The sequence below is a fragment of the Triticum aestivum genome, chromosome 6D (genome assembly GCF_018294505.1).
Source record: "Triticum aestivum cultivar Chinese Spring chromosome 6D, IWGSC CS RefSeq v2.1, whole genome shotgun sequence".
In the NCBI taxonomy this organism is placed as follows: Eukaryota; Viridiplantae; Streptophyta; class Magnoliopsida; order Poales; family Poaceae; genus Triticum; species Triticum aestivum.
In genome coordinates, this window is record NC_057811.1 from 13473382 (window position 1) to 13545470 (window position 72089).

At 46.1% G+C, this 72089-nt stretch overlaps 3 protein-coding genes and 1 pseudogene across 4 annotated transcripts; 2 read left to right on the forward strand and 2 right to left on the reverse strand.

Annotated features, from left to right (window-relative positions):
• Positions 1-5825: 5825 nt before the first annotated feature.
• On the reverse strand, positions 5826-7899 carry LOC123140766 (uncharacterized). The gene is made up of 2 exons (XM_044560052.1): positions 6721-7899; positions 5826-6625 (listed from the first exon to the last, which is right to left on the reverse strand). The coding sequence occupies exons 1-2, from the start codon at positions 7506-7508 to the stop codon at positions 6055-6057; spliced, it is 1359 nt and encodes a 452-aa protein (XP_044415987.1). The 5' UTR covers positions 7509-7899; the 3' UTR covers positions 5826-6054.
• Positions 7900-23974: 16075 nt separating this feature from the next.
• On the forward strand, positions 23975-27669 carry LOC123146406 (putative disease resistance protein RGA4). The gene is made up of 3 exons (XM_044566062.1): positions 23975-26791; positions 27029-27105; positions 27618-27669. Exons 1-3 carry the CDS (start codon positions 23975-23977, stop codon positions 27667-27669), a joined length of 2946 nt encoding a protein of 981 aa, XP_044421997.1.
• A 15877-nt stretch (positions 27670-43546) lies between these two features.
• LOC123143080 (autophagy-related protein 2) lies at positions 43547-48109 on the forward strand. Of its 2 annotated transcripts, none has more exons than XR_006470675.1 (5): positions 43547-43763; positions 45132-45337; positions 45690-45886; positions 47293-47356; positions 47582-48099. XR_006470675.1 is itself a non-coding variant. In XM_044561866.1 (5 exons), exons 1-4 carry the CDS (start codon positions 43720-43722, stop codon positions 47300-47302), a joined length of 546 nt encoding a protein of 181 aa, XP_044417801.1. In that variant the 5' UTR covers positions 43547-43719; the 3' UTR covers positions 47303-47356; positions 47582-48109. The 2 variants fall into 2 exon arrangements, 1 of the variants encoding a protein (XP_044417801.1); XM_044561866.1 differs by having other exon boundaries at positions 45132-45426; positions 47582-48109.
• Positions 48110-48209: 100 nt separating this feature from the next.
• Positions 48210-51709, reverse strand: LOC123143079 (disease resistance protein RPP13-like; annotated as a pseudogene).
• Positions 51710-72089: the final 20380 nt, after the last annotated feature.

The following is a 72089-nucleotide window of genomic DNA, read 5'->3' on the forward strand; positions in this document are numbered from 1 at the left end:
CATGTGCATTTTGGGTTTTTTGTGAAACTACCCTACCCCTTGGGATTTCCTATAAATAGAGGTGGAGGGGCAGCCCTCCACACTCATCCCTTGCTCTCATACACATGCCATGCATTATCTGGCTTCTTCTTTCCCTCCCACGAAAAGAGTTTCGTAGAGCCGTAAGGCTGTCTGGGTTCCCGCAGGAACTAGTTCTGGACGGCGAAGCCCTGCCGGATAGATGACACCGTATGTGTGCAACTCTGTAGAGAGATCGTAGTTTCGGTCTTAGTTCGTGAGTGCCTCCCGAAGGGCTGTCCGTGTGACCGTCCGAGTTTCGAAGGTCCTCCCGAAGGGCTGTCCGAGTGACCATTCGAGTTTCGAAGGTCCTCCCGAAGGGCTGTCCGCGACACCGTCTGGGGGGCTGTTCGACCGCCTCCCGGAGGGTTGTCTGAGGAGCAGATGAGGGTATACATCCTCGCGGTTGGGAGGTTGTAAATCCTAGCTGCGAGGATCTGCACCGCCGATCGTCATCGACTCTACTTCCCGCTGCGCTACGAGTCGGTAACGAAAAAGATCAAACCATGTATGCAGTCTCCATAGTCGTCCTGGGCTGGTGCGTAGGTCGGAATTTTTTTGTTTTCTGCTGCGTTACCCTACAACTTCATGCTGTGGGGAGGCATCGCCGGCACCGTCTTAGCCGGCGCCAACCTCCATGGCTACCTGGATGGCACCACAGCGGCACCCGACAAGACCATCGCCGTCGGGACTGGCGACGCCGCAACGACCACCGTTAATCCGGCGTATCATCATTGGTGGACTCAGGATCAGAAGGTCAAGGGCCTCCTTCTTACCTCCATGGAGGAGGACATCGCCTGTCAGCTCATCAGCTGCGAGACAGCGCAGGCGGTATGGACGGCCGTCGGTGCCATGTACGGCGCGCAGAGTCGTGCCAACGTCCGTCACATCCGGCGTCAACTCCAGACGCTGCGGAAGGAGGAGATGTCCGCGGCTGAGTACATGCACAAGATGCAGACCCTCGCCGACACCATGGCTGCCGCCGGCTCTCCGATTCGTGATGACGAGCTCATTGATCACATCCTCACCGGACTCGGCTCCGCCTACAACTCCATCGCCGCCAACTCCAGCTTCTACTTGCTCATCTTGTCGTTCGAAGCGTTGCAGGCTCAGCAGAGTGCGTCGGAGGGGTGGAATCCCTCTGCCAAAGCCGCGACTCGCTCGGGCCCCAACGGCCAGGGCGGGCGTGCTCCCTACTCGGAGCCCTACCCCTCCCAGGGTGGGGGTCGCTCGGCCGACGGCAACGGCCAGCCCGAGCACGGCCGCCAAGGCGGCAACGGCGGACCCAACGGTGGCCGCGACCGCAACCCCTCCTACGCTGGCAATGGTCGGCAAAGTGGTGGGGGTAACGGCGGCAACAACGGAGGTGGTGGCCGTCGCAACAATCGGTGGCGCCCCCGGTGTCAAATTTGCAAAAACTGGGGGCATGAGGCCGATGAGTGTCGCAAGCGCTATGACCAGGACCACAACGCTCGCTCCGCCAACTCGGCCTCCACCAACACCGTCGACTATCCTTGGGTACTGGACATCGGGGCTACGGATCACCTGACGAGTGATCGGGAACGCCTCCAGGTTCACGAGCGCTATGGTGGCAAGGACCAGGTTCAGGTGGCCAATGGTGCAGGTTTGTCTATTTCACACATTGGTCATTCCCGTTTGCCCAGTTCATCTCTTAAACTGCGCAACATCCTTCATGTTCCACACATCAGAGAGCATCTCCTTTCTGTCTACCGTCTTGTTTGTGATAATGACGTGTTTGTTGAGTTTCACCGTCGTCTTTTCTTTGTTAAGGACAAAGCAACCAGGCGCGTCATTCTTCAAGGTAGCAGTCGCGCGGGGGGGTGGGGGGGAGGGTCTACCCGATTCCTTTTGCTCATGCGTCATCCTCGTCATCTCGCCATGCTTCATCCAGTGTTCGCATTTCGTCATCGCAATGGCATCAACGTCTAGGTCATCCTACCAATAATGTGGTCACCTCCATTGTTCGGAGCCATGACCTTCCTTGCTCTCGCTCAAATAATTCACCATTAGTATGTGATGCATGTCAGCGTGCTAAGAGTCATCAACTACCATATTCTACGTCTGATCATGTCACTACTGTACCTCTTGAATTAATTCATTCTGATGTTTGGGGTCCCGCTATTGCGTCTTCGGGAGGGTACAAGTATTATGTTAGTTTTGTTGATGACTACACGCGCTTCACTTGGATTTATTTGCTTAAACATAAGTCTGATGTTGAGCAAGTCTTTTATAACTTTCAGGCTCATGTCGAACGCCTTTTGGATTGCAAAATCAAGGCCGTTCAGTCCGACTGGGGTGGTGAATACCACAAGCTTCATCGCTACTTTCAACGCACGGGCATCTCCCACCGTGTTTCGTGTCCACATACGTCTCAGCAGAACGGTATTGCCGAGCGCAAACACCGTCACTTGGTCGAGACCGGCCTCACCTTACTGGCGCATTCGTCTCTCCCACTCCGGTTTTGGGATGAGGCCTTTCTTACGGCATGTTATCTCATCAACCGTATGCCCACTCCGGTTCTCAACAAGGACACGCCACTGTTCCGTTTATTTCATGTTCAGCCCAACTATTCTCTCTTAGGATTTTTGTGTGTGCTTGCTGGCCTAGTCTCCGCAAGTATAATGCTCACAAGCTGGAGTTCCGCTCCAAGATGTGTGTTTTCCTTGGTTATAGTCCTCTGCATAAGGGCTACAAGTGTCTTGATCGCACCTCGGGTAGGATCTACATTTCTCGTGATGTTGTTTTCGACGAGTCAGTTTTCCTTAACTCCAGCCCGGGTGTCTCGGTTGATATTGCTTCTATTGAGCACGCCCTCACTTTTCCATCTAATGAACCGGTTTCGGATGTCCATGTGCGGAAATACGACCTGTCATATTTGTCACCTGACCTGTTTTCTGCAGATGCTGCTCTAATTTCTTCCCAGGAAACCGTCGCCGCACCTGCATTCGCCGGCGTGATCGACGTGCATGGCGCGACTGGGTCGCCCGCTGCGTCTCCCGAGGCTGCCTCGACGGCCTCGCCCGCTGGTGCGGCTTTGGACCCGTCGGCCTCGCCCGCTGACACGACCGCGGGCCCGACTGGGTCGCCCGTTGCGTCTCCCGTCTCGCCCGGGTCGGCCCAGCCCGCCTCGCCTGCCTCGGGCGTTGCCGGGTCGCCAGCCACATCCTCTGGGCTGCCGTCCCCGCCTGGCTTCCCCTCGTCGTCTGGTTCGGCCCAGCCCGACGCGTCTCCCCGGCCCGTGTCGCGTGTTGCTGAAAATGGTTCAGCTGCGACACCACTGGTCGGGTTCCTGTCGTCGCCGCCACCATCTACCGGCGATGCAGCTCCCGGGCACGCGGATGGCACGGTGCGGTACGACACTCGTCGGCGTGCATTCTTTGCCGCACCCACTTCTCATCGTGATGCCCTTGGTGAACCGGCTTGGCGTGCCGCCATGTCTGCGGAATTTGCTGCCCTTTGTCACACGAACACATGGGTGTTGGTGCCTCGGCCTCCTGGTGTTAATGTTGTGAGCTGCAAATGGATCTTTAAGACCAAGCATCGTCCGGATGGCTCTGTTGACAAGCACAAAGCTCGCCTTGTTGCTCATGGTTTTACTCAACAGGAAGGGATCGACTATGGAGATACTTTCAGCCCCGTGGTGAAGCCTGCCACGGTTCGTCTGGTCCTCTCTCTCGCTGTCTCCCGCGGGTGGAGTCTTCGACAGATTGATGTGAGTAATGCCTTTCTCCATGGTTTTCTGGCCGAAGATGTCTACATGCAGCAGCCCCCTGGTTTTGAGGATACTCGTTATCCCTCTCATGTCTGCAAACTCCAGAGGTCCATCTACGGGCTCAAACAGTCGCCGCGTGCCTGGTATGCTCGGTTGAGTCAGCGGCTCTCACAGCTTGGTTTTGTTCCCTCCAAGGCAGATGCGTCTCTGTTCATCTTTTCACATGGTGCTATTCAGATATACATGCTGGTGTATGTTGATGATATTGTGATTGCTGGTTCTACACCTACTGCGGTGGATCGCCTTGTGCAGTCCTTGTCTGCGAGTTTTCCAATCAAAGACTTGGGCCGGTTGGAGTACTTCCTTGGTTTGGAAGCGTCCTTTCATTCAGGGGGCATGACATTGACGCAGAAGAAGTATGCACTTGATCTCCTTCATCACGTCAACATGGAGAACTGCAAGTCCACTTCCACTCCACTTGCTACATCCGAGAGCCTTTCGCGTCACAGTGGTGCATTGCTGAGTACTCACGACTCTTTCAGGTATCGCAGTGTAGTTGGAGCACTTCAGTATCTGACACTCACTCGTCCAGATATCTCCTTTGCCGTGAACAAAGTGTGCCAGTTCCTGTCTCAGCCTACGGAGGTTCATTGGGAAGCAGTTAAGCGTATTCTGAGGTATGTCAAAGGTATGCTTGACACGGGACTACGGATTCGTAAGTCCAGATTTACTGTCAGTATATTCACCGATGCAGACTGGGCAGGCTGTGTTGATGACAGGCGTTCTACTGGTGGCTTTGCTATATTTGTTGGACCCAATCTTATATCTTGGAGTTCCAAGAAGCAGCCTACGGTCTCGAGGTCTAGCACCGAGGCAGAGTATAAGGCATTGGCCAATAGCGCAGCTGAAGCCATTTGGATAGACACAGTTCTCACAGAACTTGGAGTCACACGGCAGCGCACACCCATATCGTGGTGTGATAACTTAGGGGCAACTTACCTGACGGCGAATCCAGTGTTTCATGCTCGGACCAAACACATTGGGATTGATTTCCATTTCGTGATGGAACGAGTAGCTATTGGTAAACTGGAAGTCAGGTTTATCTCAACTGATGATAAGCTAGCGGGTGTATTTACTAAACCCGCTACTCGATAGATGCTAGACCGCTTTAGAACCAATCTGAATCTTGTATGTAGTTCAGATTGAGGGGGCATGTAAAATAGGGTCTAGCATATTGTACATGTACACGTATTTGTATACGTATGTAATTGTATTATGATCATCTATATAAAAAGACGTGAGGCTGGATGTTAACCACCCACGCAAAACCAAACCTACCTCTTTCACTTTCCGCAAGAATTTTAGATCATTTGTGGGTTCATGGAGGTGAGCGCCCGTTGGCAGAATAAGGAATGCAGTTGTTAATCCCTCGTTAATCAGTTGCATCCCAGAATGTCTTAATGAATGTACATATGTGCCCTGTATGTGTTTATGAAGGTTTATACAGCCATCTACGATCTTGTGGGTTTATGAATGGAAAGTTTATCTACTTTCTGTGCTTTAGGTCCAGGCTGGATTTGTAACCCATGAAAGGGTTGGAGCTATCACGTTCTTTCCTTGAGAGGGTTGAAGGTATTAGGTTGCTAATGAGGAATAATTACTGAATTCCATTGCAGGCTCTTGCTCGTGGCATCCACGGACGTTTTAAATTGAAGAAGGGTGGCCGAGAATTGGCTACTTTTGGAGATTATGAGCGCCCAAATAACTTTTTAACTAATTTATATATCTACCGTCAGTATAGTACTCTTTCTTTGGATAATTCCAATCAGTGCCGGGCTGATGTGCACCCAATGAACAATAAAATAAAACAAATAGCAGATTTTTTTTAAATGTTTCTCAAACACTTGGAGTTTGTCTTTTTTGCAATGAGCTCCTCGAATGTCCAAATTTCACCAGTTTTTTCACGGCCTTAAAACCCTTAAAACCAAAACAAAAAAACCAAACAAACACTTTACATACATGACACAAACTTCTACCTGTATTGATGGTTAAGTTCCGAATATGCGTGTAGACAGGTCCCAATATGTGGGTCTGATGATAGAAATTTATCAAGTTTGCTTATGTTGAAATGTAGGCAATAATGTTCTAGCAAAACCATCATTTGTTCACAATTTTTCACAACAATATAAAATCAATCGCTCTTGTGTATATAAACTAAACAACAAGAATTGCATATGCTTATTAATTCTCATAGTATAATTAAACTAGTTGTCTGATAGCTCACCAGTCTGACATGGTGTGTATGGAAACGACATGCGTATTTCGTGGTCACTTTCTGTGGGGAAGCTCCCCAGGTCTTCAATCTTGGAGCAATCAAAATTATAGGCCACTACTCGTTTAGAGGGTGTATGGAAGAAGACCACCTCTTCGTTAGGATGAAATCCCAGCAGAGAAATAGCATATCTATGGGGGGCATATCCACTATCTTGTGGTTTAGAGTCCTCAATACCCCAATCAAATTCTTCATCCATCGGTGCTTTTCTCATGCCATCCTGATCATCATTGACATTACCATATTGAAAGGTCCAGGGCCTATTATCATATTTCCATGGAAAGTCAGCCAATAGAGGTTTAAGATTGATGTCACGCTTCAACTTCCACTTCGCCTGACTAAATGACTCGTGGAGGAACCAAACTTGAAGTCCGTAGAATCCATACAGGACGCTACAATAAATTCCTTTCTCTGATTTTCCTATATAAAAGTTTTCAAAAAACACTACATGACAACCTTTTGGGAGGTCAATCACTTGGTACGTGCCATTTGACAAGTTTATTCTGCAAAAATCAAGCAATTCCTCTATTAGTGGTTCATCAAACACATAAGCAGATTATGTTTATAGCTTAATAAGGTGTGAGTTAACCGGTTGTACCTCATAAGAAATTCATGCTGACAGACGTAAAGAGATCCCCGCCAGTATGTCGCATAACGTTGGGTCGTTTGCATTGTCTGTAACATATAGCCAATCTTCCCTGCAGCCTCGCCTTCCCGAAGGAATGTCTTCTCCTCCCACTCCTTTGTCCTCGACGAATAGATGTGCAAAACAAATTTCGACGGTGGCCATTCTCGTTCTTGGATTTCACGACACGCCAAATGCATGTCATCAGGAGAGGGATACCAAGGAACATACTTGATCGAAAAGACCTTATAGTCCGGTGACACAGTCGGGTCAAAGACAAGATACTGATGGTGATTGTCCATGCCTGACTCCAAATACCAATCGGCGTCCTCCATGCCAGGCGTGAACATGGGCGGGGGAGGAGGCAAGCACGCCCACTGTCGTGTGGCTGGATTAAGTACCCTTTTTTCCTCATAGCCAAGCAGGAGCAGACCATTGCAGTGTTGCACAATTGTAAGGCATTCAGGGTCGTCGGTGTCCACGTAGTCCAAGGGGGCGATGATGGTCGGGGAAGAAACGGGCGAGAAGTATTTGTGGATGCCTGAGTCGTCTCTGTGCATGACGGTAAAGATGCCGGCCAGAGAGAGAGGAAGGAGGTCCGCTCGCAGCAGGCGATGATCGTCGATGACGTCGCGCCATGCCTTGCAGATGCAGCGGGACACGGCGACGAGGCGCGGCGGTCCGAGGTGGCGGAGGACGTCGGCGAGCAAGTCGTGGGGTAACATAAGCGTCAGGTCCTCCACCGATGATTTCGTCGTCATGATCGCTACTGCTTGCGTTCCAGGAGCGTACGGCGATCGATCTGCCTAATTGCTTTCGCACCTGTCCAATATAAGATAGGTAGGTACGTACATGACCCACTCCGACTCAGTTATGAACTTCCGTTTTTCAATCAAAATCACCACACGATTAAATTGAAGACGACTTATCACAAATAACGTACGGAAACTGCGCTGCCTCTCCAAAGGCGATTCGCCGGCGATCGCGCCCGGAGGCCGATCTTGCCGCGCCGTCGGCTTTCCGCGCGTCATCAATTCCAGAGAGAGAGAGGGAGACAGACAGAATGCGAACAGATTACCTCGATCTCGGCGAAGAGGACCCGGTCGTATCTTGTGGATCCAGCATCTCTTGTGCATCCCTGCATCCACTCGTTGCAGGCCGTTGGATCAAAAATCCCGTGCCTTTCGAGCGTCTACCATCGTTTTGCAGAAAACCGACCGCAGCAGTCAAAGTCAGCCGTGTAAACTTTCCATGTACCCCCCATCCCAAGCCGAGGGCAGCTCCCCCAATTCGGGATCTCCCCAAATCTCATTGCCCCTCCAATCCCCAATCCCCGCAGCAGCCATGACGTGGACGGCAGCCGGCGGCAAGCCAGGACGGAGTGCCACGACTGGAGCAAACATGTATTCCTGAATGCAAAATTCAGAAAAGTGAGCTTCGTTTTTTTCTTTTTGGAGAACCAAAGCATACAAGTCATGCGTTGAATGTAGAAAGATTGCTTCGAGGCCCCTCTCGCCCCTCTCGCGTCGCTCCCGCGGCGGCCGAGGGGGAAACCCTAGCGCCACCGGCCCCGCGCCCCTCCTCTCTCCTCTCCTCCCCGCCGCCGGGCAAAGCCTGGATGGCGTCGGCGGCGGCGGGACCCTCTCTCCCCTCTGCTGGTGGGCTCGTCGTGGGTGGTCTCCTCGGCGGGTGGCGGCGCGCTGGCGGCGGGGCACGACGGCGTGGTCTCCTGTGGCGACGGCGGGCTCCTGTGCATGGTCCATGGCCATTGTGGCCTCTGGAGATCACGGGAATGGCTGCGCGCGGGCGTGCCCGTGGTGCCTGCAGTCCTCGATCTGGCGCAGCCAGATCTGGTCGCCGGCGTCTCGGGTGGCGCGTGGCTGCCCTCGGCGGCGGCGGCTGGCTTGGGCTGGTTGTGCTCCGGCTGGTCTTCCGGTGGGGGCAGCTTCTGGTGGTGGCGCTGGTTGTCGGTGTGGTCGCGGCACGGCGATTGGACTCGACGGCGGGGTGCGGGGGGTGGAGGTGGCGGCGGGGACGACTGGTCTCTTGCTGGATCCGACCGGATCTGGCGTTGGGGGTCGCCGGCGGCCCGTGACATCGGTGGTGCATGCCCGGCGGCTCCGACGCTTGGAGCTCGCGGGGCGACGCAGGTAGGGCAGCGGCCGGGCATGGCCGCTGCTCCGGCCGTGGGCGGCGGCGTGGGGAGGTCCTGCGGTGGTGGCCTCCCGGTGGCATGACGGCTTCACGTTGGCTCGACGGTTCTGCCAGCGGCTGCGGCCAGCTTCTCCGGCGTCGGCTCATCTGCGTTCTGACCGTCTCGACCTTCGCCCCATCTCCTCGTCGCCCGAGCACGAATCCCATAAAAGGGCTGGTGCTCTCCCAGCTGTGGTCCACCGCTTGTCTCGCGTCCGATGCTGCAGGACCGAGCTCGTCTCACGCACGATGCAGCAGGACCAAGCTCGTCTCGTGCACGGTGCAGCAGGCCCTTTTCTCTTTAACTCATCTCTGAATTTCTGTAAAGTAAAACATATTAATCAACATATCACATAAGTACAACACAAACAACATAAGCAACTTCAGAAGTGACAACATACTCGATATATTTCTTAGCTTGATCACAATTGTTCAACACATACCACACCATCTGATCAAATTCCTTTTCGGCATGTCCATATTCATAATCATATCCTGAAGTAAAATTAACTCCATGTCCAAAAACATCAACACCATAGGCTTCTTCATCTGAAAAACCTATATTTCTTGGGTTTTGATTAAATATTGTTTCAACATCATCCATGAACTTGGAGCAAAATGTCAGGCACTCATCCGTAACATATGCTTCAACAATCGAACCTTCTGGTCGTGCCCTATTCCTCACATAGCGCTTTAAAGTATATAGCCTTCTTTCAACTGGGTACATCCACCCATATTGTACGGGACCTCGAAGCAATGCCTCTTCAGGTAAATGTACTGCAAGGTGCACCATCACATCAAAGAAACCAAGGGGGAAATTTTTCTCAAGCTTGCACAAAATTATAGGGATTTCTTTCTTCATTACAGCCAACACATCCCTATTAAGAGTTTTGCTGCATAGTTCCCTAAAAGACTTGCCTAACTCAGCTATTGCTTGATATATATCACTGTCCAAAAATCCTCTCATGCCAGCAGGTAAGATTCTTTGCAGAAGAATGTGACAATCATGTGTGTTTAGGCTTTGTACCTTGGTACCATCAGCACTTGTACATCTTGATATGTTGGAAGCAAATCCATCCGGAAACTTTAACTCCCGTAAAAATTGACAAAATGCAACCACTTGTTCTTTGGACAAGGTATATCGTGCCCGATGCATCACATATGAGTTTCCTTCCTTCCTCAATTTCAACTCCTCTTTAATATTCAAATCTTGGAGATCAATCCTAGCACTGAGTGTGTCCTTTGTCTTCCCCTCTAAGTTCAAAATTGTCCCAATGAGGTTTTCACATATGTTTTTCTCGATGTGCATGACATCAAGATTGTGCCTCAGCTTCAATTTCCCCCAATATTCCAAATCCCACAAACAAACCCTGCGGCTCCAAATTGGCACATGAGCCTTCTTGCTGCCCAAGTCAGAACGTTTCCTTTTCTTACTTTCTTGTTGCCTCCCAGGTCTAACCTTCTCCAATTCTGCTTGCAGCTCTTTCTCAGAGAATTTACCTGGCCGATCATTGCTTTCATGAAGACCAACAAATTCATTATTTCTCCGCAAACGATGTCCCTTTGGAAGGAAACGATAGTGACCAATATACCCAATTTTTTCCTTAGGCCGTAAGAAATAGGGTGTTTGTCACAATGAATACATGCAAAATAACCTCTTGTGGTACGCCCTGAAAGAGTGCTCAGAGCTGGGTAATCATGAATGCACCATAGAACTGCAGCATGAAGATCAAACATTTTTTCACTAAGAGCATCATATGTACGCACACCCTCCCAGAGCTCAAGTAATTCTTCTACAAGTGGTTGTAGAAAGACATCAAAGTGCTTTCCAGGTGATTTAGGACCTGGAATTAGCAAAGCCATCATGAAATTTGACTGGTCCATGCATGCCCAAGGTGGAAGGTTGTATGGTATAACAAACACAGGCCACATACTATAGGTTGTGTTAAAGTTTCCAAAAGGATTGAACCCATCAGTGGCAATGCCAAGTCTAATGTTTCTGGCATCTTTTGCAAAATCTGGATATTGTTTATCAAAATCTTTCCATGCATCACCGTCAACCGGATGACTCAATTCCTTCTCACTGGGCTGCCTCTTCAGCTTGTGCCATTGTGCTTCTTCTGCTCCTTTTTTGGAAAGAAACATCCTCCTCAGCCTAGGCACCAATGGAAAATGTCTCAACACTTTCTGTGGAATCTTCTTTCTAGCAGGGTCTTTCCACCTTGATAGGCCACAAACTGGGCAGTTGTCATGATTGGCATATTGCTTCCTGAACAAAATGCAATTATTAAAGCACACATGTATAGAAACATACCCAAGGTCTAATTCCTTCAGAAGGTTCTTTGCTTCCTCGTATGATTTTGGGAGTGTATTAGGTTCAGGGAATGCTTCAGCCAATATCTTCAATATATCAGTAAATGCACTATTTGTGGTCCTATGGTATGACTTCAAATGAAGAAGCTTTACCACAAAGGAGAACCTCGAAAACTTGGTACAACCATGATAAAGTTGCTGCTTTGCCTCTTTCATCACGTTCTTCAAAAACGACTCATGCTCAGAAGGATTTTCAGTTTCACTTCCAGCTTGTTCTACTGCTGTGCGTAGGTCTCCAAACATCTCCTCAAATCGATCAACACCATTGTTACCATCGGCGGTGTCATGCACATAAACAGGTTCTTCAATCACATCAACATCAAAGTCTTCTCCATGATATATCCAGCGAGTGTATGTACTTTCCATGCCATACGTCAATATGTGTGTGTTCACAACGGTCTGATGCTGGTGTTTATGATTAAGGCAATTTCTACATGGGCAGAGTATTTTCTCATCCTCGCTGAATTTATCTTGAATGAAGTTCATAAATTCTTTGACACCTTCGATGTACTCACGGGAAAACAATGTACGATGAATCCAACGTCTATCCATCTGCATTGCAGAAAAAGAATCAAAGATATATCATCACTGAAGAGACATGACTAGAACAACTTACAAGTAATCCCAATATTACAAGGGGCATATGGATCAGAATTATCACTCTAGACAGGCAACATGTTTACTAGCAAAGATGGAAATAACATACAACCATAAGTGAGGACTTTTAATGGCCAGATAAATAAAATAGCAACAAGTTATAATAGAGGGAGCTGCCTGTAGCCAATCTCTTCTGCACAACAGAACAAACAAAATAACGATAACCAGGTAGTCACAAGTATTAAGGATTTAAGGCAGGATCAGATTTTGGGCATTTTGTACCAATAGAAGCAGCATGTCCTGTACTTAGGGCAGGATCAGATTCTGGGCAAATTCTGCCAACGAAACACCAAGCTTAAGCATGCATAAATCACTTGCAGATTACGCAAGGTAACTGGGATTTCGGATCACATGGTATACAAGATCCGGATATTAAAACACAACACAACCCCAACTTTTAATCTATGCGTACATTTAAATCATTTGGCCAAGCACTGTTATCCTAGATCCCCTATCCAAAAAAAAGTCACCTCAATCCATACAACTATACTGGAATAGCAATATTAAGGATGGGAAATCCATCTTAAATTATCTCTGTATATGCATACTTGCTTCACCTCCGCTTGCAAATCACAATATTTAATCAACAAATTCAGTAGGAGAGAGATGATTTCTGTAGAAGACATACCGCTCGCTCCTGGTTAACGTTGATGTGGGGAAGAACGGGGGAGTGTCCGGTGCAGCAATGGCGGGCGGCGGCTGCTCGTCAGTGCGGCAATGGCGGGCGGCGACTAGATCGTGGCGCGGCAATGCCTCGCGGAGGCTGGCTTGTCGGCGCAGCAAGGGTGGGCGGCGGCGAGGCAGGAGGCCTACGGGATCCTGAAGATGACGCCGAGACAGACTACCCCGCCGGACCACCCTCGCCCGGGCAGCCATCGGTGGCACTGGCGGCGCCGTGGCGACGGCCCTCGATCTGGACGGCGACACACTAAATCGATAACTTGTTTTTTTACTATCATGTGGGGCATACAATGGCACCCACGCATCCTCAGTGTTTTGTTTTTTGGAAAAACACGTATGGTCCAACCGACATGTGGGCCAAAGAAGGGGCATCTACGCCACATCAGCATGAGCACAATCCATGACGGTCTGGATGGTGTATATGGAAAAAAATGGTAGGCCCGACTAAGCCCACTTGTTTGATTCGTGACAGTTTCCGTGACGGTAGCCCGACGTCCGTCATCAAGGGCCTGCTATTTTTCGGCCCACACGCGGCTTACTAGTCGGTGACGGTATGGGTGACGGATGAGTGTAAATTGTCATAATCGGTGACGGATATAGGATCGTCAAAAAAATCTGTCATGGATTAACAGATTTCTTGTAGTGAGGATTGACCTTGTCCCCCTCTCTATGTTGCAGGACAGAGCTCGTCTCGCGCTCGGGGCAGTAGGATGGGTCGGTGGATGCTAGTTTTGGCCGGCCTATTGGGTCTCGACGCTGGGGGTCGCCCAGGGATGCGAAAGGTGGGACCTTTCCGCTCGTCTCTTTCGCTGGGGTTGCGGCGGGTCTCGGGTGAGGTGGTGTCAAGGTCATGGATGCCAGGGCGGTGGCCCTGGTGGTGGCGGCACGGTGCTCTTGGGTGGAGCCCGTGCCTTGGTGCTGCCCGGTCACCATAGTCGTGTGGGCGGCGTGGTGGCCGCGGTGTGGGTTTCGGTGGCGGTGGGTGTTGGCCGAGGTGAAAACCTGTTCTATCTTCGGACGGAGCGACGGCGGCGAAGATCGTTTCCTTCTTGAAGGCGTCGTCGTGGCTCCCATTGTCCGTCATGCGGCTCCAGGGGAAACTCTGATCCTCAGATCGGGCGGTGGCGGCGCTCCGGTGTCGTGCCCTTCCTGAAGGTGCCGCCTTAGAGCTCATGGTCTGTCATATGTAGCTTCATCTCCTCGTCGTGGTAATGCTAGGGGTGGTGTTGCTGCGCTCAGCGCCTATGTATCCTGCTCTGGGTGTGTGCGTGTGTTGCGGGGCGTGTGTTTGTGCTGGATGCTTGATGATCGGCGCTTTATATATAAAGCGGGACAAAAGCCTTTTTCGGTAATAACAATGTAAACTCCTTTGAAAGCTCTCAGTTTCCTCTCAACAAAAGAGCGTCTTACATTTTTTTTTTTTGAATGCCATTGTCGAGGACCCGAGGTTGACGTGGAGTTGTAAGCTGAGTTGTTCCTTATGTGATTCATACTGAACACTGCTTATACAACAGAATCGACAGGTGAGTTCACACTCTGAGTACTCTTGTGCACGAATTTCTCCTGGATGATAAAAATAACAGAACATGTCCAGGTTTATGAGGCCATAATATAATATGGTGCTCCTGGTACACTCTGTTCAATACACGACACGACCCAAGCCGCCGAGGCCACCGATGACATTAACCTCCGCACCTTCCACTTACACTCTGCCCGTCCACCTGATGGCGACGTTCTGCTGCGTACTTGCGTCGGCAGCGAAGTACAACCAGGTGCCCCTTGCAGAGCAACGACAACCACATCTCTGAATTTTGCTTGTTCTCGTGTGATGTACGCCTGTAGTACTTGCACACTGTGCTGCTGAATGTGAATTGTGAGCTTGTACAATGCAATTATTGTTTGTTGCTTGTATGTGTAGCTTCAGAGTTGTGAATGAAAATGTCAGAAATATAACTCAAATGCTGCTAGTCTGAGGCAATTGAGGTGTTCCTTACATACTAGTACATGATGTAATATATCTCAAATGCTGCTAGTCTGATGTATCACAGAAATTTCGAACAATGATTTTGAGCCAGCAGTATGTGTACCACAGAAATCCTTGTTTACATCAAGTTAACAAGAATCCCTGTATATATAAACGGATCATTGTTTTACTCAACAATTCTCTTGCGCCTGAAGCAATGCGATCTGGTTTTGAAACAGTACTAACAGGGCACAACAAGGCAAGGGAAGAGGGAAGGATTTGGGATACTGCATTGACCTTCGAGCGTTTCCATCTGGCCGCCGGGATCTCGTCTTTGTGGAAGGTTAGGGCGTACATTCAGTTCTGTTGTAGGGCTTGTACCTATCCGCAGGTAGCCGCCATGGTGATCGGAGCGTGGCGTTCGCGCGTCAGGTATGTGCAGGGGTGCTTATGCAAATTTACATGGCTAGCTTACGGAGGCGCAAAGGGCTGGAGAGCGGCGCTTTCTTGCATTTTTTTTTTCTACAACAGAGCAGATACACAGGGTTTAGAGCATCTCTAGCCAATCCCGCAACCGGGCTGCCCGCAAAACACTTATAAGGGCGTATACACAGGATTTCATTCGGGTTCATATAATTGAAATGTTTTGCAGGACGCGTTTGTGGGATCTGTTCCATCAGAGCACTCGCGGCGCCGTAAATTTTGCATAGCATCAATCAAATTACACATTTCAATGATATGAACCATATGAAATCGTAATATAAATTCAACATATGAATATATAAAGGTTCCGAAAAGCAATTCAGAATACAACAATAGTTTTCATTCCAACAAATGTTCAAATTCAAATAATTATTACAACACTAAATTGTTCAAATCTCACACGAATAGAAAAGAATAAAAATGGGGATCTATCTCCCTCTATAGTGTTGCCACCGATGCTCAATAAGATGATGCTAGAGTTGGTTGTGTGAATCACACTTCTTGATCTTCCAGTAGGTGTCGAGAAATGCAGTGATCTTATCTGCATCCTTGGCGGGCTTACACGGCTACCAACATTGTTATAGTTGTACTCTAGGTCCAAATCCCTCTCATCCTCGACGATCATGTTGTGTAAAATTACACAAGCAACCATGATGTTTCTGAGTGATCTTTTATCCCTGAAGCGAGCAGGACCTCGAACAATTGCAAACCGAGCTTGCAACACACCAAATGCCCTCTCAATATCCTTTTGGCAAGCTTTTTGTGCTTTGGCAAAAAATATGTGCTTCTTGATTTTGGTGTCACTAATGGTCTTCACAAATGTTGACCACCAAGGACAAATACCGTCGGCAAGATAGTACCCCATGGTATAGTCATGGCCATTGACGGTATAGTTGCAAGCCGGAGCTTTGCCACTAGCTAGCTGAGCAAATAGATGAGAGCGCTGCAAAACATTGATATCACTGTAGGACCCCGGTAGACCAAAGAAGCTATGCTACATAGTAGTGGCGCACCTAGGTGTGGTGCGCCATTACTATGTCTGGTGGGGGTGTGCCTACGTGTGTGTGGGTTAGCAATGGCGCATCAGGGAGGGTGCACCATTACTAACCTCTCACACACACAAACACCCCCCCCCCCCCCCCCGACCGCCTTTTCAGTTTAAAAAAATTAAAAAAATGATGGAAATGTCAAAAAATTAAAATAAAATAAGTTTCCCATGTGATATGTGGTCTAGTGGTTGGGAAATTTAGAAATATGAATTTCGACTTTATTTGCAAATCTCTCTGGAATTTAGTAAAATGGGCATAACTTTTGCATACGAACTCGGATTAAAAAGTTTTTTATATGAAAAATCATCTACTCGAAAAGTTACATCCGAATTCAACCGGGGGAACCCCGTTGAAGATTTTTAGAATCCCCAAAAACCTAACAGAATAAAAGATACGGGGCTTTTAAGATATGGAGGCAAAAAAATGAAAAAAATGCAAAAAATAAATAAATTAGCAATGGCGCACTAGTGCATGGTGCGCCACTGCTATTTTCCCGCCTTCAAAATTCAAAAAAATTCAAAAAATAAAAAAATAGCAATGGCGCGTCAGTGAATAGTGCGCCACTACTATTTTCCCGCCTTCACGATTCAAAAAAATAGCAATGGTGCACAGGTGCATGGTGCGCCACTGCTAAGTTGGGACAGAAGTTTAAAAGGGCCGGCCAGCCACTTACCCCTTCATTCTTCTCCTCCTCTCCTCCACTCCATCTCCTCCTCTCCGGCGACCTCCTCCTCCTCACGGTGCTCCTCCTCCAGTGACCTCCTCCTCACGATGCTCCTCCTCCAGTGACCTCCTCCTCACGGTGCTCCTCCTCCGGTGACCTCCTCCTCACGGTGCTCCTCCTCCGGTGACCTCCTCCTCACGGTGCTCCTCCTCCGGCGACCTCCTCCTCCCTCCTCTCCTCCTCACGGTGCTCCTCCTCCGGCGACCTCCTCCTCCCTCCTCTCCTCCTCACGGTGCTCCTCCTTCCTCTCCTGCTCACGGTCCTCCTCCTCCTCTCCGGCGACCTCCTCCTCCCTCCTCTCCTCCTCACGGTCTCTCCTCCCTCCTCATCTACTTCCGGCCACATGTGGAACTCCCCGGCACAAAGAACATACCAGATCCAGCTCGAGAACGAAATTTGAAAAAAATTCAAGCAAAAAAAACAAGCCAAAAAATGAGCCAGATCTAGATCCAGATCCAAATTCAAAATTCAAAAATAGCAATGGCGCACGGTTGGGGTTAGACGGTGTGCCACTACTATTTTCCCGCCTTCAAAATAAAAACATCAAAAAATTTCAAAAAAAAAGTTACCAGTGGCGCACCTGTAGCAATAGTAATGGCGCACTACAAGGTGCGCATCTGTTACCTGCAATACTAATGGCGCACCAGAGGTGCGCCACTGTTACCTGCAATACTAATGGCGCACCAGAGGCTTGGTAATAGTGGCGCACCTATAGTGCGCCATTAATGGCAAAAGTAGGTGCGCCACTAACAGCCTTTTTTCTAGTAGTGTTGACGGTATAGTTGCAAGCCGGAGCTTTGCCACTAGCTAGTTGAGAAAATAGATGAGAGCGCTGCAAAACATTGATATCACTGTGGGACCCCGGTAGACCAAAGAAGCAATGCCATATCCAGAGCTCATGTGACTTCAAGCAACACATATGGAAAGCATTTTTTGGTGGTGCCCTCGACTACCAAGCCCTGATTTCCAGGGGGAAAGAGGTCTGACCTTCATTGGTTGTACCTGGCAATGGCCTTGCTGAAGCCATTGTTTTGGGATCTCGGTCTTTCTCTGTGTTAAAACTCAAGATCCTTGTCGGGCGGTGACAACGCTTCTGCATTGTTTTCTTCTTGTAGGCGTTGCTTTTGGAGAGTCTCTTTTGCGGTCCGAGTGTTGTCTTGGGTGGTGTTTATAGAGTGTTGTTGTTGCGAGTGTTTCTTCACTGCGACGCGGTCTTTGTTTTATTTTATTCTTGGTTGTGTACATCCTAGATGTCTTTTGATATCTTGTTGGTGCAGAGGCCGGGTGTAATTGATATCTTCGTGATATTAATATATTCTCTTTTTCAAAAACAAAGTGTGTGTCCCGGGCAAGTTATGGTTAGGAATCTTGCTTGAATATGGACGTACTCGTAGTTTTGTTGGTTAGGAATCTTTCTTCAATTATGATATACTTTTATTGTACCAGACCTTCTTCCTAATTGTATTTTGAACGGATATTAAACTGATTTTTACAGTAAGACAATTTAAACGGATTTGAGAAGAAAAAATGAATGTATTCGAGAAAAAAAAACGGACTTGAGCAGCAAGTATTCGAGAAAAATAATTTAAAAGGATTGAAAAAAAAGAATGACCATGTATCTAAAATATGGAAGCTAACAATAAGACAGAGTGAACAAGACACTCCATTTTCCGTTGTGCCACTGTCAACTTTTTAGTTAAGGTTAGGCTTTTGGTCTTAGCAAAGTTACCCGATTCTGTGCTAGTATTCCCATAGAAGTATCATGTGCCTACTTATTGCTCACACGAATTGTTGGGTAGGAGAAATATTTTCTCATGCTAATACTGACCTTGCAATCAAGGAACCAAGTCTAACTGTGAGCCATCATGCTTTATTCTCCTTCAAATTTCTCAAGCACGGACAAAGCATGAGAAAGACCCCACCGTGGCATGCAACTCCACCCATCTCCATCTATATATACACACAATTTCCTTCCGAATATCATATTCATGGTCTCAAACTCTCAGGAAGATAGGCTTAACCTTCAATTTCATTAGCTTTTGTGAGAATTTGGAGGAAACCAAATGCAGGGATAAGATGCAAAACTGCTACTTGTATGCATTCACGCAACACCCTAAAGCTTGTGGCCTGGTTTTCTAGGTGAGCTGCGAGCTTGCAGGTGGCGGAAGCACCGGAGAAGCTGGCAACATAGAGCGACCATTATTCTGACTCGCCCAAGAGCCTTGATCCGTGTAACAATGCATGACAGAAAATGTAAACATTTGCATCTCTGTTGTTTTCTTGCTTTGGTTTTCCCATTTGTTTAGTAATAAGCTAAACCAAAATGAATTCATGAAAGGTGATCGAATCTGTCCATCTCCTGTTATAACGCCGTTGTTGATCCATTCCTCCAGCGCCTTTCTCCCTACTCTGGCGCCACCAGCGGCCATCATAGGGAATGACGGTCGCAATCGTTGCCTGATCGACGGCACAACTCTTGATGAGTTGGTTTTTCTCGCGCCAGGTATACCCCATCTATAAGTTCTAGCGTAGTTGGCATTATTTTTAACCATCCGTTTATCTCGATCTAATGGAAGAGAAATAGCTATTACTAGATAGTACCCGCACGAAAGTACTAAAAATGGTGGAGTTAGTACACAGATTTGTGTGGGGTCTCTTCTTAATGGAAGGGTAAATTGTTCATCGGTTCGCCGCCCCTCTCGTGTCCACAATACCGCCTCTCCTCTCCGTCTTCTCCAATGGAAAACCACCTCTTCTCCTCTCCTAAAGACACCGTCGCTCCTCTCCTCTACTCTTCCAAAGCCGGTGAGTGTAGCAGCGTTTTCCAAGAACAACAGCTTGGGGACAAGCTAGACGTCAAGAAAAGGGGAGTGTTATCACATCTGCCTGGCACTACGACTACCAACACTACCGCAGGCTTCAACACCAAGGAGGGCCGACCCAACAAGGGCCTTTCAGCCGTTGTCACCACTTGACATATATCAAAACAATATATCAAGTGACTCAATAATATACCTCATTATCACCACGGGAATCCACATGCAAGACATAAATCATTTGATCTCAAATCCAATATTCAATCCAACATAATGAAACCTCAAAGAGCAAGACTCAATTCATCACAACAAAGATAGAGAGGAAAAAACATCATATGAACCAACTATATTAGCAAATCTCGATGTACAACAAAAGGGCTAGTTTTGTCTTTTCCACCTCTGGACGCGCTGGTGCAGGGAGACGTCGAGTGGGATCGAATGGGGAGGAGCTCTGCATGAGCAATGCTACACCTACGAAGAGATTTTTACGTATCTTACCAATGAGATGAGTTGGCAGTTTTTAATTAGATATTAGTGGAGGCCATGGTTTTCACTTTCAGTGAGATTTCACTGTAATTCACTGAATTTCATTAATTTCAGTAGACACTGAAATATTACGTTTCGGTCAAAATATTTCAGCAAATTCAGTAGTACACAGGAGATGAAATATTCTTCAAAATATTTTTTGAAAATTTCAAATATTTAATTAAATTCAAATGAATATTTTGGCCTTTTGGCTGAAATGCAAACTGAAATAATTTAATTTCACTGAATTTCAGTTGGTGCTGAAATTTTGTTGAAACTGAAATTGAAAACCATGGTGGAGGCTGAGGCTCACACTGAAAATCAGAGGGAGGGCGTTTGGCTAGGGGAAAGGAAGATTTCGTAGGATACGTAGCAGCCTTACATAAATCTAGCATTTTTGGCTCTGCGGAGGCGATGGGCCGTTGAACGTGTGCCGTTCGTGCGGAATGAATCAGACGAAGCTGAGGACACAATTACTACAGTACCCTTGATTACATAAATTAAATGTTTTATAAGATGACTTTCCCAAATCAGCGGTCAGCAAAGCTCAGAAGGAAAGTTACCTGAAAGTACCATCACTACCTGTCCAACCAGAGCGTAGGTAGCTTTTCTACGATGAGACACACTAGTAGTACCAAAATAGGGCGGGCCGCCCGAGGCAAACTTCTGTCATCGAGCTGCTTCTTGTAATAAACGCCAATGCCGACTGCAGGCCGGCCTCTGTCATCACCGCTTCCCGCTTCATTTGATGTGGTGCGAGCTACTGTTGCTTGTATCAGTCGTCATATAAGAGGAGAGGTTCAGCAATTGCTCCCCGCCCCGCTCTCTCAAGTCGATCGACCGTCTCTCTGGACAGCGATCAAGGACTGGAATTAATCAGCACCACAATCGAGCAACGGCCACCTGGTGAGCTTGATTTCCTTCGCCATATTTGCGTTTTCTCTTCTGCGTTACCCGTGAATGGTAACTAGATCAATCGGGCCGCCACATATATCCAGCTAGAAATTCATTATGCTCCCTAATTTAAAGCCCTCTCATTCAATTGAGGTGTTTAATTTCGGATTTGGTTCACGATTTTGATTGAGGTTATTTTGAATTTGGTTCATAGTTTTTATTCAATTAAGATGTTCAATTTTAGATCTGGTTCATGATTTTGATTGGGTCAACAATTTTGATGACCTGTCCAATATTGAAAATTTGGCTCATGCATGATTTTCATCGAGTTAATAATTTCTCAAATTAATTGGAAAAAATTATTTTTTTGCTTGAAAAACGTCCAACCTATTCATCTTCAATCATGGTATTACAACGAACACTAAAAATAACAAAAATTACATCCAGATTCGTAGACCACCTAGCGATGACTACAAGCACTGAAGCGAGCCGAAGGCGCGCCGCTCTCATCGCCCCTCCCTCGCCGGAGCCGGGCAAACCTTGTTGTAGTAGACAGTCGGAAAGTCGTCATGCTAAGGCTCCATAGAACCTACGCATCAGAATAGCAAACGCCGCCGATGAAGAGTGTAGATCAAAAGGATCCAACCTGAAGACACACGAACGAAGACGAACGACGAATAGATCCTAGCAAATCACCAAAGACAGATCTGCCGGAGACACACCTCCACACGCCTACCGATGATACTAGACGCATCACCGAGACGGGGACTAGATGGGAAGACCTATATTCCATCTTCAGGGAGTCGCCGCCGTCTCGCCTTCCTGAACAAGACACAAACCCTAACAAAGCCTATAAAACACACAGTCTCCCACACCCTCTCATCACCTGGCAAAATAGAATCGCCAACACGCCGCAATGTTGCATCAATATAATACATGTCGTCAGCACAAGGAACTTTCCCACATACATGTAGGTTGATTAGCAGATAACATAAAATGAGACCTCTATAAGGTTCGCCAAAACAACGCATTATAAAAAAACACAACATCATCTTCCTCACGCGTCAAACTAAATAATTTTTTTATGAAATCCTGACAATAGAAATGACGCAGCAAAGCGCGCACAACCCTTCTAATAAATACCCTATGCCCCGTAATTTCCAAGGCCTCTCAATCAATAAAGGTTTTCAATTGGGTCATCCGATTTTGACCGAGTCAACTATTTCTTAAGAAACTTTCTCATTCAATTCTTTTAATTCACCATGCTCCTACAAATACATTGTGCTCCCTAATACTATGCTCCTTAATTTTTAAGACCTCACAATGATTGAGGTGATTTTGTCCAGGTCAACAATTTCTCAAAGAGCTCTCTCATTCAATTCTTTTAATTCACTATGCTCCTTAAATTTGGAGCTTTTCCATTTGATTAGGTATTCAAGATTTGGTTCATGCTTTCGACCGGGTCAACGATTTTTCAAATCAGTCGGCAGCAACCGGCCTATAAAACATATCAACCCCTGCGAACACTTTCACCATCTAGAAAAAAAAGAAGCGTTAACATGTGATGTTGTAGCACAAATATAGTTCATGCAAACGCCGGCACAGAAAAGTTCCCCATATAAGTATGAATTGATTAACAGATAACATAGAATCACACAGTGAAAGACCCACCAAAACACCGTATTATAAATAAAAAGGAAAACACAGTCCATCATCCCCCACTCGCCAAACGTTCCAAAATATAAGGTGTATTTGTTATTTGAAAAGTCAAATTTCTTTAACTTTGACCATGTTCAAAGCCAAAAATACCGACATCCACAGTACTAAATAAATAAATATGAAAATGTATTTCATAATGAATCTAATAATACCATTTTAATATTATGGATGTTGATATATTTCTCTAGAAATTTGGTCAAACATAAAAAGGTTTGAATTTCCAAAAAACACTAATACTCCTTATATTTTAAAACAGAGGGAGTAATTTTTTATATGAAAACCCAGCAATAGCAATGACTGAGTAAAGTGCTCCCAATCCCTTCGAGTAGTAGCAAAACCTTACTCTCTCTGCTACTCATTGATTTGGTGAACCTTACAAAGAGAATCCAATCCAATAAGAGATAGGGACATTATCGCACTTGAAGCATTTCAAACATGCAAATTTGGATCAGGTCCATGACACAATCCTCTCCGAAGGGCAAATTATACTGAACAGTTCCTGACAAATTAAAACAATAACAATGTAAAAAATGACAAGACACGATCTATCAAGCTCAACTTCTACACGAGCAACATAATTAAGTTATTTCAATATGTTGCTCCCTCATGCAAGCTACACTACAAAAAGTCTGCATGTTGGAATTCCGTAAAAAAATGGCTGCATGCATGTTAGAATTTCCCCGAAAAAGGCTGCTTGTTGGAATTATTATGGCCATTGGTTTTAAAGGTTGCATTCATGAATCGAACTTGTTCTCGCGTGAAATTTCTCAATGATTTGTGTTACCAATTGGATTTGTTGAAGTAAATGTTTTCTTTTGCATGTATGTGTTGAAAATGTTCTGATTATGGGCATGATTATGTTGTGTGTGTCTCATTATCGCCCTTTTGTAAATATGAATTCTTATAAAAATAAAGTATCTCTTTAAACAACTGCAAATGCATACAATAACTTTGTTGCATTATTTCCTAGTTGTTCAGCTAACTTGTCGGGGCATCCATGAAACTAATTTCTTGTGGGGGTGGGGTTTTCTTTAATTGCAAACATATATATTTAAATTAATAATAATAGTTGGCATATTTTTTACACTGATCATGAAGTTCACTTCTGTGCTCACAGGATAGAAAGAGATATCCAGACTCACCAATCAACATGAACTTACCAAAGACTGTTGGTGTTATTAGTGCCATCAATGAGTGTGCCAATTTGTTTCAGTGGGCGAAATCTGCCATTTCATCTATGTGCTCCCGATGGAGTGGATCACATCAGAAGGTTCTTCAGGATGATGTATTATACTTGCAGAGTGGCCTACAACGTCTTAGTGATACTCTTCCAGCAATGTACAATCTCATTGATGCAGCAGAGTGGAGGAGCCATGAATACTGTGTGTCAGAGCTCCTTCCGAAACTTAAGGATGCAATGTATGATGCCGAAGAACTTCTTGATGAGCTGAGATGGTATGAGATGAAAGTGGAATTGGAGGCCAATGCTAGAAAATATCCTTTTAATGACTTCTTTGATGTTGTCATTCAAGGTAGCTTCAACAAACTGAATGCTGTCCAAGCAAGGATAGACCATCTTTCCAGTCAGATGGAGAAAATGGGGTTGCGGCAAGCTACACAACACTTTGACAGATTAGTGAGGCCTGAGACTAGCTCTTTGCCAAATGAAGCAAAATTATATGGTCGTGACAAGGAACTAGACCAGGTGATGGGACTTCTTAGAGTACCTATAAATTCAAAACGCAAGAGAGCACGTAGTTCAGGCAGTGCATCAACTAGCACATCACCAAGGAACCAAATTAGTAAAGAATCACGAATACCAAGTCTTCCTGTTTTGCCAATAGTCGGAATTGGTGGTGTTGGAAAGACTACTATAGCCCAACATATTTGCAACAATAAAAGAGTGAAGTCTCACTTTGACAAGATAATTTGGATTTGCGTCTCAGATGACTTTGATGTGAAAAGGTTAACCAAAGAGGCCATCCAGTCTTGTTCGGGAAAGGAGGTAAGGATTGATAACTTGGACTCTCTTCATCATGCCCTTCGTGAACATGTGAAGAATAAAAGGTTCTTGATTGTGCTTGATGACATGTGGGATGATGCCTTAAAAGAGAATGGACAGTGTTGGAACAAGTTTTGTGCACCATTAGAAAGTTTCCAAGAGGGAAGTATGATGTTGGTCACCACTAGATGTCGAAAGGTTGCCGAGGGAGTGAGCACAATGGAGCCCATTGTATTACAAGGTTTAAAGGATGATGTCTTCTGGGATTTCTTCAAGGTATGCGCATTTGGATCTGATAGTTCTAACAATGATACTGAGTTAGAGCGCATTGGTAAAAGCATACTCGGTAAACTGAAGGGTTCACCTTTAGCTGCCAAAACTCTTGGACGCATGTTAAGAATGAACCTTCAAGCCTCACACTGGAATACTATACTGAAGAGTGAACTTTGGGAGTTGAAACAGGAGCCGACCGATATTTTGCCCGCCCTTCGGCTGAGCTACATGTATTTGCCATTCTATTTGAAGCGATGCTTCTCATTTTGTGCCGTGTACCCCAAAGATTACAAATTTATAAAGGCAGACCTGGCTGAAATTTGGGTGGCAGAAGGTTTTGTTGAATCTCAAGGCGATGATCCAATTCAAAATATTGGTTGTCAGTACTTTGAAGACCTTATAATTCGGTCCTTCTTTCAAAAAGTTAGTGGTGGATACGTAATCCATGACTTGTTGCATGACATGGCACAAAAGGTTTCAGAGCATGATTGTTTCACCATAAGATATAAGAATGACTTTGATAAAGTTCCTAAGAATGTTCGTCATATATATGTACAGCCTAGCAGTGATTTTGACAATTCCAACTTGTTGAGCCTATGCAGACACACAAAGTTGCGTACCATAATTTGCAAGAAGCAGTCGGGAAATAAAACAAGTACTGTAATGCACCACTGGTGTACTGAACTTCTGCGTATCCGTGTGATTTCCTGTGCCTCTACAAATGAATTACCAAATAACATTGGTAACCTGAAGCATCTTCGATACCTCAAGATCTCTAAAGGTCGTCCTTTGAGCATTCCTTCAACTTTCTGTTGGCTCTATAATTTGCAGATTTTAGATGTCAAAACATGCAAGATAGAAAGTTTACCCCAAGATTTCGGTAACTTGAGCAATTTACAGAGATTTGAATCACAAGGATTTTTATACCATCTTGGGTGTAGCATTGATGTAGCTGATAAGAAGGCACAAGGAATTCGACTAATCAAAAATTTGAACCAATTTCGTGGAGATATGGTAATAAGTAATGCTCAAATGCTAAGCAAGGACCATGCAACAGAAGCAGCACTGAAGAATAAGAAATATCTTAACAAGTTGACGCTGGAGTGGTCAGGTGCTAGCAGGTCTCAAATCATGCAGGAGAATGCGATAGAAGTGCTTCGAGTTATGCAACCCCTTACCAGTACCAGATCTCTATCACTCAAGTATTATCCAGGTCTTTCTCTCCCAAGCTGGTTTCATCCACAGAACATAAACTCAAATGAGATACCAGCTGTGCATAAGAACATTGATGATAGTATTGGCATTTCTCGGTCCCTGACGGAGCTGGACTTTCTTTGCTGCCAAGGTTTATCAAGTCTTGACCATTTTCTGCATCCAGATTATGTACCAGCCATCAAGAAAATAAGTATTATGTTTTGCACAAGGTTAACATCACTACCAACTGAAAGGTTTCATAATTTTTGTCATCTGGAAAAATTGAGTGTTAATGAATGCCCGATTATGAACTGGCAAAGAGGATTGGTGTTACCATCATCTCTCCAAACTCTCACATTGCAGGAATGTGGGGATTACTCTGCATGTATCCCTGGGTGCATAGAAAACCTCAAATCCCTTGTGTCACTCAGGTTGAGTGGATGCATGGGCGTAACGTCCATTCCAGGCAGCATTTGGCTCAGTAATCCATTACTAGAGGTATTGTCACTGAATAAATTTCCCGATCTAGTTACAATTGGTGGAGAAAAGGCAATTGCAAATATAAAGAGTGTGTGTATATGCGAGTGTCCAATGTTAATGGAATATGGCAGACTGTTATGAGAGGCTAGATACGGTACGCGTGCTAACACTAGTTTTCCCTTCCAGCTTTTACTTCGATTTTGTCTGAAAGTTCTGAATGAAAATTATTAACTTGAAACTCCCCTGCTCTTCAAGGAATGGAGGCATAGCTGCAGGACAGCCAGAGATATAATGCGTGGCTTCATTGGAAGAAATCACAGAGAGGCTGTGGGGTACGGATCAATTCCCAGTTAGCACAGAGGCTTAACTTCTTGTCTCAAATACATGGCCAAAGGAGTTTCACAATTTATGTCGCGTGTCAAATAAGTGTGTTACTGTAATGGACGCCATCAGATTTTTGCTCAAACCCAGTTGATGCAGTTTATTTTTATTTGTTGTCAACATATGGGTTGTATAACAAGTTTGGGCCTCTACTTTGCTGGGAAAGGGCACATGTCCAGACTGATGCTATGAGCGGGCACATGTCCAGACTGATGCTATGAGCATACTTGAGAACAGAGATTCAGACTTTAGGTTGTGATGTCAACCTGAAGTGATGTATTGTTGGTAGGGGCAAAATTTGCTTGCCTTCCAATGTCCTTGTTTGTGCGATGGCTAGTCTGGAGTCAGCGTCAGTCTCTGCCTGGCTACGCCGTGATCCCTGCAGGACCTGATGATCCATAATGTTGTCCCTGAAGATAGCGCATTGGTTGTGGCTTACGCGCATTCTGTTCTGTTTATGCAGTTCGTTTGGATTTGGAATACTACCTGATGCCAGCCAGCCTGATACACAGTAACACATATCAATCTTAGTAAGTTTGTTAAAAAAAATTAGTACGTCCTCGATCACTTGTTTTTGTATGTTTGGTTCAGTCAAAAGCTCCCTCTTGCAATAACTTGGCTACTACATTCAAAATAACTTCATAGTTGGTCACAATTCTCCGAGTGGCATATGGCACGAACAGTGAGCCATAAACTTTTAGAGCAAGACAAGTTGGCTGTATCCATATTTCCCTGCCTGAATAACGCTAATATGCTGTCTGAATGACGCTAGGCTATAGTGTTCAGCCTGATGGTTAACGTCGTGCGGAGATTTATATGTAGTAATCCCGTAGTTGGCATTTAAAGTAGTAGTATCATCGAAAGGTTTCGCTCTATATCTGAAGAACAAAGGAGGAAGACAGTTTTTTGGCTGTTGCTGTTTATTCTTTTATGCAGTCCGCACCTAATAGGACAAGAGTTGATCGGTTAAAACTAAGTGCAACATATATGAAAGTTTGGGGGAAATACGGGAGCGAGGCGGTGGCTTTCAGTGTTGAAGATATGTAACGTTCTTCTGTATAGTACACACAAGGAGTCAAGGACAGATGGCAAAGTACACACAGGGACAGATGAGGAAATAGAACAAGGCATTCTGTCTGTTCTTTTGTCGTCAGTCATTGTAATCGTCAGTTTCCATTTATTTTTGTTTTCAATTATATAGTGCAGTAGACACTTGGTATATTTACCTTTTATTCGTGCTCTAACAGTACTCCAGCCGTTGTCGAAACACCTAATGGAAGCTGCAGAGGAAGGAGCTTGAGAAGCTGCATAACAGAAAGGCAAAGTACCAGGTAAGTAATCTGCTTTCTGAAATAGCAAAGAGGCAAACTACTTTCTATGTTGGAGAAAGATTTCGAGTTTTAGAAGACGTGGCAAAAACAAAACAAAAACTGCAAATTTAGCTCGTCTGTTGCACAGAGAATGTGTATCTATAGCAGTGTCTTCTTATAAAAAGTCTAGTCACATATGTAGCTTGTAAAAAAAAGTCAGGTCACACAGGAGAACAAACAGGAGCAAAATTAAATTTGGCAGGGAGAACAACGAACTCTGGATGTTGAATACAGTAGAATTCAGGAGCGAGTACATACACACCAAACCCATGGAAACAAACACTTTCTGGGGATACACGCGCGTGCGAACGCGCACAGAGACAGACACACACACGCACACGCAGAGAGAGTGAGACACACACACACACACAAACACACACACACACACAGAGTTTAGTCAGTAAGATTCATTCACTCTAACTTGATTCTTATGCTCCGCTGCCTGCCTCTCCACCTCTTTCTTAAATGTTTCACTGACGGGAGTCCGATAACTACCTTCCAACCGAATTCCCTTGAGGCTTGTGAGGGCTAGCTGCCAGCCCGGAGAATGCATTCAGGTCTTGGCACCCACCAACATGCAGCAGCTCGAGCCTAGGCATTGTGCCTTCTTTAAACAACACCGACCGGAGGTTCTCTGATACATGAGTGAATAGCATTAGCATAAAACTACCACTTTTCATGTTAGGGTTCCAAAAAACTATCATAAATTTGTTTGTGACTGATAACTACCAAAATCGGCGTCTGCTGTTTCAAAAAACCCCAAAACGCCATGTGATTTAGAATTGATCTGGTTTATTACATGTCAGACACACCCCTAAACAAACCGTTTGTTCGACCGTTTGATTGACCGTTAACTGACATGTGGGGCCCACATGTCAGCCAAGGAGCTATTCCAATGAGTCACCCATGCCAGGCGAACAGAGGAGAAGAACAAATCGAGGGGCTCCTCCGCTGCCTGCCGCCGTTGATCATCGGGCTCAACACCGGCTGCTCCTCAGCCCCACCTCCTTCTCTCCCTACGTCTCCCGTGCCCGGGTGCTCCTCGTCCGCCGCCCAACCAGCCCGTACCTGCCGCCGGCCGCAGGCAGACCACACATCTACCTCCTCCCAGGCTCCGCTGGCTGCGGGCGCCCTCGTCCACGTCCATGTGCCTAGGAGGAGCGCCGCTCCTGCCCTCGTCCACGCACTTGGGAGAGACGCCGGCTGCTTGCAGGACACACCGCCCTGAGGAATGCGGCGCCCCAAGCTCCTGGCCCCGGCATCCCGAGCTCCTAGGCATGGCGGCGGCCCGGGCATAGAGGGAGGCGACGGCTGCTCCAGCGGCTCGCCCGAGGCACAACCGAGCATGGGAGCGGCCGGAGGGAGCGCGCCGCCGGCCCTGCAGCACGGCCTAGAAGGGGGAGTGCCCGGAGGGAGCACTTGGGAGGTCCTCCGCCCCGTGCAGCCCGACCAGGTCACCGCGTGCGGGTGTGCAAGCTGCAGGACGACCTCCCCAGGGACCCGATTGACTTCTTTTAAATTATTCCAGGACCTGATTGCTTTTTAAATAGTTGTAGGGGTTATTCTATAAATAAATCTATGGAAGAGACACTGACATGTGGGCCCCACAAGTCAGTTAACGGTCAAACAATTAGTTCTCTTACATGCGGGCCCCGGCTGTCATAATCACGATCAATTGTTAAATCCTCGGCGATTTGGGTTTTTTGAAACAGCTGACGCTGATTCTGGTAGTTATTAGTCACAAATAAATTTGTGGTAGTTTTTTGGAACCCTAACAACAAAAATGGTAGTTTTATGCTATTCACTCCTAATACATAGAGCTCCAGCACCATTAGGTTCAGGAAAGATGAGCTCTGGAAATGGAGCTTTGTCCCCTCGAACGAACAAGTGTTCAGGCGTAGAACTGCAAGATTTGGTAGAAACCCAAGGGCTTGTATGGCATCATCATCTTGCTTCAGTTCGCTATGCTCTAGCACCAGCTTGGAGAGATTCTGAAGCTTACCGATCCATTCTGTTGCTTTGGTTAGCTCACCATCCAGAGTGAGGCTCTCCAGACTGATTGGTGGTGACAAACCCTCACACAAACATCCATCTAGTACACCAGATGACTGCCTTTCAACGGATAGAGAAAGGAGTTGACTGTGACCAGCAATGGCAGACCATAACTCGCAGCTGTCTAATTCGTTGATACCTTGCACTTTCAGCTTACGCAGCTGAGAAAGGTCTCCGATTTTTTTTACAGTGGCCTTTCCATTGCCACAAGAAACAAAGACATTACCTAATGTATAAAGACCCTTCAGTTTAGCAATCCCTCCAGAGAAGCGATACAAATTGAATAGATCATGCCGGTTCAAACAAACATCCAAAACTTGTGGCATAAAGAAAAGAGAATCTCCACGAAGGTGCTGTAGCTGCTGAAGATTGGTGAATGTTTTTGGCAACTCATTTAAACGTGTACCTCTGACGTCCAGTGTTTCAAGGTGACTCAAATTCCCCAAAGAATTAGGCAGGCATGAAATCCTGCGACATCCTCGTACAGAAAGGTACTTGAGGTGACGGAGCTGCCCGATTTTATCAAGATGACAATTTCTTAACTCCAATGTGTCTTCTAAGTCAAGCACTCGGAGGAACCTCATACTATCAGAAATGAAAAAAGATCTCCACTGTCCGAACACGGTCAATGACCGTACATGTGACAAGTCCAGCATGCTCTCCAACACATCTTTATCCCTTTTGCAGTTGCTGCCTATCACAAGATTATGTATTGCACCTTGTGTGTCGCTCAAACAACATCCTTCCTCCAGTGTGAAAACAAGATTTTCCTCCCTAGCCTTTGAGATGCATATTTCACGGATCATATCATGAAGTTGACAAGAATTATTTTTCCTATTGTATTGATCTATCCCGTCCCCTGGCAGGATCATACTCCTATCCATGAGCTCATCAAAGTACCTCTGACAAAGTTCAATTGCAGTCATGCCATGCATATCCCTTGAGTAACCCTCTGCAATCCAACGCCTCACCAAGCGACCCCACCTAATTTTGTGGTCATCTGGAAATATGGACAGGTATAAGAAAGCAGCCTTGAGATGGTATGGTAAACCATCATAGCTCCTCATAAGAATTGTCTTTATTCCCCTAAGTTCAGGATTTGTCACCAATTCAGTGCTAATATTATCATTCATCTTCTTCCATTCAATATCAGTTTTTGGCATAGTGGCTAGGAATCCGCCGATAGTTGATATTGCAAGGGGAAGTCCATCACATTTCTGTAGGGTATGTCTTGCTTGTTCCAACATAGCTGGGGCTAAATCAAATTTTTCAGTATTGTCCTTGAATACCAGCAATGGACATAATTTGACAATGTTAAATATTTGGATTAAGAATTACTGTTGCTAATTTAGGAATATGAAATAATATGAACTTGTTTGTCCCTGAATAGCCGCAATGGACATAATTTGACAAAGTTAAATGATAATATTTCTGGAAAGCCGAAGCCCTGACCCTAAGGGAAGCGTACTATTAAAATTATCTCTCCACGTTTGGTTTAACATTTTTGTTGGGACTCCCATTTTCACTAGTAGAAAACAGGGCTTTCGTTCAGGCCGGGCCAGCCCATTAGTCCCGGTTCAGCCCAGAAACAGGACCCATGGGGGCATAGGTTCCGGTTCGTGAGGCCAGGGGCCGGCCGGGCCATCGTGGTGCATTGCTCCCGGTTCGTCTGGCCCCTTTGGTCCCGGTTCTAGGCACGAACCGGGACCAATGTGCCTCGCTCCTGGCCCACCACCATTGGTCCCGGTTGGTGGCATGAACCGGGACCAAAGGGTGTCCTTTAGTCCCGGTTCCAGCCACGAACCAGGACCAATGAGTTGTCTATATATACCCCCTCGCCCGCGAGCAGAGCACTCCACTGCTCTGTTTTTCTGGCTGGCCGTTGGAGAGCTTTGTGGTGCTCTAGCTCACCTCCTATGCACATGAGGTGTTCGATGAAATGCCCGAGCCATACTTAAGCATTCTTCTCTCGAAGCTCCTTGTCCAAGCTCAATTTTCCTCGAGATTTGTTTAGGTTTGGGGGTCCGTCCTGTCCCGTCCCCGTCCTCACCGCCGTTGATCGCTCGCGCCGATCTCGTCGCCTGCACCACCGTGGTGAGCCTCTTGATCTTATCTTCTGTCTAAAAGAAAAAAGTTCTTACTTGTATGATTTAGATAGATATTTGTGTATTTTTCTTACTAATTATTGTTTGTTATCATATAGTGCGATGGTTTTGGTATCCGCCTCCGTCGGCCCTCATCCTGTCTATGATTCAGATGTGGTATATATATTTTCTTTTATAACTATTAGTTTCATTTAGTGTTTATGACAATTATGCCGAGCAACGTGACATAGATTTTTTTTTTATCTAGGAGGTATGTGAACCGGAAATTCCAACCGACCCTGTTGTCGAGAGGTTAAATTTAGTTGAAGAAGAAAACAATTACTTGAAGGAAAACAGAAAAAAATTGAGGAGGAGAAGATGATATTGGAGTTGCATGTTGCGGATGTCATCGAGGATCGCAAGATCAAGATGGATGCAATGCGCTTGAAGATTAGAAAGATTAGAAAATATGCCATTCATACCGAGGCTATGATCATTATGCCCTTGGATCAATTGTTACCTTGGTTGCGGTTATGATCGCATTTGTTGTTGCATTGAAATATTTTACATAGTTTCAATGTATGGTTTAATTAGATACTCTGGAGAGCTATATGTTGTTCAATGAGAACTATGTATGTACTTTGGGTTTAATGTGATGATGGACTTCTATTAATTTGGTCACTTATCTATTCATGATGTAGGCAGAGATGAACCGACAATGGATGTACGGTAATAGACGCACCTCCGAGTACATTAAGGGCGTGATTATAGTCATGTAACTGATGAGTTGTGCATGCATGCGCAACTTCCACTTTATTCTCCTAGTGATTAAGCTTGAGAAGGGAGAAGTAACTCGAGACGAAAAGATCCCGATGACTATGCGGACATGACTGGAATGCTCCAGAAGTAAGTTCAATCGATCATTATCGCACCATATCGGCAACTTTGTTCATTTCCTGATATCAATTAATTATTTTCTTTGTCTGCCAGTTAACCGCAATTTCTCCGGGACTGCCGACAGAGCTGACATTTAAACAACTGAAAGTAAGTATTACCACCTAGTTCCGCGCATCTCCCATTGATTGTAGCTAGTTTCATCAATACCATTTAGCATGCTTGCTTATCAGTTTGATTGACCTCTATTTCTTGTAAAGTGTTTGTGGCAGGAACAAGGAAATGATTTATGTGGATACTACGTTTGCGAGTTCATCTACAACGAGATGGCCAAGAATAAGCGGGGTTACTCTGAAAAACAATATCAAGTGCGTAAGCAAAAATATTCACAATTGTATTTTATTACCATCATTTGTGTTGAGTTTCATTCATCCACATGTATTGACCTTTTCTTCGATTTAGATCTGGCAGCTGCGGGAAGAGCTCCTACCACATGATTGCATAAAAGCAATTCTAGAGGAATTGGTGGGATTCTTTCTTGACCACGTCATCAATAAAGCCGGAGAATACCATGTGGAACTTGACTTCAGATATTAAGGATTCTAATAGATCTTATATTGTATATATGTAGCTAGTAGTGACGGATAGATATATACCAAAACTTGTTGTTCAACCAATCTCTCGGAGAAGGAGAGGTCGATCACTTCCTCTCTGTATATGTTCATGACGATCTTCTATACTTAATGGTTTCCTTCATTTTCTTACTAGCTAGCGTGTCGAGTCCTCTATACGTATAGTACGTAGCGTCGACCAAGCACGGAGATAAGAGAGGTCACTTCTCTCTATTAGCTAGCTAACACAATATATGAAACCCCTAATTAAATTAACCCTCCAAAACACCCAACCCCTCCCCCTAAAAAAAAACCCCCCAACTCTTGAGCCGCTGATGCGTGGATGCCTTTTGGTCCCGATTGGTGTTACCAACCGGGACCAAAGGCCCACCTGCTGGGGCTCACCGCAGCGGCCACGTGGAGCTCCACCTGTCCCGGTTCGTGAGCGAACCGGGACTAAAGGTCATGGGCTCCCGACTCTTTAGTCCCGGGTCCAGAACCGGGACAAATGGGCCTCTGAAACCGGGACAAATGGGCCTTTTTCCACTAGTGTTTGTTGCTATTACGTACAAGGGGTATGACTTGAGCATTAATTGGAACCTCTTTGTACCTTCGGTAGTTTGGTCTGCACTAAACATTTCAATCTTAGATACTGCTACGCAGGAGGACGATTGCGACAATTCAAATATGCACCTAGGAACACATGCTCCAGGTGGAAAAAAGATATACTTCCAAATAAATCTTTAAAAAATCATGAACACGAGATTTCAAGTAGTGTGCGTTTACTTTGACAAACTTTGAACAGTTCTACTTGTAAAATATAAATTTGAGGACAAAAAGCTTGCTACTTTAGCCCTTGAAATTTGTATGCATAAGCTTGGTAACAAACCTGATGTCAGGTTGACAATCGTGATTTATCGACAACATTCACTCCAAGCAATACCAGCCAAGAAAAATATTTGTTTTCATGACAAGGTTCCCTCCAAACAATACCATCAAAAGAGAAGACTCACTCCTAACAAAGTAATTTAGCTAATTCACCAAGTTACAGTAAACAAACAAGAATCACTCCTTGAGTATGGTGAGAACATCCGATGACGCAAAAGATTCGAGGAGGCAAAACATTTATAGCAACACTTTCCCAGGGCAAGAAAGAATGCGAGTTGACGCTCCAAGGAGCTACTCCCTCCGTTCACAAATATAATATTTGTAAACAGAGGGAGTAAGTAATTACAATCTCAGCAAAAGTCTTTCTTGCATTTCCTACTCATGTGGGGAAAAATTTCAGTAGAAAAAATTGCTAATTTGACTCTTCAAATTTGTTTTGTAACTTGTCGCATTGATATAAATGGATAAATTACAAGCATAAGACTATGCCATTACAACCAAACACCAACTGAGGCAACAACTAATGACTACTAGGTGCTCATTACAACCAAGGTTTTTTCTCTCATTCTTGTTTCTTTACCAGGAGGGGGTAAAACCGGTAACCAGAATATCTCGGAATCATTTCCCCGAAAGTATTCAAACAAATTTTAAATTTAAAAAAGCATCAAACTAATCCTAAGTTTAATGTGGGTAAAGAGGGGAGTCGATCCCGCGACTTTATAGATATGGGGCCTGTGCCTTTTGACTACACCACGGGACGTGCACTGCATTAACATAGCCATACAGATCATATTTGGGACCATCTTAATGTTCGAATTCAAATTCGTCAAAATCTTTTGACCAGAAAAAAGATACTCCCACCATGATCTAAACACTCTGATATTTCTTTACAGAGGGAGTACTTCATTACAACAAATACTCCACCGAACCAACAATGGGCTTAATGCCTTACGTGCGCACACACGCATTAAACACATTCAGCTGCGCATCAAGGGCGAACGCCCGCGCTAGCCACGTCGGTGCTGGACCCGCGCACTCACGCGAGAGCAAAGGGCTTCGCTGGATATCTCTCCCGCAGATTGTTCCGCAACTCCGCCGGCGAGTCCGGTCCGAGGTTGCGGAGCGAGAGCGAGCGTGGTAGACGAAGTAGTCGAAGTATGCGAAAGTAAAATGACACAGAGAGATGGAGGAGACCAGCTTTATTAATCAATGATCAGGGATTACAATGATGGCTCCTCGTTGCTTTATATAGGGGGTAGGGGTCAAGGGATAAGTACCCACTTAACGTAAAGTGGGGGAAACGGGAGGGGCTAGCCCGTGCGATACGCACGAGGCCGCCGCCACCCCTCGGTGGCCCCGGTTTCCCAACACTCCCCCTTGGGTAATTATCCATATATCCATGCCTCAAAACTCCGAAAAACCCAGTGAGAAAAAATGTGGAGAAAGAGCACACAGTATACGTTGTTGTATTGCACGAATTGCCTCGTCAAAAACCTCGTGTGAGAAACATCAGGAAAACTCACTCAAGGGAAAAAGAGTACAATCCACTCAACCATCAAGTTGAGTACTCGATCATCAGGATTGAGATTTTAGCGACGAGTTTGTGAAGTTTCTCCCCCTGAACCTTGCATCTCTCTAAGTCTCATCATACCGATTCCACGCACACACCTCTCTAAGGTTGATGCCGGTAATGATTTAGTGAACATATCAGCAAGATTGTCACAGGACTTAGTATGCAAAACTCTCACCTCGTTCAACTGTTGCAGCTCATGTGCATAGAAGAACTTGGGACTAATATGCTTTGTGAGGTTACTCTTCACATAACCCATCTGGACTTGTGCAACACAAGCAGCATTATCTTCATAGATAATGGTAGGGGTTTGTACGGTGTTCAGCCCACATGTCTGCTGAATGTGGCCGATCATCCGCCGAAGCGATACACACTCTTTTGACGCTTCGAATAGTGCCATGATTTCCGAGTGGTTCGTGGAAGTCGACACAAGTGTTTGCTTGGACGATTTCCAGGAAAACGCAGTTCCACCACAAAGGAAAACATATCCAGTCTGCGATTTGCAATCATGCGGGTCCGACAGGTACCCAGCATCGGCATAGCCTATAATAGATAGGTCTTGATTCCTCTTATAAAATAGACCAAGATCTTTGGTCCCTTGCAGGTAACGGAAGACGTCCTTGACACCTTTCCAATGTCTTTTGGTAGGTTCAGAACTGTACCGAGCAAGCAAACTGACGGCGAAAGCAATGTCTGGCCGTGTACAATTTGCGAGGTACATGAGTGCTCCAACTGCACTCAGGTAAGGAACCTCTGGTCCCAGAGTTTCCTCCCCCTCTTCCTTTGGCCTGAACGGGTCCTTGTCTGGCTGTAAAGATCTTCCGACCATCGGGGTCTTAGAAGGATATGCCTTATCAAATCCAAATCTTTCCAACACCTTCTGGGTGTAGGCCGACTGGTGCACTAGAATCCCATCAGGGGAATGTTCAAGTTGCAGACCTAGACAGAACTTGGTTTTACCCAAATCCTTCATCTCGAATTCCGACATCAGGTAGGAACTCGCTTCCTCAATATCCTCAGGTGTACCGATTATGTTTAAATCGTCCACGTACACCGAGATTATACAGAATCCATCTTGGGATCGCCGTATAAAAACACATGGGCAATCTTTATTGCTCGTGTAGCCCTTCTCATGAAGGAAATCACTTAAGCGATTGTACCACATTCTACCGGACTGTCTGAGTCCGTACAGTGCCTTTTGAAGTTGAACACTGTATAGACCCCTATTTGCTCTATCATGGTTCGGAACAGGGATACCTTCTGGAACCTTCATGTATATGTTCGAATCCAAGTTACCATATAGGTAAGCAGTGACAACATCCATTAGTTTCATTTTCAAGCCCATGTTTACTGCCATCGAGATCAAGTATCTAAAGGTAACTCCATCCATGACTGGGGAATAAGTCTCCTCAAAATCGACACCTGGTCGTTGAGTGAACCCTTGAGCAACGAGCCTTGCTTTGTACCGTACTACCTTATTATTTTCATCTCTCTTTCGAACAAAAACCCACCTATGGCCAACAGGGCGAATGTGGGGAGGAGTTCGACAAACTGGTCCGAACACCTTCCTTTTGTTGAGAGATAATAATTCGGCAGTAATTGCCTGCTGCCAATCTTTCCAATCCGACCTTTTCTTGCAATCAGCGAGCGTGTTAGGCTCAGGGTCAAGATCTATGATTGAGGCAATTTTCGTAGCAAAGTTGATGTCGACAATCACCGTTGCTCGGTTCAGGGACTCCCCCGTATAAATATAATTTATGGCCATTTCGTCATGGAGCGCATCAGGCGCAAACACTTGCTCTACCAAATTTCCCATTATGGGAGCAAGGTCCTTTAGATTTCCCGCGCCGATGTGTGCGCTCACATCTCCGCTGGGTGTTTCCCCTATGGGAAAGTTTAAGTCCGGAATTTCGTGCACTGAATTTTCCGTACTTGTGCCAGGTCTCGACTGGCTCCCCGTTTCAATTTGGGGTACTTTGGCGACAGGCTGTGATAAATCTCTCTTATCCTTTTTCGTCGGGCGTCCCCGAGTACTTGGGATTTGAGAAGCCGGATTTCTCGTCCTTTTAGGCCTTTGGACGGGAGCGGGCATACCATCATTTTTCTTCGGTATTTCAACCCTTTCCGGTGCATTGCGCGCGTGCACATGCGATTTTGTCACAGTCTTTAAGTCACTAAAGTGGTCGGGCAGTTGATTTGCTAAAGACTGCAAATCTATTATCTTTTGGACTTCTCTCTCAGTCTCAGCAGTGCGCGGGTCATGAGCGTGGATCCCCGTGGCTTGCCACGTGATTTCTCGACTTTTAGCATCAAGGGGTTGATTCTCTCCCCCTAAAGTCGGGAAAAGATCCTCGTCAAAAATGCAATCAGCAAAACGAGCCGTGTGACAGTCACCTGTCATGGGGTCCAGATACCTGATTATGGACACAGTCTCATAACCAACGTATATCCCCGACTTACGGAGCGGGCCCATCGCCGATCGCTGAGGGGGTGGTATTGGTACATATACCTGGCAACCGAACCTACGAAGGTGGGAAATTTTCGGTGCCGACCCTTGCGCAAGTTGAACAGGAGAGTGGATGTTGTAGGCCGACGGTCGAAAGTTGATGAGATTAGCCGCGTGTAACACCGCGTGGCCCCAACATGTAGTTGGTAAATTACAACCCTGAAGGAGCGGTCGGGCAATGAATTTAATTCTTTTAATCAATGCCTCGGCAAGTCCATTTTGTGTATGAACATGTGGTACCGAGTGCTCAACTTTGATTCCCATTGCCATGCAATAATCATCGAACGCCTTTGAAGTAAATTCTCCGGCGTTGTCCATTCGAATAGACTTTATACGATAATCCGGGAAATTATTCCGCATTTGTATGATCTGTGAGATCAATTTTGCAAAGGCATGGTTCCTTGTTGACAGCAGGCAAACATTGGACCATTTAGAGGAAGCATCAATGAGCACCATGAAGTACCGAAACGGCCCCGTGAGGGGCTGAATTGGACCGCATATGTCCCCTTGGATACGTTCCAAGAACGCGGGGATTTCATCCCTCACCTTGAGGGGTGATGGCCTAATGACTAACTTCCCCTTAGCGCATGCGGAGCACACGAAATCATCAGGATTCGGGAAGTTCTTCACGTTAACATTATGGCCATGCGAGTTGTTAATTATATTTCTCATCATCCTAAGTCCGGGGTGGCCTAACCTATCGTGCCAGAGGCAGAAGAGTTCAGAGCTTCTAAAGACGGTCTTGAGGGTAGTGTACACGGGCGGTGCTACTATCTTAGTGTAGTATAGCCCTGTGTCAAACGAAGGAAGCCTTTCGATAACATGTTTACCACCTGCATCCCGCTTTGTGATGAGTAGGCACTCCTTGCCGTTTTCATCATCGGTCTCAACATGGAAACCATTAGCGCGGATGTCTCTAAAGCTCAATAGAGTACGAGTCGACTCCGGGTACAACAACGCATCATTAATGATCAAAGTTGTTCCCATGGGGAGTATAATAGTGGCTCGTCCGGAGCCAACTATGTGAGAACCGCAGCCGGCGATTGTCATAATACTTCCCGGAGATTTTTTAATGGACTCAAAATACTTAGTTTCTCGTAAAATGGTATGAGTGGTGGCGCTATCGGCAAGGCACGTTTCCTCCATTCGGGCGCCACACGCGTTCTAAAATATGACATCTAATTAATGTAATGAGGAAGAAAATACATTAAAAATAAATGCACACATCTCAGAACATAACATGCTATCATGTATAAATAATGGAATAAATGAATAAATGTCATCCAATCGCCAAAGTAAAGAATAAGTTTATGCTCTCATAGAGCTTACAACCAAATCGAATTTATTCAATTTTATTGTATCAAAGCACGGAATCATGATAACCAAAGAGGTATGCTAAGTGGACTCGGTGAAGAAGCCATTCACTTCCGCCGCAATCTCCATACTAGTGAGCTGATCCTCCTCAGAAATTATCTTGGAGGCAGCATCAATGTCTAGTGGCGGCGCCGCCGAGGCGGCCATGTGGTCAACCTCCATGGCGACGTGGGCATCGGTAGAGACCGCCAAAGCTGCCGCGATGGGCACCACGGGGGTCGCCTCTATAGGCGCAGCAGGGGGAGTAGCAATCATCACGGGTGCCGCCATGGGCGCCGGTGGAGCTCCCTCCTGAACCAAGGCGAGGTGCGTCTCACGTGCCTTCCGAGCCTTATATGCATCAACGACCTCCTGTGGTGCGCGGCACTGGCGGGAGAAATGCTCCACCGAGCCACAACGGAAGCAGTCCTGAGGCCTTTGCCCTCCCTTGCCCGGCTTGTTCTGCTTAGCCGGGGCGGGGGGGGGTGAGGGCCCTTCTTCTTGCCCTTCCGGCCCCTCTTCTTCTGTTGAGGCTTGCGGACTTTGAGAGCGTTCACCTCCTGGCGAGAACTCCCCCCAAGTGGTTGCGCGACAAAGTTCTTTTTGAGAACCTCGTCTTGCGCCTCCGCCACCTGGAGGACGTCAATCAACTCTGAATACCTCGTGTAGTTCCCCTGGCGGTAGTTCCGTGAGGACTGGACCGCGTCGGGGTGGAAAGTGGATAGGGTTTTCTCAATCTTCTGGGAGTCGGTAATCTCAGTACCACACAACCGAAGAGTCGTACAAATCCGGTGCAGAGCCGAATTGTACTCCCCAACCGTCTTGAAGTCCGCAAACCTCAGACGGATCCACTCTGCCTCTGCACGTGGCTTCACAGTGTACTTCAGCCGCTCAAACCGCTGCTTAAGAGCGGTCCAAAGGCCAGAAGCACTGCGCTCAGCCATATACTCATCTTTCAGAGTAGGTGACAGGTGATGACGGAGAAAATGCAGAGCCTGCGCATTCTCAGTCTCGAACTTGGGATCAGTGACGGCCAACTGGGCCCCCTTACCGATCGCCCTCAGGAGGGTTTTGCCCTGGAGAAAGATCTCGCAGTCCGAGGACCATGACAGGTAGTTCAGCCCTGTCTGGGCCAACTCAGGAAACTCCTTGTGGACAATTCCGGCCATCTGCGATTTATGCAAAAATCATGAGATTACAGCAGGTAATCTTTTGCACAAAGCGATGTTGATAAACTTATTCAATAAAATGACGTTCCAATATTTAAAACATGCTATTATATGACTTAATAAATGATTAAGAGTGCTAAACAATTAATCTACAGCAGTAAAATCATACAATAATATCATGTTACAAAAGATAGCATGTTAAGCGCATCTAGTATGTGAAAACTAGCCCAAAAATTGAATTCCCGAGGCATTTAGAAGCCTAAATACGCATTTTCAGCGAAAACAGACAGTTTCAGGGGTTTCTACGCGAAATATTACAGCAGGAATAAACTACGCGTAAAATCAGGAAACTCCAGGGGCTAAAACGCAATTCGCCGCGCTGCAGCCGGCGCCACCCTTTTTTTTTTGTTTTGGATCCCCACGGCGCGCGGCCCATCTGGGCCCAGCAGCCAGCACCTTCCCTTTTTTTTATGTGGAGGCATCCCCACAACCGTGGCCCATCCGGCCCAGGAGCCAGCGGGCCGGCCCATGCGCGGCGCTGCCTCCTGCTCGCAACGACGCTAGGGTTTCCCCTGGCAGCCGAGCGGCGGCGGCGGCTCGCGAGGCACGCGGCCAGCAGGGCGCACGGCCATGGCGCGGCCAGCGGGGCGCGCGGCGCGGCCACGGCACGGGGCGGCGGTGGCCGGCATGGCCCGCGGCGGCGGCGGCTGCGGCCACGGCACGCGGAGGCGGTGGCCGGCACGGCATGCGGCGGCGGCCCGGGGGTGGCCAGCACGCGCGGCTGCGGCTGGTGGCCAAGCATGCCATGGGAGTGGCGCGCCCATGGCGGCGGCGCGGCCAGAGGCTCGGCGCGGTGCCGCCAGAGGCACGGCGCGGTGCGGCCAGAGGCAGGGCACGGCGCGGCCAGCTCGAGCCAGGGCGACGGCAGCCGGCCGTGCACGGGCTCGGCCGGGGCGACGACCGGCGCGACTGCGGCGACCACGCCACGCGACGGCGACGACCGCGACTACGGCGGCCACGCCACGCGACGGCGACGACCGCGACTACGGCGGCCACGGCCACACGACGCGGCGTCGAGCCGGCCATCGAGACGGCGGCGGCGGCGTCAGCAGGACGCGGCGCGGCGTGCTTGGTACGGCGTCATCTGGACGCCGGCCTCGGGATGCGGATCTTCGTCGTGTTCGTCCGGAACTCCGACGGCGCATGGCACATCTGGTGCTTTTGCGGCGGTACCGCGACCATCTGGGTCGCGATCTGTACCGACTCCCTATAGTGCAGTCAACAAGTCCCTCGTAGTCCAAGAACATCGACATTGGTCGGCGACGTGTTCGTCCGCTCGGTTCTTGGGAGGAAAATCCGCACCATAGGTAGATCAAATCCGAATAATAATCTAATCGCAAAAACGGAATCGTAGTAACGAGAGGAATCCATTTTTGCAAAAAGTGGGGATCGGATCTTATACCTCCACGGGATCGACGAAAGCCTGCGTGATGCAGGCTTGACGGAGAGTTGATGGAGCGAAGCGTGCTGATAACGTGTTCCGCAACTCCGCCGGCGAGTTCGGTCCGAGGTTGCGGAGCGAGAGCGCGCGTCGTAGACGAAGTAGTCGAAGTATGCGAAAGTAAAATGACACAGAGAGATGGAGGAGACCAGCTTTATTAATCAATGATCAGGGATTACAATGATGGCTCCTCGTTGCTTTACATAGGAGTAGGGATCAAGGGATAAATACCCACTTAACGTAAAGTGGGGGAAACGGGAGGGGCTAGCCCGTGCGATACGGCCGCCGCCACCCCTCGGTGGCCCCGGTTTCCCAACACAGATAACGCCTGCGAAGGTAAAAACGGCTTTGACCTCTCTGTCGTTTTCTCTCCCGCATAACCCTCTCCTTCCGCCTCCGCCTCCACACCCCTCGGGTTTGAAGCCCACACACGCGACCTCTCTCCCATGTAACCGGCCGACATGAGCATCGCCAGCGGGAGAGCACGCAGCCCACCCCAACAGCAGCGGGGAGCTGGCCTGCCGCCGCCGCCGGGGAGGCGATCCGGCGACCGGAGGAGAGGGCGCCATGGCGCGGAAGCACGGCTGCAGCTCCCGGCCCACACCCTGCAGGTCCGTCCGTCCGTCCGCCAGCTCCTCCCCCCTCCCTTCCCCACCTTTCCCTTTCCTCCCACGCTGGCTCGGATCGGCGCGGCAGCTGGGACGGAGGCCGTGCGCACCCTCTGCTTGGTCGATCCCTAGCTCGCGTCTCCGGTAGCCGTAGCAGGAGCTCGCCGCGTGCGCGTGCCCCCTCCCCCCCGTGAGCTCGCGCCGGAGGGAAATTTCCCGATTCCGAAGATCTGCCGAGGAGGGGGCCAGCAGGGCGGCGGTTGGCTGGCTCTCCCATTCCTCTCCTGCTTTTCCGCGTGCCTGCGTAGGTGGAGGCGGGTGGATAATGTGAGTTCCCGAGGAGCTGGGTCACGGAGTGGCTTCGGAATTTTGTGAATTCTGTCGGCCCGTGCTCGATTTGGTGTGGTTCCTCGAGCTGCTTTCTACCTAGGGTTGTTCGTCCGCCTGGCCCGCCCCCTTTTTGGTCCAACAGAGCGGGCTTGATGTGTCTCCTGTCTGAGATGACTGTAGAGTACTGTCTCAAATGGCTGTTTGTTAATTATAAGCTGGATTTAGCAGTACTGTCTCAAATGATTGTTTTGTAATTAAGTTGGAAGTAGTAGTACTGTCAGAATAGGTTGCAGTTAGTGCTGTCTGAAATGGTAAAACCCTTTATGCTAAATTTTGCACTGGATTGAGGTCTAGGACCTGTGTGTTTTTTCTATTTCTGTCTGCGTCTAGCCAGGGTTTCAAGGGTGTGATTTGACCATGCAAAAGTAATCGATTCCATCGCTATAGAAGAGCTGCAATTTTTTGGTTGGTTTGTCAGTGAATGGCGGTGCGAAATCACGATGTTTCTGTCTGTTTTCTGGTTTCTGTTGGCTTATGGGGGACTTGGCTCATTAGCTTGGTTTCTGTCCTGAGCTTGTTCTTGAGGCCACAAAGTTGGCTCTTGTCTGAATTTCGCATCGAACTTGGTGGTGGAAAACTCTTGCTGGTAATGTGGTGGCAAGAACTTTCATGCTAATATATTATAGTTTCTTTTGCGGGGAAGGGCCAATTGTCAGATATCTTTGTGTATGGTGGTCTTCCACAACATATAGAATTTCTCCATCTAAATAGATGTTGTTAAGTGATTGTGCCATGGTTTTGGTTCTGTTTAAAAAAAAGGAAAGCCAGTTGTTTAGGCTTCAAGAAAATAATTTCTCAGAATATTACTGCTAAGCCCAAGCTTGTTAATCGGCATGTACATTTCACCTGTCTTTTTTCTTCTACATGATATGAAACCTTATGATACTGCACCAATAGCCTTTGTGCATCCAAGTTATCAAACTATGTGAACTAGAAACAGGAACAGAGAGAATTGATCATTACTTTTCCAAACTGTTGCAGAAGCCTCAATAGTAAATTTGCGATGGGAGGAGTGGGTGCGTGGGAGGAGAAGGCGGCGGCGGCGGTTTCGGTCTGTGATCTGCTTCGACGCAGGAGGCGGCGGACTGATCCGGCGGAAGTGGCTGCCGTGAGGATGGGAGGAAGAAGCCATCGTTGGCCGGCTGAGGGCCGGCAGGTCTGGATCCGTGCTGAGTCTCCTGCATCAGGTCTTCAACGCCCGCCTCCTCCTTTTTCCAACTCTCCCCTCTTGATTCCCTGGTGTTATTCCGAAAATGCGACACAAGGAATAAAGCAGGTACTCAATTCCTTTGAATTGCATGATAAAAATATCTCTTGTTCTGGAATAACATGAAAATTGACTCTTCATGAAGTGGGATTCAGGGCTTTGCTAATTTTCTGTGATTTGGAGTTTAATTTTGCATCACTATGAAAGTCTCTAGATAAGTTAAAAATAGACCTTGAAATTGCTTCACCTGAGTCTCTGAACTGTACTAGCCTGAATCCTAAAGTACACAGGTAGTGCCGAGTGTTTTAATATTAACCTGGAACATTGTTCAGGCTTATGAAAGCTTTACTGATGGACTTGGAAGGACTTCCTCTGCTTTGATTGGGAACCCTATTAACGTGTATAATCGCGGGGCTGGTGCCAGGTTAGCACTGACTACTGCAATTTGTGGAGCTCCGGCTGCAGTGGTAGCTCCAGTATCAGCAACTGCCCGTGCTTTACATTATGCACTTCTTGGTATAAGGAACAGGTTAGTTTTCACTCATTCTCAAATATCGGCGAAAGCTGTGCGCATATATAGGGTTAGTAACATGTCATCACATCAGACTATTTTGTTTGGTCTCTGATCAACTCACTCTTGATTCCTTTGCTATTATCACTATAAGTTATAGGTCAGTTACCCAGTTCTAATTACCTGTCGACCATTACCCAGTTAAGATTTGAAACAACACATAAGGATATGTATTTTGTGTCTTATTTGGCACTTCAATATTTGTAAAAAATTTTTTTGTAAATATACACCGATTTATTGTCAAAATAAACCCTGTAGTATATCGAGAATTGTTACTCTAGAAGTCAACTTGCATTTATGTATGTATCTTCTGTTCATTAGTTCGGTCCAGAAAGTCACAAAGATGACAGTTCAGAGACCAATGAATAAAACAAGACAGGACCAGTGTGACATGACTTATCTTCTGATTTCACCTTTTGCAATATTAATTATTCCTCTAGACAAATTATGTTTCAATAAGAACAGTTTGATTATATAATAACGAGGAGATCACAAGATACTCAGATCTTGAGAAACGCTTATTTATCTAAGAAACTTCTAGCTTTGTGGCTGCGCAGGGTCTTGGAAAGTACTCCCTCCATAAAGAAATATAAGAGCGTTTAGATCACTAAAGATATTTCTTTACAGCGGGAGTAATTGTCTTGCTGGATTCAGTATAATTAATAAAAGGGTAACTGGGTATTGTGAGATAATGCATTAGTGAAGCCGAGGTCAATGAATTGTGAAGGATTGATATATTTCAACCATGCGGTCGCCACATTTAAATTGTTAATAACATACCGATATCATCTCCGCTGGCTCTATCTACTATGCTATGTAATTTTGGTTGGTTCGTAGTTAATCAGTAATAGAACAAATCACAGTATAATTTTGGGCAGTCCCGTCACAACATTTTAGTTTTGGTTAGAATAATACGTAGTCTCTTATATCTGAAGGGAATAATACTGATGATTTACATAACATAGTTTAGTTACATTGTACCCCACGACCTGATCACTTGAATGTTTCCATCAAATGAAAAGGAGGACCAATTGCCTATGTATCATGCCCTCACTACCCCACCTTGGGGAACTGCAATCAGGGAAGTTGTTGGCTAGTATCCTGGTTATCATGGATTCATGTTGCTAGAATGATGAGAAGGCCGGGACGGGATAGTATAATATTGTTAAGTTTCAGTCTCAAATAATCTAGGGGCATTTGGTTATATTAAGAATTACTGTGAGATAATCCAAGCATCTGAAATTCTGAACATGCGGGATATCGGTCCACATTTTGTAATCATTTTCCACTCAATATATACATGCGCCCCCTATGAATTTTGTGGTCAGTTGAAAATGGGGCTGAATGTGATTCGGTTTCTGCAGGTGTGCATAATGATCTGGTATACAACAAAAGCCAGGAATTGATGGATGAGTTGGCGAGTCACTGGTATGCTCTGTTACCCCTGTGTGCTTGTATAATTTCGTTGTCCAATTGAGCAGTTTTTGAAACAGATTCAGTTGTGTGCCTCATGTTTTGCTATGCAATACTACAAGCGCCTTTTTTGGTGAAAACCGTGCAGTGTTCATATATGTGAAATCCTATAGTCTGTTTCTCTTTTCATAGTTTCCATAAGGAATTGTTACATGTGCCTTTTATTGGAAAATTTACAAGGTCCATACCAAGGCACGGATGGTTGAAGGGGATGCTGGAAAGGTTATTTGCCAAGAGGCAGAGCGACTGAAGCCATCAGTCGTCATTATTGGCACACGTGGTAGAAGCTTTATTCAGAGGTATCTGACTCCTAAACCACAGTTCAGTTCCAACTGCCTTATTCAGAGGTATCTGACTCCTAAACCACAGTTCAGTTCCAACTACGGCAGACTTTGATAACCCAAGGACCTGATGAGTTAGCTCTGTAGTTCACTGCCTTGGCCAACATTGTAACTATATTTGACAGGAAAAGCCCAGTCTACAAGTAGTCAAGTATTCTTTATTGAAAGTCTGCAAGTAGTCAAGTAGTCTTACGAAAGGCCATTCTAGAAGATCTTTGCTTGTTGTAGCTATACCAGTTTACCTCTTATCTTTTTCCAGTAGCTAGCACTGTATTTTAATTCTCTTTGTGGCTTTGGCGAGAATTTTTCTGCCGGCTCTTTTTATTGTACCAAATTAACTGCTTTGACTCTGATGCTATAAAGCTTTGTTATGATAAAGGTTGAGAGGATCTTAAAAAAAAACATGCTGAGAGCAGGCCAGCATTGCTTTTATGCAGCTGAGCATAAATTGCAAACAACAACGAGAAAGGGGCGCCTCTCACATGGCACCGCCCCAACTTTCACTCAGGCGGCGCCACCGGGTGGCGCCCCAACCACTAGTGCCCAATATGACATACCAGACGGAACTTCTATCCGAGGGAGAGGGGATCCACCTGCAGAAGCCCCGGCAGGCCCGGGACGAGCACTCAAGACGCTGTGTCCATGGTATAAAGATGTGATGCAGACAACCTATGCTTCATCATCAATGCAGCACAGACGCACTCAGGCACCAGCCGAAATGGGTGACTGAGCCACATCACCAGGATGACATGGAGCAAGATTGTCACGATCTGCTCCCTTGTCACCCCAAGCCACAACACCTACACATCGTTGACGCCACCGTGAATCTACGAGCTAGACGATGCCCCAAAGATTCAGCAAGCCACCAGTCGGGGCTCGCGTGAGAGCAGTACCCCATGCTTTGATGTATCCCAGCTTCCGCCAAATCAATGGCAACGACACCGACAAATTACTCATACCATCACCACCCCACCACCCCGACTTGGCTGCAACATGCCGTAACATCAGGAGACTCCACTCACATAGTCCAATACAGCAACCCATTCACATGAACCCAGTATGAACTGTGCCTGGAATTCAGCAAGCTGGTCCAGATCTAATATTTTCTTAGATATAGTGATGGACATTTTTCTAGAACCAATATTCAATATGTCTCATAGTATTGGAGTTTGAATATTGTTTTTCAAAGAACACAATACTCCCTCTGTTCAGTCATATAACATGTTTTGGATATTTCAATATAGACTACAGACGGACTAAAATGAGTGAACAAGAACACTAAAACACGTCTATATACATCCGATTCAGAAAAAAGTTAGAACATCTTATAATATTGAACGGAGGGAGTAGTTTTATACTTCTAAATTCTGAATTGATAGAAATTTCAAGCTTACAAATATAAATTTATGTAACATGCAGCAAACACATATGCAACGAAAGAAAGGATACTAGTTAAAAGAGTACCTTCTTTATGAAGAGGTCAAGTGCCGCATCATCCTTCAGACCGTCAAGACAATACATGTTCTTGTATTCTCTTGAACAATGTTTGGCAATGTTTTTTTCTATTGTGGTGACTATGATCCTTCCAGCATTATTTAAACATTGTTTGACTGACTCCCATTCGAAAGTGGATGACATATCATCAAGAACAATGAGGCACTTTTTTACTTTTAGTACCCGAGCTAGCTCTTGCTTCAACTCTTGAAGATTCGTCGCTGTTATGTCTTTTTATTTACCTCTAGAATTTGTTGCTCCGGAAGGATCTTCTTGAATAGTATTCTGAAGCTGCAAAGCCAAATCCCTAAGGAGTACTTCAGGGTTAAAAGGACGCAAGGCAGTGGCCCAAGCATGCTTCCAACCACCAAGCTGTTGGCTTCGGTAGATGCTTCGGACAAGAGTGGTTTTTCCAAGACCCCCCATTCACCAAATTGAGATCACCTTACAGCCTTGATTGTGTTCTGGTTGGCCAACTAATTTGATAACAACAGATTTCTCTGTTTGTCGCCCACAGAGCACTTCATCACCCAGTGCTAATGTCCTGCTGCGATCAAATTTCTTTCTAGCAGTTGAGTTATGAATTTTTTCTTCAGTTGCATTGTTAGGTTCTTGGTCTTCCCCATGTATTTCATCGATGGGCATTGTTGTGTTTTTCTTGGTGGTAGCAACTTTGTTTGAGTTTATGTACTTGCCCTCTACACATTTTACATCTAGACTACCTGCATATCTTTTAAAATGTTGAGGATTTTCAAATTAGCTTGGCAGAACATGATGCACACATATCCTGAAAAAAAAAACAGATATATGAGAATTTATGTACTTGCCCTCTACACATTTTACATCTAGACTACCTGCATATCTTTTAAAATGTTGAGGATTTTCAAATACACACTTTCAGTGAGGGCAGTATGCCCAACAGATTATCTAAGTTCAGACATATCCATAGTTCAGCTTCAGAGCAGAATGTGTATTTTAATTAGCATAAATGCTACTACGAGGCATGTCTCGACAACTCTCAGTTTTGTCGCCTTCAAACTTTAAAGTTTGTCAGATATGTCACCAGGATTGAATCATTCAATGATGCACACACACGGGGTGTGTGCTTTCATGTGAAGATAAAAAGAACAAGTACCGACATTTATACAACCAAAATATAATCATAAACATGAAATTCAATATTTGAATTTCAGTTAGCTGGCAGGGTCCCACCTTCAGTTTCTCTTTCTCCACGGCGGCAAGCCTTGCTTCATCTTTGGTATCAAACAGTGCCACACTAGCACTGCCCATGCTGACCAGATTCTCTGAATTCTGCAACTAAACATGAAATGAAAAGAAGAATCAATCATCCATAAAGAAAATAAATAAATTTATAACATAATATATCAAGATAAAAAAATATCTACCTTCTTGTGGAACAAATAAATAGTTTGATCACACGACAACTGCTTGAACTCCGAAACTTGATACAGTTTCTCAGTGCACAAGCTTGCAATTTCAGCTTGCTGCGTGGAAACGATGATTCTGCTTTGTTTCTTGTTGTCAGGTAAATACTTCTTAATGCAATGCCACTCCACTATCGTGGATAGGTCATCAATTACGATCAGGTAGCTATTGCTAAACAACTGTGCTTTAAACACACAAACTAATTCATTTTGATCCATCTTCTCCATCTTGGCCAGAACATCAGCCCCAATATTTGTATCTTCTTCAGGCTTTCCAACTTCATCATGGAAATTCTCGTAAAATTGCCTTACCAAGCTCCGGAGGAACTCTTGTGGGCTGAAAGGATGCACCAACCTAATCCAAGCACGGAAACCAAACTTTTTCAATATCTTTGGGTCATCATAAACCTCCTGGATGGCGGGAGCCTTCTCGAGATCACCGCTTGTTCCCCACATGGCGATCTCCCTAAGGTCCACATCGTTGCTGGTAATCAGCTGGTGGAGGTTCACCTCTGATGATTTTTCATGCTCCAAGGTGGCAATCATTGGTTCGTTGATGCCAAACATTCCAGCGGTGGCAATGCTGGCCTGCTCCTCTGCTGCGGTAGGCATGGAGCCTGAGCTCTCCTTGATGAGGTGATAGCGCTGGTTCCTGTTGCTCACATCCTCCACCTCAGCCCTCAGCTCCTTCACCTCCTTGGCGATGCGGCGTCGATCACCTGGGTCACGGGGGATGCACCCCAAAAATGGCTTTTTCTCGGAGCGGAGGCCAAAATCCATGAGGCTATCCTCCACATTGTAGGCCAGGACCCCAATCTGTTTCACCCAGGTTGCGAGCACCTTGTTCTGGCTTTGCTCCTCATCACCGTCATCAGGAACGACTGCATCATCTGCAGCTCGTCCCTAATGAAGTTCACATCACGCTCCACACCGAGCTGCAATGCGATTTTCTCTGCAGCCTTGGACGTGGCATAGCCCAGTGCGCCACCCAGCGCGGCCTTGCCCAAGCTCACCCCCGTCGCCTCCATGGCTTTGCTTCCTGGCTGTGTTTGAGATGTGGGTGCTAATGGCAGGTGTGAGTGTAGCCACAAGTGATAAGTGCGGGTAGATTATTAACGGGAATCCATTCCAGCTAATAGTACAAGCCTTGTGTCAAGTTGCCATTTTTCTTCTTCTTCTGAGTAAACAAACAAGTATGGCTCCTTGATTACAGTGAGCATATTTGACCCAGCAGCTGATTCAAGGAGGCTGAATCTTTTACTGCACGGTTGCCGGGGGCAAGCAAGCGGGCATTGAAGGCTAGTGCATCGGGGCTGTTGTCTCAAGTACATCTATTGTATTTGCTCGTAAAACAAGGTCAAACAAGAACACATTGAAGCCTAGTGCATCGCGGGCTGTCGTCTCAAGTATATTTTTGCCCTGCCTCTTCCACTGTCCACACACTACCGGAACAGGGTGCTACCCGACGGCCAAAAGAATGCCGACGGACCCCGTCGGTCTATTCGGAGCTATGCCGACAGCCAGGTCCTGGCCGTCGGCATATCCAGGCCGTTGGGCTACCCAGAGCTAAGCCGACGGCACCCGTCGGCACAGAACGGCCGTCGGCCTAGCTACGAGCACGCCGACAGCTGCGGTCGGCATACTCGCGGGCCCGGCGACCCCGCTCGTGACGGGCGGCTAACGCCGTCAGAGCTATGCCGACGCTCGAGACGGGCGGCCGTCGGCATAGGTCCGCATGCCACGTCACCGATCCGGGGCGCACCGTCCAGCACATATGCCGACGGCTGCCGTCGGCATATTGGCCACGTCAGCGATCTGCGGCACGCCGCCCGCCTAAACCATGGCCGTCTCTATGCCGGCGGCAATGCCGTCGGCATAGTTAGTTTTTTTCATATATATTTTTTATGCTTTTTATGTATTATTATATTAACTGACATGTAGCATGTGTAAATATAAACATACATATGAATTTATATGTAGTTTGTATTTTTTTCCATAGATTATGAATATATATATATATATATATAGTTTGTATTTTTTTCGAGCACATTAATAATGTGCCGTCATGTTCTTTTGAATATAGGTACTTATATTTTATTAAAATAAAAAACAGCTATGCCGACAGAAGTTTTGTGGCGGTTGCAAACGCCCGACACCTGTCTCCGGAGTGTGACCCCCCTCACGTCCGCGGTGTGCCTCCCTCACAGACGGCGCCACCGCCGGCACCTGGAGGGCGGAAACAGCCGCATCGGGTCTATATATACGGAGGGGATGTTGCTCCCAAGTGTTTCTATGGGATGACTTACCACAACCGGGTGGTGTTGTGGCATGTCCGAAGAGGCGGCACGCATCTCCGGGGTGTGGCCCCCCTCACGGACGGCGCCACCGCCGGCACCTGGAGGGGGGAGACGGACGCGTCGGGTCTACACGGAGGGGATGTAGCTGTGGGTTTGGCCCGGATGTTGCTCCCAGGTGTCCCTATGGGCTGACCTGACACAACCGGGTGGAGAGGTCCACTGGTCAAAGACCGTCCGTGGTAAGTCGAAGGGCTAGATCTCGTGGTCAACCGCTCCAGGGTTAGGCGGGACGGGGGCCCTGGGGGGGTAGCAATGCCACCGGAGCGTCGCACCGGCCCCTCATACATGCGGGGTGGTGTTGTGGCATGTTCGAAGAGCCAGCACGCGTCTCCGGGGTGTGCCCCCCTCACGGACGGCGATGACACAGTAGTAGACGTTCTACGGTAACGGTGTGGCGTGAATATTATTAAATACTCGGATCGCGATAAAATCATGAGTTTTTACACGACGTGGGCACATGTGCTTGATACGTCTCCAAAATATCTATAATTTTTTATTGTTCCATGCTATTATATTACCCATTTTGGATGTTTATGGGCTTTACTATACACTTTTATATCATTTTTGGGACTAACCTATTGACCGGAGGCCTAGCCCATGTTGCTGTTTTTTGCCTATTTCAGTGTTTCGCAGAAAAGGAATATCAAACGGAGTCCAAACGGAATGAAACCTTCGGGAGAGTTATTTTTGAAACGAAAGCAATCCAGGAGACTTGGAGTAGACGTCAGGGAAGCAATTAGGAAGCCACAACGCAGGGAGGCGCGCCCTACCCCCTGGCACGCCCCCACCCTCGTGGGCCCCTCGTGGCTCCCCTGACCGACTTCTTTCGCCTATATATATCCATATACCCTAAAAACATCGGGGAACACAATAGATCGGGAGTTCCGTCGCCGCAAGCCTCTGTAGCCACCAAAAACCAATCGGGACCCTGTTCCGGCACCCTGCCAGAGGGGGGATCCCTCACTGGTGGCCATCTTCATCATTCCGGCGCTCTCCATGACGAGGAGGGAGTAGTTCACCCTCGGGGATGAGGGTATGTACCAGTAGCTATGTGTTTGATCTCTCTCTCTCTCTCGTGTTCATAATTTGGCACGATCTTGATGTATCGCGAGCTTTGCTATTATAGTTGGATCATATGATGTTTCTGCCCCTCTACTCTCTTGTGATGAATTGAGTTTTCCCCTTGAAGTTGTCTTGTTGGATTGAGTCTTTAAGGATTTGAGAACACTTGATGTTGAGAGAGACCATCTTCATCCTACGCCTCCCACGGATTGATAAACCTTAGGTCATCCACTTGAGGGAAATTTGCTACTGTCCTACAAACCTCTGCACTTGGAGGCCCAACAACGTCTACAAGAAGAAGGTTGTCTAGGAGACATCAAGCTTTTTTCTGGCACCGTTGCCAGGGAGGTGAGTGCTTGAAGGTATATCTTTAGATCTTGCAATCAAATCTTTTAGTTTCTTGTTTTATCGCTAGTTTAGTCTATAAAAGAAAACTACAAAAAAATGGAATGGAGTTTGCCTCATACGCTTCATCTTTATAATATCTTTCGTGAGAATGATGGAAAGGAAAATTCTGCTCAATTGCTAGAAGAAGAATGCATTAAAATGTTTGGTACTAGATCTTTGTATGATGAGCATGATTGCAATGTTGTTAGTATGAATTCCTTGAATATCCATGATGCTAATGATATGCAAAGCCACAAGCTTGGGGAAGCTATGTTTGATGAAGATGTTATGTTTAGTCCCCCAAGTTTTGATGAGCAAATTTATTATGATGATAGCATGCCTCCTATTTATGATGATTATTGTGATGACATGTATGCTATAAAGAATAAAGATAACCATGAAACTTGTCATCATGATTTTAATTTTTCATTGGATTATGCTTCACATGATATTTATTTTGTTGAGTTTGCTCCCACTACTATTGATGAGAATAAACTTGCTTATGTGGAGAGTAGTAAAATTTCTACGCAAGTAGATCATGAAAAGAATGCTTTATGTGTTGGTTATATTGTTGAATTCATTCATGATGCTACTGAAAATTATTATGAGGGAGGAACATATGCTTGTAGGAATTGCAATAATATCAAGTTTCCTCTCTATGTGTTGAAAATCTTGAAGCTATGCTTGTTTTACCTTCCTATGCTAGTTGATTCTTGTTCCCATAAGTTGTTTGCTCACAAAATCCCTATGCATAGGAAGTGGGTTAGGCTTAAATGTGCTAGTCATATGCTTGATGATGCTCCCGTTATGTTTCAATTCTTATCTCTTATATGGCATCATTGTCATCATCATGCCTAGCTAGAAAGTCATTAAAAGAAAGCGCTTGTTGGGAGAAAACCCAATACTTATTCTTAATGTTTTTGTGTGTCCACATGATTATGCTACTGTAGTAATCATGTTTTATAGCTTTTGTATCAATAAAGTGCCAAGTAAGATCTTTAGGATAGCTTACGGTGATAGTTGTGTTGATCCTGCTGAAAATCAGAAACTTTTGCACCCAGTAAATTCGTTTTGATAATTCAACGAAACGTGCTTTTGATATGATTCTTTTTGCTATGGATTGGTAAATTGCTTAGGACTTCCTAATTTGGTAAAAAAATTGTAGTTCCAGAAGTATACGTTTGATACAGATTACTACAGACAGTTCTGTTTTTTTACAGATTCTGTTTTCTATGTGTTGTTTACTTATTTTGATGAATCTATGAGTAGTATAGGAGGGTATGAACCATAGAGAAGTTGGAATACAGTAGATATTACACCAATATAAATTTAGAATGAGTTCACAACAGTACCTAAGTGCTGATTTATTTTCTTATACTAACGGAGCTTACGAGTTTTCTGTTAAGTTTTGTGTTGTGAAGTTTTCAAGTTTTGGGTAAAGATTCGATGGACTATGGAATAAGGAGTGGAAAGAGCCTAAGCTTGGGGATGCCCAAGGCACCCCAAGGTAATATTCAAGGACAACCAAGAGCCTAAGCTTGGGGATGCCCCGGATGGCATCCCCTCTTTCGTCTTCGTTCATCGGTAGCTTTACTTGGAGCTATATTTTTATTCACCACATGATATGTGTTTTGCTTGGAGCGTCATTTTCTTTTGCTAGTATTTGCTTTCTGTTATTTAGAATAAAGTTTTGCATCTATATTTTTAATAAAAATGTCAAGGATAGCCTTTACCATGCTTATTTTGCAAGTATACATGTTGCTGTTTGAAAATAGAAAGTTTATCGATGTTGCAAAAATTCCCTAGAAAATTCAGAATATTATAAATTGTTGAAACTTTTTTCAAAATAAGTTGTGATAAATTTTCTAGTGTAGTATTTTTCTCATAATTTTTGTAGTTAGGTAAGTATGATGAATCTTGCGTTCTTTACAGACTGTACTGTTTTGGTAGATTGCTGTTATGTTTGCATATGTTTGCTTGTTTAATGATTCTATTTGAGGATAGGAGTATTAAATATGCAGAGGCATTTAGTATGCAATGTTGAATACTAATTTTAGTGATTTGTTACAGTAGAGAATGATAAGGTTATTGCGTTGATTTGTACTAACTTATCTCACGAGTTCTTGTTGAGTTTTGTGTCGATGAAGTTTTTAAGGTGTAGGGAAGCCGTGATATAAAAGGAATTAAGGAGACACAAAAGCTCAAGCTTGGGGATGCCCAAGGCACCCCAAGATACTATTTCAAGAAGTCTCAATCATCCAAGCTTGGGGATGCCCCGGTAGGCATCCCACCTTTCTTCTTCAACAATTATCGTTTAGTATCGGTTGAACCTAAGGTTTTGCTTCTTCACATGATGTGTGCTATCCTTGAAATGTCATTTGTTTTGCTTGCTGTTTGAATAAAATACCAAGATCTGAAAGTCTTAAATGTTAGAGAGTCTTCACATAGTTGCATAATTATTCGACTACTTATTGATCTTCACTTATATCTTTCGTTGTAGTTTGTCATTTGCTCTAGTGCTTCACTTATACCTTTTTAGAGGACGGTGGTGGTTTTATTTTGTAGAAATTATTGATCTCTCATGCTTCACTTATATTATTTTGAGAGTCTTTTAGAACAGCATGGTATTTGCTATGGTTATAAAATTTGTCCTAATATGATGGGCATCCAAGTTGGGTATAATAAAAACTATCATAGAAAGTACATTGAATACTATGAGAAGTTTGATGCTTGATGATTGTTTTGAGATATGAGGATGGTAATATTAGAGTCATGCTAGTGGAGTAGTTGTGAATTTGAGGAATACTTGTGTTGAAGTTTGTGATTCCCGTAGCATGCACATATGGTGAACCGTTATGTGATGAAGTTGGAGCATGACTTATTTATTGATTGTCTTCCTTATGAGTGGCGGTCGGGGACGAGCGATGGTCTTTTCCTACCAATCTATCCCCCTAGGAGCATGCGCGTAGTACTTCATTTCGATAACTTGTAGATTTTTGCAATAAGTATATGAGTTCTTTATGACTAATGTTGAGTTCATGGATTATACGCACTCTCACCCTTCCACCATTGCTAGCCTCTCTTGTGCCGCGCAACTTTCGCCGGTACCATACACCCACCATATACCTTCCTCAAAACAGCCACCATATCTACCTATTATGGCATTTCCATAGCCATTCTGAGATATATTGCCATGCAACGTTCTACCGTTCCGTTTATTATGACACACTCCATCATTGTCATATTGCTTTTGCATGATCATGTCACTACTAGGGAAAAGCCTAGCAGCAGCGTGGGTTCTAGGTATATCAGTAGCGGGGGACACGGCGCTACTAATAAGGCGCTACAGCTAACCCGTAGCAGCAGCGTGTGCGCGCCCGCGCTACTGCTATACAAGTGTAGCAGCAGCGTTCTTCCCGGGATCTCGCTACTGCTAATAGCTATAGCGCGCTTCTCCTGTGCGCGCTACTGCTACTGTCGCGCTGCTGCTAACTTCTCTCCACTCGCTACTGCTAATTTTAGTAGTTTTTTCTGCATATTTGTTTTGTATTTGAACAGGCTTTATAGAAGAATCTTTAGCACATACAAATGTCATCATGATACACATACAAATGGCTGCGAGACCACAAATGTAATCATAGCATATACATACAAATAGTCTCAGCATAATCATCATCCAACACAAAGTGGTATCTTGTCATCATCTCGAAAATAGTGATACATGCAAGTCTCGAATACTTGCAACTACAACGTCATCCATCTAAACAAAGGTATATGCGAGAAGAGCTATCACTATGAGTGAGAGCGGAACTATGCAGTACATGAGGCGGCGGTTACGAGTCCTCTCTCGCGCTAGCGTGAACCTCAAGTAACTAGCTTTTCCTTGTCTGCTTTTGAAGCCTTTATGGCTGGCGCCCGAGAACCCATTCATTTGCGCCTGACACTCAGGCCACTCATTGTACACCCCCGGAACCTTCCCTTTGTGAACGACATAGCACTGCCATCTCGCCATCAAGAAGCTAGGTACCTGTTAGAGATGCATCTTCATCAAGAGGATGTACAATCATATGCAACAAAATATACTAGAGCAACACGAAAAAGAAAGGGTTAGCAACTAGATGCAACATACAGTACGCAAACTAATTAACTAGAGGTACGCAGGTCATCGTACCCAAACTAACAAAGTAGCGTTACGCAAGTTCGCCAGGGACCGTGGACATCACAAAGTTTCATTGCTACAGAAAGTATACAAGTTCAACCGACACATATCATCATCATCGGCATCATAAATCACTAGAAGTTCCATCCTTCCATATCATCCAGGATGGACCCTAGCATCTTGAATGGCGTGAGGTCATGACGTTGCATGCCTATGCGAGTTCGGACGTCAGCTCGCGATATAGGGCCGTGGTGGAACATCCCCTTCTCATCGACGACTTCGTTCATGATGATCGTCGCAATGTCCCTTTGGATGCGAAAGAAGTCATCTCTTCTGAGTATATAATCCGCTTGTCCATGAGATTCTACCCACTTGTGGATATGATCATCATTTCTTCCTGTCATGCGAAGCTTTTGGTGATTCGTGCAGAACTCAATCATGAGATGGAGGATGTAGAATCCATCTTTCTTGCTTGGTTTTGGGACTTGGATGCAGCAGAAGTTAATTTTATGCGCGAAACCCATCTTCTTGTTCCTTTGTTTCCTGATATGCATGTGGCCACCTCTAATGCTGAAGCCTTGGAGAGCATCATCTAGAATATTCATTATGTGGGTGTAGTCCTTCTTCTCGTAGTCTCTGGAAGGGTCGAAATACACGGCGTGGGAGACTCACGGGTAAAGAACGATAAGGACGGTGCGCCCGTTGCTGCGGGGAAAAGACACCTCAAATTATTCTCCATATGAGCGAGAAGGAATGATTGAAATGTACGAAAGGGTTGTCCGGAATTGACTTACTTTGGATGATAAGGCAGGAGGACAATTTCCTGGTCCTTATTCTGTACCATGAAGTTTTGGAGGTAGTCCCTAGTAGTTTCACGCTCAAAGTCGTCATGACTCAAGAAAGACTCGTGCATGTAGTACGGATCCGCCAGACAGATTTGCGAGACTTCTTCTCCCTTCATGACGGAGCTCATATGTAGCGCAAAAAGGCGGACGATTGTATAATCGAGCCGCCTTGTCAGAAACATCTCAAAGATATTGTCAAACCATAGGAAGAACACCTCCGCGGGCCGTGTGTCGATGTAGCACTTCCCCTTAGGCACACGAGCCGCGTATGTCGGATATCCTGGATCCTTCGAGGCTAGTAGGATTTTCTCAGTCGACAGCACATGGTCGTGCAGTCTCCTGAGATCCCCTGATAGTGCCTCCAGCGGTTTCGGCGGTAGCATCGGCTCGCCCGTGAGATGGAACATGGCCGCACCTTTCACGGGTACACACTCTTCAGAATCCATCATCTGGCTGCTATGTGCTCTGGCTTGTTTGGAGGCAGTTATCTTCCCCGATCTCTTCCTCTCCTTTTCCTTGGGCACACCTTCCAGACCCTTCCTTAACCCCAGCCCCAGTGTTGCCGGGCTAAGCACTGTACGACCCCCGGCTAGTTGAGCCTGCGTTGAGGCGGCATCTTCAGGCGTGTCCTGTGAGGATTTCATGAAGAGAGACTTCTTGCAATCCCTGCTACGACCTTCCGGCCCAGGCAGATCATCCATATCATCATTAGCATGCTGATAGCCCGATTCGTCATATGGTTGACTCATCATATCTATGTCACAATCATACGCGTTTGTATTGAGGAAACCCATTGGGTCGACCTCCGTCTCATCATCCATTCTCTGTTCTGCAGGACCGATTACATCAGCCAGTACTATTGCACCCCTTCATCAAGTCATCCGCCGCTCTCACCCGGCACTACAGGAGCTGGTAATTGCGTAGGCGGGGTGGTGGTCTCCGCACATGCTTGTTGATGTGTAGTTATTGGTGTGCTCTCGGCCGACTCTAGACGAATAAGATTCTTCGGCCATAGCAGCACCCAACCCTTGCAGCTTCCCATCCGCGGCGGGGCCTCGTCGTCCTCTCCCACATTCGGTACTGGAGGAGGCAAATCCTCGTGCCCCGATTTCACACTGGACAAGTTAACCCTGAAGTGCCCAGCGGGGATCGGCTGGTTGTGGAACGTGGGTTGCAAGGGGTTCATTATCACCCCCTTTCCCACGTCCACCTTCTGGCCTTTGATCAAGTAGAGTATGGTGCACGGGGTTTCTTCGTCCTGCAAACACATGTCTGTGGCGTAAAACATCCGAAAGGCAATGAAAATGGAATATTCTATAAATATATGTTGGTGCGACATGCAATTACCGTGAGGGCGTCGAGCTCAGCCAAAGACGAAGGGCCACCTAGCGCGCTAGAGACTAAGGACGGACTGGTATGAGCGGGAGCGAGTGCGAGAGGAGGCCCGGTTGCGTGAGCAAGTGATGGTGCGGTGGTGTTGATGTTCATGGAGTTGCTCCCGACGAAACTGGGCAACGGGAAATCATGTACCGTCTTGTCTGGATTTTCCTTCGTCCAGTTCATGATAGCTGGAACCAAGTTAGTAGCAAAATCATTTCTGCAGGCAGTTACAGCTGCATTGACTGCCTGCTGTAGCAACTCATTTTTCTCCTCGGCTGTTTTTTTCGTGTCCTCAGCTACTTTTTTCTCGACCGCAAGCTTCACCTTCTCGTCGATGTCCGCCTGACTAAACTTCTTTTTCTGCTTCTTGGCCTCCGAGCCCTCGTTGTAAAACACCTTCCACGTGGCACCGTCTCCAGTGCCGTGCACACGACCATATTGCGGCCGTTGGTCCAAAGGGAGTCCCTTAAGTTCGTTCAAGGCCCGATTGAGAGGGGTGTCCCACTTGGGCCTCATCGGAGAAGTAGGGCTTTCGGCTGCAAGCTGGTGTTGCGTCAGTACCATCATCGAGGCCGACCTACAAACCTTGACTTTGCTGAGCAGTCAAATAGTCGAGGTACTCTTGTTCACCCTCATAATCCACCTCGTCTGCATCTTGGTCAGAAGGCCCAGTTTCTTCGTTGTTAGACATGTTTCCTATGATTAAGTCTCCTCGTTTAATTCTAAAACTATGAAAAAAATGAGAAATGACATAAAAAAGAAATTTATGTTCGCCGGAATGTCGGTTGCCTGCAACTCCCAGCACTCGATATGCCTACCATCTAGCACAAATCATGCCAAAATTCACGGAAAATTTCGGCATGACCTTTGCTAAAAAATGGACATATCGAGCGCCTGAAATTCACCGGAATGAAAATGAATCAACATTCCGGTGTAACATAGGCCACTCGGATCATTTACCTTGCACATAATCATCATGTCCAAATGACATGTCCAAATTTCAAATATGACATGTCCAAAACATCACATGTCCACATATCACATGTCCACTTCAAATTTGCATATAAAAGGAAGAAAAATATATAAGTTGAAGAAAAAACCTAGCTAAATTCATAACTAAATATATATCCTAATTAACCATCAGCCCTAACTAAAACCTAAGTAAATTAACCAAAGAACCCTAGCTACCAGAGAGAGGAGGTGCGGTGGGGGGCTTACAGAGGGTGCAGGCCCGACGACGGCCAAGGTTAGGAGGGGGTCGGGGTCGAGCGCCGGGGCCGGAGCCGGGGTCGAGGTCGGGGCCGGGGCCGTGGGCGAGCACCGGGGCCGGAGCCGGGGCCGGAGCCGGCGCCGGGGTCGGGGTCGGAGTCGGGGCGAGTGCAGGGCCGCGGCGAGGGCAGTGGCGTGGCGAGGGCAGGGCTCCGGCGGCGTGACGGGGGAAGAGAGAGTGGGGATTTGGGGGAAAAGAGGAGGGACGAAGAGAGGAATGGGGATTTTGGGGGTTAAGTGGGAATAGCAGTAGCGCGTTTACGAGAAACGCGCTATAGCTACTACAGGTAGCTATAGCGGTTTTCCTAGAAACCGCTACTGCTATCTTGACTAGCTGTAGCTCTTTTCTCACAAAAGCGCTGCTGCTATAACCAGTACCTATATAACAGTTTTCCTGTTTGTTTCCTTCTATTTTCTTTTCCTTTATTTTCTCTCACTTTTCTTTTCCGAGAGCAGTGAACGAAGGGAAGGCGATATATATTGCATCATTTGACGGTTAAGTATGTATATAAAATAAGAACATATATATTACATCATTGGACCCATGCATAATAATGGCTAAGTAGGTATACAAAATACGAACATATTTATTACATCATTTGACCGATAACATATGGTTCCTCAGCGTTGACGTTTTCGTTTTTGAGTCAGCTTCTTTCCCTTCTTGGTCGTTGAAGAATAATTGAGCCCCTCATTGTGACTTTTCCTTTTCCATGGAGTACGATTTTTCTTATGTAATGTAGTACTGATTCTTCTTTTGACGTATACTTCATCATCATCGTCATCTTCCCTCATTGGGTTGCCGTACTGATCGTAGTCTTCCTCGTTGGCGACTCCATCCATTCCAATGATGTTCCTTTTGCCTCTCCTCACAACAACACGACTGGGATTGCGCGGGTCGGTTATGAAGAAGCCTTGTGTCACGTGCTTAGTGTGTACCCATGGCTCGTTTTTTGCGATAGCGTTCACGGTAGCGCTCTTGGTGTCGGGTATAGTCATGGTAGTGAAATTCCGGTTTTCTCTTTCGACATTCTTAGACCATCTGGCACGGAACATCGTCGTGTTGTGCAGTCCAGAGTAGTCAAGCTCCCAGATCTCCTCGACCCTTCCATAAAATCTTTCAGTTGCACCATTGTCGCTGCCGGTTATGCATTCCATCGTCACCCCTGAGTTCTGATCATCACTGTCCATATCTTTGGCCTCCGTGTAGAACGTGTATCCGTTGATATCGTATGTCTGATAGGTTACGAGGTTGGGCGAGGGGCCATGTGCTAAGGCGTATATGAGCAATCCGTCCTTAGAGCCCTCCTCCGGGGGATTAGCAATGATATGCTCTTTGAACCAATGCGGGAAAGTGGAGTTGTGCTCTCTAGTAACTTCGGCGTCCGTCCTGCATACCCCCAGTCACGATACTTCATTGCGATAATTTCTTTGTGCAGTGCCACGAAAGGATCTACCTCGTCTAGGTGTTGTAGCACTACCAAGTTTGCTCTGTCAAAGTCGCTGCGTCGATCTGAGTATGCCACCTGCAGTTCCCTGCGACCATTGGAGTGACCTTCTCCTTCGAGCCTCCCATCGTGCTTGTTAACGGGCAAACCAACAATAACACCAGGCGGCTGGTCTGCGCCATATAGAAGATTCTCACAGAAAGAGATTCACTCTTTTGTCACATAGCCCTGGACGACGCTTCCATCCGGACGGGACATGTTACGAACGAATCCTTTGATGATCCCATGCATCCTCTCAAACGTCATCATGTTGTGCAGGAATGATAGCCCCAGGTCTATTATGTCGTCCACAATATGGACACACAGATGCACCATCACGTCAAAGAACGTGGGTGGGAAGTACATCTCAAGCTCATTCAGTATCACAACGATCTCTTCCTATATCCTTCGGAGCTACTTCACACTGATCGACTTTCGAGAGATGACGTCAAAAAAGTTGCAGAGACCAATAAGCGTGTCACGGACGTGCTTGTCTATTATCCCTCTAAGGGCAACAGGTAGTATCTGCATCATCATCACATGACAGTCATGGTACTTCATCCCGCTGTACCTTTTCTTGTCCTTGTCTAGATATCTGCTTATCTTGCCACAGTAACCGGAACTAACTTTGACTCCGGTAAGGCAATTAAAGAATAGATCGATCTCAGCCTGACTTAGGGTGAAGCAAGAAGGGGGGCAATAATCCTCTTTCTTTATTTTCTTGCCCTTCTTCTCCCACGCCTCCGTCTCCATCTCTGTCTCGTCTGACTTTTTACGGGGCGGCATGTGCAGATCTTCCCTGATATTCAAATCTTGCAAGTCTTTTCTTGCCTTCGGCCCATCCTTGATCTTATCCGGCATGTTCATCAGTGTCGCGAGCAAGCTCTCAAGGACATTCTTACAGATATACATTTGATCAAGGCAATGAGGTGTATCGAGTTTGTGCCAGTACTCCAAGTCCCAGAACACAGACCTCGTCTTCCATACCTTCAGAAGCGGCTCCGGCGCCTTTTTCATCGTCTTCCCCGGCACGAGGCACTCCTTCCAGTTTTTCAATAGCTCATCAATTTCGGCGCCGCTCCGCTTACGCGGAGGTCCTCGATGCTCAGCGTGACCATTGAATAGATCTCCACGGTTTATCCACGGGTCGTCCTGTTCGAGCCATCTTCGATGCCCCATGTACACGATTTTCCCAGACCGGCCATCTTTCCTTGACGTTAGCTGCTGAGACGTCGTATCATCCATGCACCGCGTGCATCCGCAATATCCATGGCACACCTGGCCTGCGACATATCCGTAACCGAGATAGTCGTGCACCGTCGTGATCAGTGCGGATCTCATGTAGAAATACTCGGCTTTGCTGGTGTCCCATGTCTTGGCCGGTGTTTTCCATAACGTGTCTAACTCCTCTTGAAGTAGCCCCAGATACAAATTAATATTATTTCCTGGTTGTTTTGGCCCTTGAATCAACATTCTCATGTGAATGTACTTCGACTTCATGCACAACCAGGGGGGAGGTTGTACATCCATAAAAACACGGGCCATGTGCTATGGTTGCTGTTCTGGTTGCCAAACGGATTCATGCCATCGGTACACGCGCCGAGCACAATGTTCCTTGCATCGCATTCAAAATACCGATAGAAGCTGTTCAACGCTCTCCACTGGCTTCCATCCTTGACGTGTCTCAGCTTCGGATCATCTCCATCGTCGGGCTTCTTCCTCTCCGCGTGCCAACGCATTAGCTTTGCTTCCTTGGGATCTACAAAATACCGCTGGAGACGGGGAGTGATCGGTAAGTACCATAGAACTTTCTGGGGACATTTCTTCCCGGCCTTCTTGTATCGAGAAGCATTGCACACCGGACAACTTGTTTTTTCCGCGTGCTCCTTCCGATAAATTATGCAATCGCTGATGCATGCATGGTATCTAACGTGCGGCAGATCAAGAGGGAACACGATCTTCTTGGCCTCATCAACACTAGTAGGACATAGATTCCCCGCGGGAAGAACATCCTTTAGGTACTTGAGATGCTCATCGAGGCTCCTGTCGGTCCATTTGTTTTTATCCTTCGTCTTCGGGAGTTGGAGCGTGAAACTCAAGCGGGTCACCTCAGGATTGCAACCATCATACAATGGAGTGTTCGAGTCTACCACCAGTTGCTCCAGCTTAGCCTCCTCTCTAGGAGCAGCTCTCTCATTACTCGTCTCCTTGCGAAGCAGTGCTTGAACATGAGGGTCCCACACGATTGAACTTAGTACCGACGAACTCTGCTGCGTGGAGTCCACGTTCTCTCCGCCGCCATGTCCGGCCCCTTCTCCTCCGCCATGTCCGGCCCCTTCTCCACCGCCATGTCCAGCCTCTTCCCCGCTGCCATTATCGATCATCTCTTCGTCTTGCCCCGTGTCGTCATTGCCTGCCCCGTCGACGTCCTCAACATCGTCACCTCATCTTCAGTTATCCACCGAGTATAGCCATCCATAAAACCAGTCATGAGCAGGTGCGCTTCAACACGACCATCGTCATGGGGGTCGAGCCAAACTATTCCTTTGCATTTTCGACACGGACATAAAACCTCTGTCCGGTTATTTTCTTTCATGTCCTGCACCGCCGACCGCAACCACCTGTCCACCATCGTTCCACTGACGATCATGAACGTCTGCACGGTAATAATAAACAAATTGATTATAAAAATGCGTGCATGCATCAAAGTCATACAAAAATTCGGCATGACCTTCCCTAAAAATAGGACATATATAGATGTAGAGTTTGTCCGGAATTCGCCAAAACGGAAATAAATCGACATTTCGGCAAAACATAGGCAACTCAAAAGCACAACTTGGCGTCAACTCATGCCACACACACAATTTCCATCATATCTCCCACTTATCATATCACACACACATAAACATATTTTCCATTTTGCAAAAGCATGAAATTTTAATCACCTCTATCTCGAGATCGATCACACGATGGAGATGATGATGTAGGGAGATCAAAAGTGCACAAAGCTCTTCTTGACAAAGATAGATCTAGTTAGGGGGCAAATAGGTCACTTAACTAAATGCTACATCTACCTAGCTAGCTAATTTGGGATGAGACAACTTCAACTAGTGGAGGGGGAAGGAGAAAGAGAAAGGAGATGCATTAATGGAGGTGGTGTAGTTAGCTAGGAGTAATGAAGAGAGAGAAAGGTAGGTAGAAGAGGGAGAGTAATGGGGGGAGAAGTATTGAGGAAGAAGAAGAGTGAGAGAGGGAGGATGTGGGAGGTAGGGGAAAGGAAAGAGAGGAGATGGGGGAGGGGAGGACGGGTGGGGAAAGGTGGTGGTGTGTTGCGGCTTAGCAGTAGCGCGGGATGTAAAAAGCGCTGCTGATAAGAGTGTAGCGGCGGCGCGCTTTCCCCACACGCGCTACTGCTAAGCAGGGCCAACAGTGTGGCCAATTTCAAAATTAGCAGCAGCGACCTGAGTAAAAAGCGCGCTACTACTACTGCGTTAGCAGTAGCGCGTGTAGGTTGGTGGGTACTGTCGGTCGATATTTGTAGCAGCGCGGGTTATGCTGCGCGCGCTACTGCTAAATATGTATCAGTAGTGAGTTTTGCTTACCAACGCTACTGCTAATTAGCAGTAGCGCTTCTTTTTGAGCCGCGCTGCTGCTAAGATTCTGTGTATAAGGTTTTCCCTAGTAGTGTGTAGTTGACATCGTATTCGTGGCAAAGCCACCTTCATAATTCTTTCATACATGTCGCTCTTGATTCATTGCATATCCCGGTACACCACCGGAGGCATCCACATAGAGTCATATTTTTTTTCTAAGTGTTGAGTTGTATTCTTGAGTTGTAAGTAAATAAAAGTGTGATGATCTTCATTATTAGAGCATTGTCCCAGTGAGGAAAGGATGATGGAGACTATGATTCCCCCACAAGTCGGAATGAGACTCTGGACGAAAATAAAAAAGAGAGAGAGAAAGGCCATAAAAAAAGAGAAAGGCCATAAAAAAAGAAGAGAAAGGCCATAAAAAAGGAAAGGCCAAAAAATGAGAGAAAAAGAGAGAAGGGACAATGCTACTATCCTTTTACCACACTTGTGCTTCAAAGAAGCACCATGATCTTCATGATAGAGAGTCTCCTATGTTGTCACTTTCATATACTAGTGGGAATTTTTCATTATAGAACTGGGCTTATATATCCCAATGATGGGCGTCCTCAAAATGCCCTAGGTCTTCATGAGCAAGCAAGTTGGATGCACACCCACTTAGTTTCTTTTGTTGAGCTTTCATACACTTATAGCTCTAGTGCATCCGTTGCATGGCAATCCCTACTCACTCACATTGATATATATTAATGGGCATCTCCATAGCCCGTTGATACGCCTAGTTGATGTGAGACTATCTTCTCCTTTTTTTTCTTCTCCACAACCACCATTCTATTCCACATATAGTGCTATGTCCATGGCTCACGCTCATGTATTGCGTGAAAGTCGAAAAAGTTTGAGAACGTCAAAGTATGAAACAATTGCTTGGCTTGTCATCAGGGTTGTGCATGATTTAAATATTTTGTGTGATAAAGATAGAGCATAGCCAGACTATATGATTTTGTAGGGATTTGAGAATACAGGATTGCTTTGTTAGTATGCTTGAAGTATTATTGTTTCATGTCAATATGAACTTTTATCTTGAATCATTTGGATCTAAACATTCATGCCACAATAAAGAAAATTACATTGAGAAATACGCTAGGTAGCATTCCACATCAAAAATTCTGTTTTTATCATTTACCTACTCAAGGACGAGCAGGAATTAAGCTTGGGGATGCTTGATACGTCTCCAACGTATCTATAATTTTTGATTGTTCCATGCTATTATATTACCCGTTTTGGATATGTTTATGGGCTTTACTATACACTTTTATATCATTTTTGGGACTAACGTATTAACCGGAGGCCCAACCCATATTGCTGTTTTTTTCCTATTTCAGTTTTCGCAGAAAAGGAATATCAAACGGAGTCCAAACGGAATGAAACCTTCGGGATTGTTATTTTTGGAACGAAAGCAATCCAGGAGACTTGGAGTAGACGTCAGGGAAGCAACGAGGAAGCCACGAGGCAGGGAGGCGCGCCCTACCCCCCTGGGCGCGCCCCCCACCCTCATGGGCCCCTCATGGCTCCCCTGACCGGCTTCTTTCGCCTATATATATCCATATACCCTAAGAACATCGGGGAGCACAATAGATCGGGAGTTCCGCCGTCGCAAGCCTCTGTAGCCACCAAAAACAAATTGGGACCCTGTTCCGGCACCCTGCCGGAGGGGGATCCCTCACCGGTGGCCATCTTCATCATCCCGGCGCTCTCCATGACGAGGAGGGAGTAGTTCACCCTCGGGGCTGAGGGTATGTACCAGTAGCTATGTGTTTGATATATCTCTCTCTCTCTCTCTCTCTCGTGTTCTTGATTTGGCACGATCTTGATGTATCGCGAGCTTTGCTATTATAGTTGGATCTTATGATGTTTTTCCCCCTCTACTCTCTTGTGATGAATTGAGTTTTCCCCTTGAAGATGTCTTGTCGGATTGAGTCTTTAAGGATTTGAGAACACTTGATGTATGTCTTGCCGTGCTTATCTATGGTGACAATGGGATATTCACGTGATCTACTTGATGTATGTTTTGGTGATCAACTTGCGGGTTCAATGAACTTATGCATAGGGGTCGGCACACGTTTTTGTCTTGACTCTCCGGTAGAAACTTTGGGGCACTCTTTGAAGTACTTTGTGTTGGTTGGATAGATGAATCTGAGATTGTGTGACGCATATCGTATAATCATGCCCACGGATACTTGAGGTAACATTGGAGTATCTAGGTGACATTAGGGTTTTGGTTGATTTGTGTCTTAAGGTGTTATTCTAGTATGAAATCTATGATAGATCAAACGGAAAGAATAGCTTCGTGTTATTTTACTACGGACTCTTGAATAGATCGATCAGAAAGGATAACTTTGAGGTGGTTTCGTACCCTACAATAATCTCTTCGTTTGTTCTCCGCTATTAGTGACTTTGGAGTGACTCTTTGTTGCATGTTGAGGGATAGTTATATGATCCAGTTATGTTATTATTGTCGAGAGAACTTGCACTAGTGAAAGTATGAACCCTAGGCCTTGTTTCCTAGCATTGCAATACCGTTTGTGCTCACTTTTATTATTAGTTACCTTGTTGTTTTTATATTTTCAGATTAAGAATACATATATCTATCATTCATGTTGCACTTGTATCACCATCTCTTCGCCGAGCTCGTGCACCTATACAATTTACCATTGTATTGGGTGTGGTGGCACAAGAGACTCTTTGTTATTTGGTTGCATGGTTGTTTGAGAGAGACCATCTTCATCCTATGCCTCCCACGGATTGATAAACCTTAGGTCATCAACTTGAGGGAAATTTGCTACTGTCCTACAAACCTCTGCACTTGGAGGCCCAACAACGTCTACAAGAAGAAGGTTGTGTAGTAGACATCAGTGCTATAGGAATGATGGTAATTTTTCATAATTTTTGGTGATGGAGAAGTATCCGAACACTTCCCTCTACGCGGATTGCCCTTCGCATGTCTACGACTGTGGCCGGCGGCCTCCGGGGGCTAGCATGCCGCCAACCTTGCGTACGCGGCTTCTCATATGTATGAAGTGTTGTGAAAGTTGCAAACGCCCGGCACGCGTCTCTGGGACGTGGCCCCCCTCACGGACGGCGCCGCCGCCGGTACCTGGAGGGGGGGAACGGAAGCGTCGGGTCTACACAAAGGGATGTAGCTGTGGGTTTGGCCCGGATGTTGCTCCCAGGTGTCCCTCTGGGCTGAACTGACACAACTGGGTGGAGAGGTCCACTGGTCAAAGCCCGTCCGTGGGAAGTCAAAGGGCTAGATCTCGTGGTCAACCGCTCCAGGGTTAGGAGGGACGGGGGCCCTGGGGGGGGGGGGGGTAGCAATGCCACCGGAGCATCGTACCAGGCCCTCATACATGCGGGGTGTTGTTGTAGCATGTCTGAAGAGGCGGCACGCGTCTTGGGGTGTGGCCCCCTCACGGACGGCGATGACACAGTAGTAGACGTTCTGCGGTAACGGTGCGGCGTGAATATTATTAAATACTCGGATCGCGATAAAATCATTACACGACGTGGGCACATGTGCTATAGGACTGATGGTAATTTTTCATAATTTTTGGTGATGGAGAAGTATCCGAACACTTCCCTGATGTCTACTACACAACCTTCTCCTTGTAGACGTTGTTGGGCCTACAAGTGCAGAGGTTTGTAGGACAGTAGCAAACTTCCCTCAAGTGGATGACCTAAGGTTTATCAATCCGTGGGAGGTGTAGGATGAAGATGGTCTCTCTCAAACAACCCTGCAACCAAATAACAAAGAGTCTCTTGTGTCCCCAACACACCCAATACAATGGTAAATTGTATAGGTGCACTAGTTCGGCGAAGAGATGGTGATACAAGTGCAATATGGAGGGTAGATATAGGTTTTTGTAATCTAAAATTATAAAAACAGCAAGGTAACTAATGATAAAAGTGAGCGTAAACGGTATTGCAATGCTAGGAAACAGCCTAAGGTTCATACTTTCACTAGTGCAAGTTCTTTCAACAATAATAACATAACTGGATCATATAACTAACCCTCAACATGCAACAAAGAGTTACTCCAAAGTCACTAATAGCAGAGAAAAAATGAAGAGATTATTGTAGGGTATGAAACCACCTCAAAGTTATCCTTTCTGATCGATCTATTCAAGAGTCCGTAGTAAAATAACACGAAGCTATTCTTTCCGTTCGATCTATCATAGAGTTCGTACTAGAATAACACCTTAAGACACAAATCAACCAAAACCCTAATGTCACCTAGATACTCCAATGTCACCTCAAGTATCTGTGGGTATGATAATACGATATGCATCACACAATCTCAGATTCATCTATTCAACCAACACAAAGTACTTCAAAGAGTGCCCCAAAGTTTCTACCGAAGAGTCAAGACGAAAACGTGTGCCAACCCCTATGCTTAAGTTCACAAGGTCACTGAACTCGCAAGTTGATCACCAAAAAATACATCAAGTAGATCACGTGAATATCCCATTGTCACCACAGATAAGCACATGCAAGACATACATAAAGCGTTATCAAATCCTTAAGGACTCAATCTGGTAAGATAACTTCAAAGGGAAAACTCAATCCATTACAAGAGAGTATAGGGGGAGAAACATCATAAGATCCAACTGTAATAGCAAAGCTCGAGATACATCAAGATTGTACCACCTCAAGAACACGAGAGAGAGAGAGAGAGATCAAACACATAGATACTGGTACATACCCTCAGCCCCGAGAGTGAACTACTCCTTCCTCATCATGGAGAGCGCCGGGATGATGAAGATTTCCACCGGTGAGGGATCCCCCCTCCGGCAGGGTGCCGGAACAGGGTCCCGA

Coding starts and splice junctions, on each gene's coding strand:
- LOC123140766 (XM_044560052.1), bottom strand. CDS start 7,508: ATGACGACGAAATCATCGGTGGAGGACCTGACGCTTATGTTACCCCAC. Junction 6,626..6,720: donor CAGCATGAATTTCTTATGAG/GTACAACCGGTT, acceptor TGATTTTTGCAG/AATAAACTTGTCAAATGGCA.
- LOC123146406 (XM_044566062.1), top strand. CDS start 23,975: ATGAACTTACCAAAGACTGTTGGTGTTATTAGTGCCATCAATGAGTGT. Junction 26,792..27,028: donor TCAGTAATCCATTACTAGAG/GTATTGTCACTG, acceptor CTGCTCTTCAAG/GAATGGAGGCATAGCTGCAG. Junction 27,106..27,617: donor AATCACAGAGAGGCTGTGGG/GTACGGATCAAT, acceptor CTGTTTATGCAG/TTCGTTTGGATTTGGAATAC.
- LOC123143080 (XM_044561866.1), top strand. CDS start 43,720: ATGGCGCGGAAGCACGGCTGCAGCTCCCGGCCCACACCCTGCAG. Junction 43,764..45,131: donor TCCCGGCCCACACCCTGCAG/GTCCGTCCGTCC, acceptor AAACTGTTGCAG/AAGCCTCAATAGTAAATTTG. Junction 45,427..45,689: donor CGACACAAGGAATAAAGCAG/GTACTCAATTCC, acceptor AACATTGTTCAG/GCTTATGAAAGCTTTACTGA.